General features: G+C 37.5%; 4 protein-coding genes, 1 long non-coding RNA gene and 1 other non-coding gene across 10 annotated transcripts in view; 4 read left to right on the plus strand and 2 right to left on the minus strand.

Moving 5' to 3' along the window:
• Positions 1-4971: 4971 nt before the first annotated feature.
• LOC106358006 lies at positions 4972-6527 on the minus strand. 3 transcript variants are annotated; one of them, XR_001272381.3, is made up of 4 exons: positions 6214-6527; positions 5788-6075; positions 5619-5679; positions 4972-5414 (listed from the first exon to the last, which is right to left on the minus strand). It is a non-coding gene; the product is annotated as an uncharacterized LOC106358006 (long non-coding RNA). The 3 variants fall into 3 exon arrangements; XR_001272380.3 differs by having other exon boundaries at positions 4972-5457; XR_002660129.2 differs by having other exon boundaries at positions 5788-6090.
• TRNAS-AGA lies at positions 6442-6523 on the plus strand. The gene has a single exon. It is a non-coding gene; the product is annotated as a tRNA-Ser (tRNA).
• A 233-nt stretch (positions 6528-6760) lies between the features above and the next one.
• Positions 6761-19101, plus strand: LOC106358005 (E3 ubiquitin-protein ligase UPL1). Its single transcript, XM_048770127.1, has 16 exons — positions 6761-7011; positions 7151-7246; positions 7324-7530; positions 7617-13812; positions 13949-15006; positions 15086-15376; positions 15453-15657; positions 15747-16021; positions 16115-16413; positions 16524-17628; positions 17716-17862; positions 17952-18032; positions 18121-18346; positions 18435-18574; positions 18666-18772; positions 18869-19101. Exons 1-16 carry the CDS (start codon positions 6913-6915, stop codon positions 18969-18971), a joined length of 10635 nt encoding a protein of 3544 aa, XP_048626084.1. The 5' UTR covers positions 6761-6912; the 3' UTR covers positions 18972-19101.
• Positions 6761-40548, plus strand: LOC125593466 (E3 ubiquitin-protein ligase UPL1-like). 2 transcript variants are annotated; one of them, XM_048770126.1, is made up of 17 exons: positions 6761-6883; positions 28137-28264; positions 28404-28499; positions 28577-28783; positions 28870-35257; positions 35394-36451; positions 36531-36821; positions 36898-37102; positions 37192-37466; positions 37560-37858; positions 37969-39073; positions 39161-39307; positions 39397-39477; positions 39565-39790; positions 39879-40018; positions 40105-40211; positions 40301-40548. In XM_048770126.1, exons 2-17 carry the CDS (start codon positions 28166-28168, stop codon positions 40401-40403), a joined length of 10827 nt encoding a protein of 3608 aa, XP_048626083.1. In that variant the 5' UTR covers positions 6761-6883; positions 28137-28165; the 3' UTR covers positions 40404-40548. The 2 variants fall into 2 exon arrangements, with proteins under 2 accessions (XP_048626083.1, XP_048626082.1); XM_048770125.1 differs by lacking the exon at positions 6761-6883 and adding an exon at positions 27908-28072 and having other exon boundaries at positions 28166-28264.
• On the plus strand, positions 20887-25960 carry LOC106355161 (kinesin-like protein KIN-7N). Of its 2 annotated transcripts, XM_048770128.1 has the most exons (20): positions 20887-21144; positions 21234-21395; positions 21502-21591; positions 21676-21794; positions 21883-21996; positions 22089-22170; positions 22252-22319; positions 22401-22460; positions 22554-22696; positions 22773-22875; positions 22986-23066; positions 23190-23258; positions 23327-23386; positions 23484-23636; positions 23852-24136; positions 24200-24286; positions 24414-24497; positions 24628-24786; positions 24871-25119; positions 25431-25960. In XM_048770128.1, the coding sequence occupies exons 2-20, from the start codon at positions 21242-21244 to the stop codon at positions 25836-25838; spliced, it is 2568 nt and encodes an 855-aa protein (XP_048626085.1). In that variant the 5' UTR covers positions 20887-21144; positions 21234-21241; the 3' UTR covers positions 25839-25960. The 2 variants fall into 2 exon arrangements, with proteins under 2 accessions (XP_048626085.1, XP_048626086.1); XM_048770129.1 differs by lacking the exons at positions 20887-21144; positions 24200-24286 and having other exon boundaries at positions 21184-21395.
• Positions 40549-58662: 18114 nt separating the features above from the next.
• The window catches only part of LOC106362870 (E3 ubiquitin-protein ligase UPL1-like), a 12656-nt gene continuing 578 nt past the window's right edge, over positions 58663-70740 (minus strand). Inside the window, exons 3-17 of the mRNA XM_048770130.1 lie at positions 70739-70740; positions 70455-70661; positions 63954-70368; positions 62760-63817; positions 62390-62680; positions 62109-62313; positions 61745-62019; positions 61353-61651; positions 60138-61242; positions 59904-60050; positions 59734-59814; positions 59421-59646; positions 59193-59332; positions 59000-59106; positions 58663-58910 (exon numbers count right to left, since the gene is read on the minus strand). The exon at positions 70739-70740 is cut by the window's right edge and continues 94 nt beyond it. Of these exons, the coding sequence (XP_048626087.1) occupies positions 58808-58910; positions 59000-59106; positions 59193-59332; positions 59421-59646; positions 59734-59814; positions 59904-60050; positions 60138-61242; positions 61353-61651; positions 61745-62019; positions 62109-62313; positions 62390-62680; positions 62760-63817; positions 63954-70368; positions 70455-70661; positions 70739-70740 (10661 nt within the window). The 3' untranslated portion in view covers positions 58663-58807. The remainder of the gene's footprint in view (positions 58911-58999; positions 59107-59192; positions 59333-59420; positions 59647-59733; positions 59815-59903; positions 60051-60137; positions 61243-61352; positions 61652-61744; positions 62020-62108; positions 62314-62389; positions 62681-62759; positions 63818-63953; positions 70369-70454; positions 70662-70738) is intronic.

A 70740-nucleotide genomic window follows, 5' to 3' on the forward strand; every position in this document is an offset into this window, starting at 1 on the left:
AAACCCAAATCCTAGGTGGCACTCTAAATGCTTTCTAAATTCCATTTCAAAGAATTCTAGAGCATCTAATATAAAATATAGTTTAATCTAATGGTGTCACATTATTCCATAATTATATAACACTAGAGAACATTATATTAACCTAAAATATATGAAGTGTGTATTCTTTCCTTAAATAAAAGCTACGAAATTACCTAATATGATTTACATATATAAGACAATTAATGATTATGAATAATAAAGATTTGATAATAATTTTGCATCCTTCTTCATTTTTGTTTAAATTTATATTATTAAAAAAATTAAACAATCACATTAGCCATATAATAAAAAAATTAGATTTTTTCTTATATGTTATATTTTGAATTTTTAAAAATGACTTTAAATTACAAAAATGAAAAAACCTTATATGTTATATATATTTTTTAAAATGACTTTAAAATACACAAATGATGACACCTTATATGTTATATTTTTCTTATATGTTAGAATTTTCTTATATGTTATATTTTGAATTTTTTTAAAACGACTTTAAATTACAAAAATGTAAGTTTTCCTTAAGTATCAAATGCTTAGTAATTATATGGTTATTAGTATTATCAAATTACATTGTAATCGCGATTAATATGAATGGTAAGACCAATTGACAAGATATGATTCTAATAGTATAGAAACGACTCAATGGCACCAAATGCATGAGATGAAGTTGGATATGATAAGTATTCCAAGACTTACGATTTCAAAAACACTAGAGCTGGACCGGGCGGGTGTATTTTTTTTTACGTAATGTAACTAACTATTTTTTACACCATTATATAATCTATAAAAATTATAATAAAATGGTGACAAAAATACATCGCATAATACATATATTGCTGTTACATAATTCCACTAATAGTAAAAGTAAAATGATTTATATAACAGTAAATGTAAATATCACGCGAATATTTGTTTTTGTTTAACCGATATCATTTTTATTTACCCGATATCGAGTTGGCTAATGGTAAAGGAAATGCTAGTAGCCTTTTATTGGTCGGGTTTGATACGCGTTGGAAAGAATTATTTTTAACATTTGGGTTCCCAGTAAAAAAGAGAAACCACTTTCATTTTTTAGAAATATACTTTTGTTTTCTATAAATAATATAATATATTTCTTTATTTTTTCAAGTATTATGTATTTTTTATTATGACATTACGCATAATAATTAAAATATATATTTTACTTTATTTTTACTTTATGTGTGTTTTGTCCATAAACTAAAATATATATGCGAAAATAATATTTGAGATGTTTTGATAGGTTTTTGCTCATAAATGATAACTATATTTAAATTTCCAACCCGTTATATAAGTAGTCTTAATTTTTAATTTCTCAAACCGATATAAAAATATTCGTCATGCATTTTTAGTAAAATATTTATATTATACTTATTAAAATGAGTAATTTGTTAGAATGAGTAATTGCATTTATTGTATTTATATTATTATCAAATTAATTTTATTTTAACTTATTGACTTTAACATTTTATTATATGTAGGATTTTTATTTTGTATGAGCTGATTTTTTTTTTTAGAACATTGTTATCTTGTCTAAATGCTTTTATTTACATACAAAACTTGAAGAATATTCTTTTGAAACTTTTTCTATTAGAATTTTCTAATAAGAAAAATCTTAGGTGTTTTTATTTTTTTAATACTAATACTTAAATGTACATGTTATTACCAAATCTAATATTTCATATCCTTACTAAAGAAAAATAATTTAAGGTAAAATTCAATTGAACGTATGTAATATCATACATAATTTAAAAATAATTTTCTAATAGCATTTTAGTTATATATATCTAAAACAATATCGTCAATTAAAATGGATCTTTTTAACTATGTTCTCAATATTAAGTTTTTATTCCCAAATAAGGCATATCCTTTAAATTTTTTAAATATTGTTAATTGATTTCATTAACAATAAAATTTTGGAAAATGTAATAAACATTATTTAATAAAGGATAATACCCACGAATTTATGGAAAGAGGTTTTCTACTTTACATATTTAAGGTTTATAGTATTAATGTGCATTAAGTGTAATATTTATCATGAATTTGTTGTGAAATAGATTTAAGAAAAAAAATTAATTTAGATTTAAGTTTATTAATTATTTCAATGACATCGTATCCCCTATATATTAATTGAGAAGCATTTGAAAAATTAGAACCTTAATTTTGTATTAATTAAAAAAAAACCCCAAATCCTAGGTGGCACTCTAAATGCCTTCTAAATTCCATTTCAAAGAATTCTAGAGCATCTAATATAAAATATAGTTTAATCTAATGGTGTCACATTATTCCATAATTATATAACACTAGAGAACATTATATTAACCTAAAATATATGAAGTGTGTATTCTTTCCTTAAATAAAAGCTACGAAATTACCTAATATGATTTACATATATAAGGCAATTAATGATTATGAATAATAAAGATTTGAAAATAATTTTGCATCCTTCTTCATTTTTGTTTAAATTTATATTATTAAAAAAAATTAAACAATCACATTAGCCATATAATAAAAAAATTAGATTTTTTCTTATATGTTATATTTTGAATTTTTAAAAATGACTTTAAATTACAAAAATGAAAAAACCTTATATGTTATATATATTTTTTAAAATGACTTTAAAATACACAAATGATGACACCTTATATGTTATATTTTTCTTATATGTTAGAATTTTCTTATATGTTATATTTTGATTTTTTTTAAAACGACTTTAAATTACAAAAATGTAAGTTTTCCTTAAGTATACGACTAAAAACATTAAAATGACATGCATCAATTCGATGGTTGATTTGAAAACTTTCAAAACCATATGGAAGATAAAAGTCAAAATAATTTAACTGTGGAAACAATACTGTTCACTTTTTTCAAGAATGTGTTCGATGGAAAAAATAAGGTTTTTATGTCATAATTTGTTTAATATCCACTAGAGAACATTATATTAACCTAAAATATAAGAAGTGTGTATTCTTTCCTTAAATAAAAGCTACAAAATTACCTAATATGATTTACATATATATGACAATTAATGATTATGAATAATAAAGATTTGATAACAATTTTTGCATCTTTCTTCATTTTTGTTTAAATTTATATTATTAAAAAAATAAACAATCACATCAGCCATATAATAAAAAAAATTAGATTTTTTCTTGTATATTATATTCTAATTTTTTTAAAATGACTTTAAATTACAAAAATGAGGAAACCTTATATGTTATATTTTTTTTAAAACGACTTTAAAATACAAAAATGAGGACACCTTATATGTTATATCTTTCTTATATGTTAGATTTTTTCTTATATGTAAGTTTTTTTAAAACGACTTTAAATTACAAAAATGTAAGTTTTCCTTAAGTATACGACTAAAAACATTAAAATGACATGTATCAGTTCGACGGTTGATTTGAAAGCTTTCCAAACCATATGTAAGATAAAAGTCAAAATAATTCAACTGTGAAAACAATACTTTTCACTTTTTCAAGAATGTGTTCGAGGAAAAACATAAGGTTTTTATGTCATAATTTGTTTAATGTCCACTAGAGAACATTATATTAACCTAAAATATAAAAATTGTGTTTTCTTTCCATAAATAAAAGCTACGAAATTATCTAATATGATTTACATATATAAAGCAATTAATGATTATGAATAATAAAGATTTGATAACAATGTTTGCATCATTTTTCATTTTGTTTAATTTTATAGTATTAAAAAAATAAACAATCACATTAACCATATAATAAAAAAAATAGATTTTTTCTTATATGTTATATTTTGAATTTTTTAAAATGACTTTAAATTACAAAAATGAGGAAACCTTATATGCTATATATATTTTTTTAAACGACTTTAAAATACAAAAATGAGGACACCTTATATGTTATATTTTTCTTGTATGTTAGATTTTTTCTTATATGTTATATTTTGAATTTTTTAAAATGACTTTAAATTACAAAAATGTAAGTTTTCCTAAAGTATACGACTAAAAACATTAAAATGACATGTATCAATTTGATGGTTGATTTGAAAGCTTTCAACCATATGGAATATAAAAGTCAAAATAATTCAACTGTGAAAAAAATACTGTTCACCTTTTTCAAGAATGTGTTCGATGGAAAAAATAAGGTTTTTATGTCATAATTTGTTTAATGTTCAATCCGATCAACCCATGATGTATTAATTATAGTTTTGTTCCATTATTTTTAATAAAAATTGATCCGATCCATCGGAAAGAAATTATATAATAACAACAAAAAATATTATATATATAAATAAAATGATCAAATATATAAAAGAAACTATCGATAATATATACAAATAAACTCACCTTGCGCAAGGCGCATGTCTTATCCTAGTTGTAATTAAGTTGTAAGTCTCATGGTTATTTTTTATTTGTAATTCTATTTTAATAAAGTAGATGTTAAAATATGTCATTAGAAGTTCGACACATTATTTAACTATAATAATGATGTTGATGATGTTAACAATTTAACACATAATAAATATATTATTTTTGTTCAGATATTTGACCATGTAGTGGTGTATCATTCATGTAGGTGATAATCATTTTTCCATAATAAAACAATCTATAGAACGGAAAACTTTGAGAACTAGCATAGTTTCCAGAATACCACTATTTTTTTTTAAACATACATTTTCTATAAACTAGATTAAAACTTTATTTTTCCACTTTACAAAATTTTGTTTATGAACATTCTTAACCTTTTTCATGTTTCATAACTACTTGATAATTATATTGTAAGACTTTTATAAATCTTGTAAAATGAATTATATTTTTATAATATTCTATAGAATTCTATAACCATTTTTCATAACCATTAACATTTACTATTAATTTGAATTTTGAGTAAATGAATTAACTCGAAGAAAGCAAAAGAGAGTAAGAACGTATTGAGGCAAATACCCGTTTAAGGTTTCTTATTATTATGTGAATGAATATCTTACAAATCCTTAGACTCGTATTTATAGCAGCTTCAAAACCCGATTTACTTTTTTTTATAGGAGGAATACATACTATGTACGACCCAACGAATGTTGAGCTTTTACTGGTGCACACAGATTTAAGACACTTCAAGATGCAACAGATTTTGTGTACACGTATAAATATAGTATTTCCAAAGATACTACATTAAGATTTCAAAACCGATTTCACAAAAGTGCCCCCAAATCCTCGTCTTCATCTACATCTACATCAAGATCAATAGGAACTTCAGCAGGAGGATTTGAACTCGGGTCATATAAAGGCGCCAAGTAAGGATGCTGAAGCGCTTCCGTGACACTAATCCTCTTAGATGGGTGGGTCAAGAACGAGCATCTTCTGAAGCAGATCAATGCTAGAACATGCGAATTCGGGTAAAAACGTGAAAATGATATCCCCTGTGAGTAAGGTAACGATTCTACGTATCTGTTAGCTTTAGGGTGCGTGGAAGACCAAAGTCACATATCGTTATTTTTGTTTTGCTAAATTTTGAGTCATATATTTTTTTTTTGAAAGTCACATATCTTTAAGTCGCAGTTTGCGTTCACAAGGGGGTTACCTGGTTTCAAATCCCGATGGAGAAAGTTGGCTGAATGAATATACTTAAGCCCTCAAAGTAACTACACAAAAAAAAACAAAAATGCAATAAGACAAAACCAACACGAGTTGCTCAAAAAAAAAAAGAAGACAAAACCAACAGGACAACAATGCAAAACCGAACATCATACCTGAAACCAGAAGTATTGACAGTGGTCAGAACATCATATCTCAAACACATTGTGGATCTTATTGATCGCCACTCTCTGTGTTAACAGATGAGCAGACTACACCAGATGCTCCTCGGCCTATAGGTGTGATAGAGACGTATTCTGTGTCGATCTCGAAGAGTGTTTGCCACATTGAGAAGTAATGCTTCCCTTGATTCTTGACTCCGTTTGGTGGATCAACCTGAGTCGCCATTCTTCTTCCTTCTCATAACAAGATCAAAATCTGATCCCTAGAAGCTCAAAGTTTATCTGTTTATGAAGTTACTATTTCAAATCACTCGAGTCAACATTTTTTTTACCACAAGGGTTGCAAAAGAAAGTAACTAAGTTTGAATCTTGATGATGTTGAGGTTGAGCTGGAACGGTTTGAATTTGGAGAGAGCTTACCTGGTAAGAGTGTTGGAGAGGAATCAGATTTGTGGGTGAGGAAGCGAAGATCGCCGGTGAGATTCGGTGGAGAGAGAGAGAGAGAAGAGAGATTTGGTCAAGTCAAGAATCAAGGGAAGCATTACAAAGAAAGATAGGTTGTGTCTGTCTGTATCCTCTTTCACTAAGCCCAATTTTATTTGCTCTATTATAGAATATATTTATAATTTAGAAAAAGTTCAACAAGAAGTTGACGTGCCGGAGTGGTTATCGGGCATGACTAGAAATCATGTGGGCTTTGCCCGCGCAGGTTCGAATCCTGCCGTTCACGTTTTTATCAAAGAGTTTTTATTAACGTTCCATTTATTTATGTTAAAAGTTCCCTTGATTTGTGAAAAAAATATTAATAACTACAACGCGAACCGTAAGAATCGAACCTCCGCGTGCTAAGGTAAGTATCGATACCGCTTTAGCTCAGTAGCCACTCCGATAGGAAAAGAATTTGGCTAAATTCACATCAGTTCATATATATATTATGTTACGCCGAAAACTTTAGTTAAAAGCCCGTACGGTCTCTCGCTCTCCATTTCTCTCTCTCTCTCTCTTTTTTTTCTTCTGGGGTTTTCTCTCCTTGTCGTCTCTCTGAACACAGGCATCTCTACATGGTCCTATGATCTGTTACGATTCTGAGATTGATCACTCTCAAACCTTTATTTGTAGATGGCGACTGGCAGATCCGCAAGTATGCCGTCACGGTTGCGGCAGCTTCTTTCCGGCGAAGGGTCCATCGGCCCCTCTATTAGGCTCGACGCTGAGCCTGTGAGTTGTCTCAAATTCGATTTTTAGGGTTTTTTTTAATTGATATTGATTGAATTCAATTAGGGCTTTTTAATTTGATTTTGAAATCCTGTCACAAGCTTTAGCCTTAATTAGGGTTTATTATTGTCATGTGTTGTAGCCTCCGGAGATCAAATCGTTTATTGAGAAAGTAATCCAGAGTCCACTCTCTGATATTGCGATACCTCTCTCTGGCTTTCGCTGGGAGTACAGTAAGGTAACCATAATAATAATACATAGAAGCCTTTCTCATATTATCCTTTTTTGTTGATTGATTGATTATTGTTATTCCAGGGCAACTTCCATCACTGGAGACCTCTTTTTCTACATTTTGACAAGTACTTCAAGACGTTTATATCAACTAGGAATGACCTTCTCTTGTCTGATCACATTTTGGAAGATGCGGATCCCTTTCCCAAGTACTCTGTTCTTCAAATTCTCCGTGTGATGCAGATCATTCTCGAAAATTGTCCCAACAAAAGTTCCTTTGATGGTTTAGAGGTATGCCTCATCTGTTTCCCATATCTATCTTAAAGCTCGTTTAACTTTATTAGTAACTCTTTCCTACATTGTTTGTTTTTTTGCAGCACTTTAAGCTCCTACTTGCCTCCACAGATCCAGAGGTTCTCATTGCTGCCCTGGAAACCCTTTCTGCGCTTGTGAAAATCAGCTCATCTAAGCTCCACAGGAGCGGAAAGTTGATTGGATGTGGTTCCGTAAACAGCTTCCTTCTCTCTATTGCCCAGGGCTGGGGTAGCAAAGAGGAGGGTCTGGGTTTGTATTCCTGCGTTGTCGCTAACGAGAGAAACCAGGAAGAAGGTCTGAGCATCTTTCCTTCCGACTTGGAAAATAATCACAAGGAAGCTGATTTTCGGATTGGTTCTACTGTTTATTTTGAGTTGCGTGGACACAGTGCCCAGAGAATAGATGATGGTAGTAGTAGTGCTACTTCTTCTTCTTCTTCTTCTTCAAGGGTGATACAGATTCCTGATTTGCACTTGCGGAAAGAGGATGATCTTGTGTTAATGAAGGAGTGTATAGAGCATTACAATGTTCCCCCGGAGCTCAGGTTCTCTCTACTGACCCGTGTCAGGTATGCTCATGCTTTTCGTTCTTCCAGAATATGCCGGAGTTATAGCAGGATCTGCCTACTTGCGTTTATTGTACTTGTTCAGTCAAGTGATGCCCAAGAAGAACTTGCATCCTTTTTTGCAAACGAACCTGAGTATACAAATGAATTAATAAGAATTGTCAGATCTGAAGAACCAATCCCCGGAACCATTAGAACTCTTGCCATGCTTGCATTGGGCGCTCAATTGGCTGTATACTCCGCCTCTCATGATCGAGCCAGGATTCTAAGCAGATCTAGCATCAGTTTCGCCGTAGGCAACAGAATGATTCTGCTTAATGTGCTTCAGAAAGCCGTTCTCTCTCTGAAGATTTCTAGTGATCCATCATCTATTGCTTTTGTTGAGGCGCTACTTCAGTTTTATTTGCTTCACATTGTTTCATCATCGTCATCTGGAAGCACTATAAGGGGGTCTGGCATGGTTCCCACATTTCTCCCTCTCTTGGAGTATACTGATCCGAGTCACCTGCATCTTGTGTATTTGGCCGTTAAAGCACTACAGAAGCTCATGGATTATAGCAGTTCTGCAGTTCCTCTACTCCGGGATCTTGGGGGAGTAGAACTTTTGTCTCAGAGGTTAGAGTTAGAGGTTCATCACATTCTTAAGTTGACTGGAGAGAACAACAGTGATATGGTGGTTGGTGAATCTTTAGAACTAAATGGTGATCAGTTGCTCTCTCGAAAGAGACTCATCAAGGTTCTTTTGAAGTCTCTTGGTTCTTCTACGTATACTCCTGGAAATGCGAATAGGTCTCAAAGTTCTCAGGAGAGCACGTTGCCTGCCACTTTGTCTTTGATATACAGGAATGCAGATAAATTTGGTGGCGATATCTATTACTCAGCTGTGACGGTTATGAGTGATTTAATCCACAAAGACCCCACATCTCTTACTTCCCTGTTTGAAATGGGCCTCCCTGAAGCATTTCTGTCTTCAGTTGTATCAGGAGTACTTCCTTCTTCCAAGGCTATTGCATGCATTCCAAATGGCCTGGGTGCAATATCTCTTAATAGCAAAGGTTTGGAGACAGTAAAAGAAACTTCGGCACTGCGCTTCCTTGTTGATGTCTTTACTTCCAAGAAGTATGTTCTAGCTATGAATGAGGCCATCGTTCCGTTTACAAATGCCGTGGAAGAGCTTTTGCGTCATGTCTCTTCTCTAAGAGCCACCGGTGTTGAAACAATCATTGAAATTGTGGATAATATTGCATGCTTTGGAGAGAGTGGTTCTTCATCATCCTCTGTAAGTACTGCAATGGAAATGGATTCAGATGTGAAGAACATAAATGGCGTCAGTCATGAGCAGTTTGTTCAACTCTGCATCTTTCATCTGATAATTCTGCTCCACAGAACAATGGAGAATGCTGAGACTTCTCGTCTCTTTGTGGAGAAGTCTGGCATTGAGGCGTTACTTAAGCTTCTCTTGCGACCTAGCATTGCTCAGTCTTCTGAAGGGGTGTCTATTGCCTTGCACAGCACCATTGTTTTTAAGGGTTTTACGCAGCATCACTCTGCTTCTCTTGCTCGGGCCTTTTGCTCTTCTCTTCGTGATCAGGTGAAGAAAGCTTTAGGAGGACTGCAAGATCTCTCGGGGACATTCTTACTTGATCGAAAACTTTCTCCAAGCTGTGGAATTTTTTCTTCTCTTTTCCTTGTGGAGTTTCTTCTGTTTCTAGCTGCATCAAAGGATAACCGTTGGATGACTGCATTGCTTTCGGAGTTTGCAAATGGAAGCAAGGATGTTCTGGAGAATATAGGCCATTTGCACCGTGAAATTCTATGGCATATAGCAGTTTACGAGAGTGGAACGCTGGAAAGTCCAAATACTTCTCCCGAGTCAGAGCAAACAGAGCTGTCTTCAAATGGAACGGAAGGACGAAGGTTCAGTTCTTTTAGACAGTTTCTGGATCCATTATTTCAGAGGAGAACGTCAGGATGGAGCGCAGAATCGCAATTCTTTGATTTAACAAATCTTTACCGTGATCTTGGACGTGCATCGACTGGATTTCAACCACGACCAATCAGTGATGGTCCCTCTAGCTCATCAGAGGCTTCTGGTAACAGAGAGCTTGAAAGAGAGGGATCCTATTATACATCATGCTGTGACATGGTGAAGTCATTGTCCTTCCACATCACATACATATTCCAAGAGTTAGGGAAGGCAATGCTGCTCCAATTTCGTAGGAGAGAAGATACAGTAAATGTATCTCCGTCTTCTAAGTTAGTTGCCTCAAGTTTTGCTTCAATATCCCTTGATCACTTGAATTTTGAAGGCCATGAGATTGCAGCCGAGGCATCAAGGTCAACTAAATGTCTCTACCTTGGCAAGGTTGTTGACTTCATCGATGCTGTCCTTCTTGACAGGCCTGATTCGTGTAATCCTGTTCTGATAAATTGCTTTTATGGCCGGGGGGTGATTCAGACGGTTTTGACAACATTTGATGCTACTAGCCAGCTTTTATTTTCAATTAATAGGAGCTACTCATCTCCGATGGAGACTGATGATGTTAAAGGAAAGCAGGATGAAAAGGAAGACACAGATCATGCCTGGATATATGGTCCGCTGGCTGGCTACGGGAAGCTCATGGACCATTTGGTTACGTCATCGTTTATCTTATCACCATTCACAAAACGCTTGCTCGTTCAACCAGTAGAAAATGGGAATATTCCATTTCCACAAGATGCTGAGACATTTGTGAAGATCCTGCAGTCCATTGTGTTGAAAGCTGTACTTCCGGTGTGGACTCATCCACTATTTACGGAATGTAGTTATGATTTCGTCACTGCCCTCATTTCCATCATCAAACATGTGTATTCTGGAGTTGAACTGAAAAGCTTAGGTGGCAGTGGTAGCGCTCGTGTAACAGGTCCACCTCCCAGTGAAACAACCATTTCAACAATTGTGGAGATGGGGTTCTCTAGATCCAGAGCCGAAGAAGCTTTGAGACAGGTTGGATCTAACAGCGTTGAGTTTGCCATGGAATGGCTGTTTTCCCACCCAGAAGAAATCCAAGAGGACGATGAGCTTTCTCGTGCTCTTGCAATGTCCCTTGGAAATTCTGAATCAGATACAAAGGAGAATGTTGTAGATGAAACTCGAGAACAGATTGAAGCAGAAATAGTCTCGCTGCCACCAGTTGAAGAGCTTATAGCAACATGTACGAAGCTTTTGCAGATGAAAGAACCCCTTGCTTTTCCCGTTAGAGACTTGCTTGTATTGATTTGCTCAGAAAACAATGGAGAACACCGATCTGGTGGTATATGTTGCATTCTTAGCCGGATTAAGGATTGTTGTCCTGTCTTCGATGACACAAAGAACAATCTGCTCTCTGCTCTGTTGCATGTTCTTGCTTTGATTCTCCATGAAGACGCAGGTTCCCGCGAAGTTGCGCTGAAGGCGGGTACTGTAAGACTTGTGTGCGATGTACTCTCAAAGTGGGATTCTGGTAGTATTGATAAGGAAAAGTTTAATGTTCCAAAGTGGGTGACGACAGGGTTTCTTGCCATTGATAGGCTGCTACAAGTGGACCAGAAATTAAATACTGAGCTTATAGAGGAGTTGCAAAAAGGTGAGACATCTCTGGCCATTGATGAGAGCAAACAAGACAAGCTGCAATCTGTTTTTGGCTCTTCACAGCTTGTTGATGCTGACGATCAGAAGAAGTTGATTGAGATTGCTTGTACATGTATCCGGAATCAGCTTCCTTCTGAAACTATGCATGCTGTTTTACAACTGTGTTCTACATTGACAAGGAAGCATTCTGTTGCTGTCTGCTTTCTTGATTTTGGAGGTGTGCAAGGACTGCTTTCTCTGCCAAGTAATAGTCTTTTTCCAGGGTTTGACTCAGTTGCTGCTAGTATCATCCGTCATGTTCTTGAAGATCCCCAAACGCTTCAGCAAGTCATGGAATCTGAGATAAAACATGCACTTGCAACACTTTCCAACAGGCACTCAAATCAGAGAATCTCTCCACGCAATTTTTTGTTGCATGTGAATTCTGTAATTGCTCGGGATCCAGTCACTTTTATCCAGGCCGCTCGTTCTATATGCCAAGTAGAGATGGTTGGTGAAAGACCTTACATCGTGTTAGTCAAAGAAAAAGAGAAATCAAAAGACAAAGAGAAGGATAAGGATAAGGATAAGGACAGAGCTGACAAAGAGAAATCTCAGACTTCTAATGAAGTTGCAACTACCACTCCCCCTGGGAGCACCAAGGCTAAAGTTTACCGGAAACCTCCTCAGTCGTTCATTGGTGTTGTTGAGCTGCTTCTGGATTCTCTCTGTAATTTCGTTCCTCCAAAAGATGACATGGTTGAAGGTGATTCTACTTCAGCAGACATGGATATTGATCACGCCTCTACTAAGGGAAAAGGCAAAGCGGTTGCTACCACACCTGAAGAAAAGAAAGCTATTTCACAGGACATGTCAGCTTCATTGGCTAAAATTGTTTTCATTCTGAAGCTTTTGAGTGAGATGCTGTTAATGTATTCTTCGTCAATCCATATAATACTTCGAAGAGATGCTGAAATTAAAAGTCTTAGAGGTCCTCAACAGAAGGGTGGTCAAGTTGGTGGAATATTTCATCATATTCTTCACAAGTTTATTCCATACTCACGGGTGAAGAAGGAAAAGAAATCTGAGAGTGATTGGCGGCAAAAGCTGGCAAGTAGGGCTAATCAGTTTTTAGTGGGTGCATCTGTTAGATCAGCTGAAGCAAGGAAGAGGATATTTTCTGACATTAGCAGTATCTTCAATGACTTCATAGGTACCTCCAATGGGCTTAGACCTCCAGCTAATGAAATACACATTTTGATAGATTTGTTGAGTGATATGCTCTCTGCTCGGTCACCTACTGGATCACATATATCTTCAGAAGCTTCGAATACTTTTGTTGATGTTGGATTGGTTAAGTCTCTTACTCGTACTCTTGAAGTGTTGGACTTGGACAACGTAGAATCTCCCAAAACTGTAACAGGAATCATAAAAGTTTTGGAGTTGGTGACTAAGGAGCATGCCCATTCTGCTGATTCGAACTCGAAGAATGAAAATGCGAACAAGTCATCTGATCAAATTCAATCAGGAAGAGGAGATACTACTGCTGATGCTTCTGAAGCAGGGGGAATTTTGCTGCGGTCGAATCATGATTCCATGACAGCTGATCATGCGGAGAATTTTGGCGGTTCCCACACTTTTGTTGGTTCAGAAGATGTAACAGATGACATGGAGCATGATCAAGACTTGGATGAAGAATTTGCCGCAGGTGGGGATGATTATATGCAAGAAGAGCCTGAGGATGCTAGGGGGTTGGAAAACGGGATTGGGTCGATGGGTATAGAGTTTGAGATGCATACCCACGTGCAGGAAAATCTTGATGAAGAGGATGAAGAGGACGAAGATGATGAAGATCGGGTAATTCTCAGGTTTGAAGATGGATTCAATGGGCTAAACGTTCTTGATCATTTGGAGGTTCTTAGAGATCATAGATTTTCCGATGAAACACTTCATGTAATGCCTGTTGAAGTGTTTGGCTCGAGACGTCAAGGACGAACAACTTCTATTTACAGCCTTCTTGGCAGAACTGGGGATGGTGCTACTCCTTCACAGCATCCTCTTTTATCGGGATCTTCATCACTTCCAGCGTCGCAAAGTCAAACAGGTACTCTTTTGTTTTTACTTGTGTTCATTTCCCTTTATGTTATGTTTTATTTGGGTTTGCTACTAGATTACATTTTGTTTGTGTTGATCTTTCTAAAGGAATAATTTGTTAATCGACCGTTTTCTTCTCTTTGTAGAAAGCACACATGATCATACTGTTGGAGGTAGGGATTCCAACGGTAGTTCTTCGTCACGGCTGGATGCTATATTCCGATCTTTGAGGAATGGCCGGCAGGGGCATCGTTTGAATTTATGGGCTGATGACAGCCAGCAAATTGTTGGATCTGGCGCTTCTACCGTACCACAAGGCCTTGAAGATTTGCTTGTATCTCAGTTGAGACGTCCCGGCTCTGATAATCCTTCTGATGATCAGAATCCATCACCTTTGGAACCCCAGTCACAGGCCGAGAGTGGGCAGCCACAGGAGGCAACTGTCAGACCTGAAATTCCAGATGAAAACGCCACTGATAATGGAGGTGCCAATGTGTCTGCTCCCTCTATCGTTTCGCCAGTTGCATCTGCTACCCCGGATACACGAGCCCCTGCTACTGATTCTGTCTCAAGCTCGCGGTCTCAGTCAGTCGAAATGCAATATGATCCAAATGATTCAACTGTTCGGGATGTTGAAGCGGTGAGTCAAGAAAGCGGTGGGAGTGGGGCAACCTTGGGTGAAAGCCTTAGGAGTTTGGATGTTGAGATCGGAAGTGCTGATGGACATGATTATGGTGGAGAAAGGCATGATGTACAGCCAGCTATACGCTCAAGAAGAGCAAATTTGTCACTTGCGCCATCTTCAACTGGGCGAGAAGCTTCTCTTTATAGTGTAACTGAGGTTCCTGAGAACTCCGGTCACGAGGCTGAGCAGGATAATCCACCAGAGGAGCAACCAGTTAACAGGAATGTTGCTTCTAGTTCTATTGATCCTGCATTTTTAGATGCCCTACCTGAGGGACTGCGAGCTGAAGTCCTTTCAGCTCAGCAAGGTCAAGCGCCAGAACCTTCTAGCAATGAACAGCAGAATTCTGGAGATATTGATCCGGAGTTTCTTGCTGCACTTCCTGCTGATATACGAGCTGAAGTTCTGGCACAGCAACAAGCACAACGGGTTCATCAGTCTCATGAACTTGAAGGTCAGCCTGTCGAGATGGACACCGTTTCAATAATTGCAACGTTTCCTTCGGAGTTGCGAGAAGAGGTATTGAGTTGTTGCCTTTTAACGGCATGACCATGAGTTGAGTTGAAGTTTATTCATCTAATATTACTTTTGTTATCAGGTGTTGCTGACGTCAGATGATGCCGTTCTTGCAAATTTAACACCTGCACTGGTTGCGGAAGCAAACATGTTGCGTGAAAGGTTTGCTCATCGATACCATAACCGTGCACTTTTTGGTATGCATCCAAGACATCGTAGAGGGGAGGCATCCAGGCGAGGTGAAGGTGTCATATCTGGAAATGAGGGGATTGCTTCTCGTAGGTCTGCTGCAAAGGTTATAGAGGCCGCTGGAGCTCCCCTAGTTAACACTGAGGCACTCCAAGCAATGATTCGTGTTCTTCGGATAGTTCAGGTAGTTACCTAATGCATTACTTAGATATTTAACTGACATCACTTGGACAATTCATTTATATATCTTTGGTCTGCAGCCTCTTTACAAGGGTCCTCTGCAGAGGCTTTTGCTGAATTTATGTTCTCATGGCGAAACAAGGTTTTCCTTGGTTAATACATTCATGGATATGCTGATGCTCGACACAAGGAAGCCTGTTAACTACTCGAGTGTTTCCGAACCACCTTATCGTCTTTATGCTTGTCAAAGCAATGTAACATATTCACGTCCTCAGCACTTTGATGGTATGCATCTATTAATACATTGGATTCTGACTGGGAATGTGTTTATAATAACCAAGTTCTGTAGATAATAGTTGTAATTCTATTTGCAGGGGTTCCTCCTCTAGTGTCTCGGCGTGTCCTTGAGACTTTGACATATTTGGCACGAAATCATATATACGTAGCAAAGATTCTGCTTCAATCCAGGCTTTCCCTGCCTTCCCTTCAAGGTTCAGTACCCTCAGACAAGGCACGTGGAAAAGCTGTTGTAGTAAGTGATGATCACATGAGCAGAACGCAGCAGGAACCCGAATCTGTAGCCTTTGCGTTGCTTCTAAGCCTCCTGAATCAGCCCCTTTATTTGAGAAGTGTGGCTCATCTTGAACAGGTACTCCTTTTCGTTCGGTGCTATGCTTTGGCTTTGTTTACTGTTATGAAAATTAACTCGGGTTTGTATGTATTTTCTCATCATTTGTTCCAGCTGCTGAACTTACTGGAGGTCATCATTGACAACGCTGAACGAAAGTCTGAGTCAGCTGACGGATCAGATGGGTCTGCCAGCGAGCAGCAATCAACGCATCAAGCATTAGAAGTTGAAAACAATTCAGAAAACCACGATATGGTATCTGGCACTGTACCTGCTGGTACAGTGACCAAGCCAATTGTCTCATCTGGAAGTTCGTCCAACAGAGCAGAGAGTGGATGTGATGTTCATACTGTGTTGCTTAATCTTCCCCAGTCAGAGCTGTGTCTGCTTTGTTCATTACTTGCACGTGAAGGGTATGTCAGATGCTTATATGTGAACACCTCCTACTTTCTATCTGTCAGTTAATGCTTAAATTCTGTAAGTTCTACAACTAGCCTTACTAATTGTTGTGTTGTTGATTCAGTTTGTCAGATAATGCATACACCCTTGTAGCGGAGGTGCTGAAAAAACTTGTGGCCATGGCTCCAAGCCATTGTCATTTGTTTATCACAGAGCTTGCAAACGCAATACAGAGTCTGACAAGATCAGCGATCAGTGAACTTCACATGTTCGGTGAAGCCGTAAAAACGCTTCTAAGTACCACGTCATCAGATGGATCAGGAGTGTTGAGGGTTTTGCAGGCATTAAGCTCCCTCGTTGATTCGTTGTTAATCACAAAAGAGAAGAATTCCGAAGAGCATGTTGCTGTGTTTTCTCAGCTATCGAACATCAATTTAGCTTTGGAACCTCTGTGGCTGGAGTTGAGCAATTGCATATGCAAAATTGAGGGGCATTCTGATTCTGCTTCTGTTACTACGACGTCTCCAACAACCTCGATGAGTTCAGCAACAACAAGGGGAGCTGGAGTAAGCCAGTCACTTCCTGCTGGTGCCCAAAACATGTTGCCTTATGTAGAGTCGTTTTTTGTTACCTGTGAGAAATTGCATCCATCATCACAGTCTTGTGATATCTCGGTTCCCATGGCTTCTTCTGATGCTGAGGAGCAGCCCAAGGGTCCAGGACCAAGCAGCAGCTCCAAGGTGGATGAGAAATACGGTTCTTTTATCAAGTTTTCTGAAAGGCACAGGAAACTTCTTAATGCTTTCATCCGACAAAATCCTGCCCTGCTTGAGAAGTCCTTTTCGCTAATGCTCAAGGTTCCACGTTTTATTGAATTTGATAACAAACGTGCATACTTCAGATCAAAGATAAAACACCAGCATGACCATCACCATAGCCCTTTGAGAATCTCAGTGAGAAGAGCCTACATTCTTGAAGATTCATACAACCAATTGCGAATGAGGTCAACACAAGAACTGAAAGGTAGATTGACTGTTCACTTCCAAGGAGAAGAAGGTATTGATGCTGGTGGGCTTACCAGGGAATGGTATCAGCTGTTGTCAAGGGTTATTTTTGACAAAGGAGCTCTTCTGTTCACAACCGTTGGCAATGACTCGACTTTCCAACCGAATCCAAACTCTGTTTACCAGACAGAGCACCTCTCCTACTTCAAATTCGTTGGCCGGGTGGTAAGCTCCTTTTTCTTTTTTTTCTTTTTACCTAAGTAAGTAGCTGCGTTAATTCCTTCCTAAATTCTATCTATCCCGCCTGCACAGGTTGGAAAAGCTCTGTTTGATGGTCAACTACTTGACGTCCATTTCACTCGCTCTTTTTACAAGCATATCTTGGGAGTTAAGGTCACGTACCATGATATTGAAGCTATAGATCCCGATTACTATAAAGCCCTGAAATGGATGCTGGAGGTATATATATACTGTAGATACACCTTTGTTTGTTTGTTTCTTTGGTCCAAAGCATTTGTTACTCATCTGTTGTTTTTTCTAAAATGCAGAATGATATTAGCGATGTCCTAGATCTCACTTTTAGCGTTGATGCTGATGAGGAAAAGCTAATACTGTATGAAAAAACGGAGGTAACAACTATAACTTGTTCAGCCTTTTTTAACTGTGTCTTTGAAATGAAATTTGTTTGAACGAACATTAAAAAAAAAACAATTGCAGGTGACCGACCATGAACTGATCCCTGGAGGGCGGAACATTAAAGTTACTGAGGAGAATAAGCATGAATATGTAGACCTAATCGCCGAGCATCGATTAACCACAGCCATTCGTCCTCAGATAAATGCATTCCTGGAAGGGTTTAGTGAACTTATCCTTAAAGATCTAATATCGATTTTTAACGACAAGGAACTGGAGTTATTAATAAGTGGTCTTCCTGATATCGACTGTAAGTAGTAGTTATATATATCATAATCCTCCTGTGCCAAGAATTTTATTGCCTCTGACCTTTTTTTTGTTGGGTTATTATGTATCAGTGGATAACCTGAGGGCGAATACTGAATATTCTGGGTATAGTCCTGGATCCCCTGTTATCCAGTGGTTCTGGGAGGTTGTTCAGGGATTGAGCAAAGAAGACAAAGCCCGTCTATTACAGTTTGTGACTGGAACCTCTAAGGTAAAGAAAACATGTTTGGTTTGTTTCATTAAGATAAGATTTTTTTTTTTTTCAAAGTGGGAAACTGACGTTTTGAACTCAACAACACAAGGTACCTCTGGAAGGATTTAGTTCCCTTCAAGGAATTTCAGGGGCACAGAAGTTTCAGATCCACAAGGCATATGGAAGCGCTGATCACTTGCCGTCTGCTCATACCTGGTAAAAAAATCTCAATCCCCTCCAATGAAACTATTCTCTGATGAATGATGGATGACCACAAATATTAATATATATGCAAAACTGTTTTGTTTGCAGTTTCAATCAGTTAGATCTGCCAGAGTACCCGTCTAAGGAGCATCTGCAGGAGAGGCTGCTGCTTGCAATCCATGAAGCAAGCGAAGGATTCGGATTTGGTTAAAACAAAAACCAGCGTCCTTTTTTTCTTGCTATTTCATTGTATACATATGCCTTTTGGGCTAAACGAATGATTTTCTGTAATTCTCACTCTCTACTCTAACGTCCGTTTAAAAGAGTATGTTCAATAGTTATTTTTATCCCTTAGTTTGCAGAGAAATAACCACTTCTCTATTAGAAAGCACTTCCACCCTTTATTGGATGCTCTTCATTAAGCAAGCTGTTTTGTTTAGTTGACAATCCAAACATTAGTTGTTTTTTTTTTTTGTCAACTAGTTGTTGTTTTTTAACACTGAAAATTTCAGGTTCAAAAAGACAACATAGTGTTTCCTTGATGAAATACAATAATCCACCGATAAATGATATAAATAACTCAAATAAGCATCCCAAATAAAAGTTGCAAGAAAAAAACTGAGTGGTCGAAATCAACACACCGATTAAATGTGACCAAGAAGCTATGCAGCAGAGATTCAAACACCCACTTTTTTACTTAGGAAAAGTGGTGCCAAGATGGACCCCAAGAAGCAATAGACCCCAAGAAGAAATGGACGAGGCCAACACATACCTCCCACAGCTACTACATATGACTGAAACTGATGATCTGGTGATACTTTTTGCAATATCATGACCACCTTGAACGGAAACAGAGCATCTTCGAACCAACAAATAGAAAATGATACAATCTCGAACCAAAAACGAAAAATGAAACGGTATACAACCTAAATGTGTTCAGATATTAATGATATCATTTAACCAACTTTTGCTTAGGTAATCTAATTGGATGATAATTTTTTTTCTTTACTCGAACTAGGTCTAAAAAGTAATTATATAATCAAGTAATACAAGTTGCCGAAGAACCACACAAAAAAATTTATATTAATTAATTGTGGAGAACTATAAAATGTTTGAATTCTTTAATTTTTTAAACAATTATGTATTTATAAACTATAGAAAATAAAATGTTTGAATTCTTTATGCATTTTCAACATTGTGCAAGGGCTCCTAGCTTTTAACTGAACAAAAAAAACGGACAAACAACTTTCCTTTGTTCCTTGGGTGGAAAATTTGGAAAATGAGTAACAAGCAATGCAGCTTGCTTGGATCAGAAGGTGTGGACAGAGGCGGTAACTCAAAATAACCAGCAAATCCTAGCTGCTCATGCCTACAAACCAATTCCATCCATGAGGTATTACTCCCTGGAACTTTGTAACAGTCTTGTGGATACTTCCTGGAAAAGACCAACTGATATGTGTGGCATTGGATGGTCCTTATTCAGTAAAGAAGACATTTCTCATATCTAAGGAAACTATGCATTCATTCCTATAAACTCACCATTGATAGCAAACCACAACTCTTTTATCAGCAGTTCAACAGTTGATCAGTTATCCTACATGAAGAGTGCTTTTCTTAGGAAATTGCAGCAATCAGCAGCAGAAGGCAAGAAGCTCGATATAATTGAGGCAACACCTGTACTTCAGGACATCTACGAGCTATCAAAGGATAATAATTTCACTTTCTTTTATATAAGCAGAAATTGTACTCGATATGTAGATCAACTTGCTAAGAAGGCCATGATTGGTCGTCAGAATTATGTAATATCCTGAGTGTTTTAAACAATCTTCTTGTACTTACCTATTAATGGAAGAAAAAGTTGAAAAAGGATTTGTTATTGTCCATGTTTATATATTATTATTTAAACAAATCCTACATAATGTTATTCAGACTTATTCTTTGAAAAAGGGGGAAAATAATTAAAACTAAAATGGCACGTAATTTCTAGTTAAGCCCCATAACCACTCCGGCACGGCAAAATGCTGTCTGTGACTTGTGACGGTCTCTCACTATACAATTAATTTAAGCCCAAACTCTAATATATGGGTTACATTAAGCACAATCGATCTCTCTCTCTCTCTCTCCCTTTTTCTGGGGTTTTCTTCTCTCCTTCTACTGCGTTCGTTTTCGTCTTTTTTTTACAAAAGAAGTTCAGAATCAGTTTTGGTTCTGTTTTTTATTTGGTTTTGATTTGATAGCATGGTTAGACCCAAAAATGATCAGATGAATTTTATTCGCTGTGTCTAGATTGATCGAATATATATAGAGCATGTAATATTTTTTTTTTAATGAAAATTGATCGAATATAAAAATACTCAAAAAGAAGATATTGTTACCAAAAAAGGGTGAGGATATTATAGTAATTTGAATTGCATTCAAATGATTAAAGGATCTTGGTTTGGGGATTCAAATTCAAACGACATTTTCGTATTAGGTAACAAGATGGAGAAGATCTGTGTAGCAGTCAGGGTGAGGCCGCCGACGCCGGAATCATCATCATCGGAGAACGGATCTTCTCTCTGGAAAGTCGAAGACAATCGCATCTCTCTTCACAAGTCACTCGACACCCCAATCTCAACCGCTTCTTACGCTTTCGGTACCAAATCTTTCTCAATCCATTTATTCTGGGTTTCCATTTCTACGTATCTGGGTACCTTCAAAATCTCATCTTTATAATCTCTGTGGTGTTTGTTCTTTTGCAGACCATGTGTTCGACGAAAGGTCTACGAACGCATGCGTCTACGAACTTCTTACCAAGGATATCATTCATGCCGCCGTCGAGGGTTTTAACGGTATTCAGATCTGATCCTAACCTTAATAACAAAAAACGCGAGGTTAATTTTTAGTTCACTTTCTTGATGTATGGTTTTGTTCAGGTACTGCGTTTGCTTATGGGCAAACTAGTAGTGGAAAGACGTTTACAATGACGGGTTCTGAGACTGATCCAGGGATTATTCGAAGATCTGTCAGAGATGTGTTTGATAGAATACAAATGGTAGGTCTAAGATCAATTGAATGATTCGGTGAGGTTTTATAACTAAAGAGTTCAGTTTTTAACTTGTGTGTGTGTTGATGATCTTTAGATATCGGACCGTGAGTTTCTCATCCGGGTTTCGTACATGGAGATTTATAATGAAGAAATTAATGATCTTTTAGCTGTTGAGAACCAGAGACTGCAAATTCATGAACATTTGGAGGTTGGTTTGATGGAACGTCTACACAAGTGATGTTACATCATTTAGTTTTGCTCAAGTGTTACTAAACCGGTTTGCTTGTCTTTGATGTGCAGCGTGGAGTGTTTGTTGCTGGTCTTAAGGAAGAGATTGTTAGTGACGCTGAACAGATTCTAAAGCTTTTAGACTCTGGAGAAGGTTTTTAAGCCAAAGCTAAGCTAAGAAGTATTTTGATTATGCATAATAATGTGTATTGACATGGTCTTCTTTAATTAACAGTTAATAGGCACTTTGGCGAGACAAACATGAACGTTCATAGTAGCAGGTCCCATACCATCTTCAGAATGGTAAGGGTTTTCAAATCTATGTACGGAAACTTCTACTGTTTTGTAAGTGATTATTCTGATCTGATCTCTCTGGTGGGATAGGTGATTGAGAGCAGGGGAAAAGAAAACTCTTCTACGGATGCTATCCGTGTCTCAGTCTTGGTGAGTGATAATTTTACCATCTTCCAAAAGTTTCTTGTGGAGGCTACATTTAAATGATAATTCTCTTACTGGTGTTCTTTTAATGGAATCTAGAATTTGGTTGACCTGGCTGGATCTGAGCGTATTGCTAAAACCGGTGCTGGTGGAGTGCGCTTGACAGAAGGGAAGTACATTAATAAGAGCTTAATGATTCTTGGTAATGTTATCAATAAGCTAAGTGAAAGTTCAAAGCTAAGGTACTTTCTTACCCTTTCATTTAGCTACACGTACCAACGATACAGCTCAGCTCATTTCTTACATTCTTGATTATAGAGCACATATTCCTTACCGAGACAGTAAGCTAACTAGAATTCTTCAGCCTGCACTTGGTGGTAATGCCAAGACTTGCATTATATGCACTATCGCACCAGAAGAGGTAAAAGAAGTTTTCTTTTTGTCAGGTTTTGCATTTTCCTGGCTTTTGTTAATCATGCACACGAAAGATTAGTCAATTAATGAGTAATAGTTGAATGCTCATGTGTGTAGCATCATATTGAGGAATCAAAAGGAACTCTCCAATTTGCAAGCAGAGCCAAACGCATCACCAACTGTGCTCAAATCAATGAGGTCAGCATGTCAATGAGCGCAAGATTCTTGGGAGAGATTTAACTCACTTTCTTCTTTGTGTCCTGTTGATTTGTTTTTCTTCTTCTTCTTTATTGAATATCTGACAGTGTTTCAATGCTTCAGATCTTGACTGATGCTGCTTTGTTGAAACGCCAAAAATTAGAGATAGAAGAACTAAGGATGAAGCTTCAGGTATAGTCAACATTTATTTCAAATACATCTAGGCATGGGGACGACACTAACATTACTAAATTTTGTAGGGATCCCATGCTGAGGTGTTGGAACAAGAGATATTAAAGTTAAGCAATCAGATGCTTAAGGTAGTTTTTTTTTTGCATTTTTCTCTTGTGTATGTATTCTATAGAACATTGAGCAGACACAGTATACTAAACATCTACCCTTTTGTTTGATTTCCAGTATGAGTTAGAATGTGAAAGGCTAAAAACACAACTGGAAGAAGAGAGAGGAAAACAGAAGGAGCAGGAGCAATGCATCAAGGAGCAACAGTTAAAAATTGAGAACTTAAACAATCTTGTCACTAATTCAGACTTTAAGAAGAACCAGTCAGAGGTACATATGCATTCATTGGCTCAGATAGATTTTCTGAATAATGCCTCAACCATAACACCCAGACATTTTTTTCTGAGAAACAGGCTTTAATTTGCAAACTCCTAACTTCTTATTGATTGTGTTAGAGAAGTTAATTATTGCTTTTATGCTAATATGTTGGACTCATGTAGTTTGGTTATGTAAAGCTTTTGTTAATGTAACATCTCTATTGGCAGGACTTTATTAGTTTAAGAAGGACTCAAGTTGGGCGATGCAATGTCAATGATAGCAGCGGTTTTCCTGGGACTCCTTGCTTCGAATCAGCTGAACCTTCCTTTGTGGTTGCTCGGTCGAAGTACTCAGGACTATCTGATTTTAGTCCAATGGTTGATTCACTGGGGGACGTGGCCGATGAAGACACTTGGACAAAACTAAACAAGGGTTTTGTCCCAGACCTTGATCAACTCCAGTTTACACCTGCAATTAAAAGGCAACCCACTCCATTAATTGCTGCAACCACGGTTAGTAGATACAAATACTTGACCCATGTTATCTTCCAATAGTAACAGAGTTGCAATGAATAGAGACACGTGGATGCATATGGTCTCTTTATTCGCTCCCCTTTTCATATCAGCATGCACACAAACACTCTGGTGCATCAATACTGGCTGGTATCTAGCTCATGTATACTGAGAATTACTAAATTTTGAAACTTCATATAGATGAATACCGAATACGCATACATTATCCAAAACACGTTCCTAAGCTGGCCATAATTTTTCGTTAACTTTGTTTTAGGAATGCTCGCGTGAAAATCAGAAAGTGGTGGAAGATCTCAAAAGTCAGATTGAGTTGCTGACCAGTGAAAAGGACAGCCTGCAGGTTAGACATATTGGCTTTATTGGTTGTTCAAGTGAATATGCTTTAGCCTTTAGCCATAAAATGAATATTCTGTTAAAAATTAAATGAATGATACCAGCTGATTGTTTATGCATCAACTATGCATTCTCAGGTAAAATTCAGCGAACAAGTAGTACTGAACAACAAACTTTTGGGAGAGATATCTGAGCTCAAAGAAGGAACGCTTCACATGAAAGAAATTCCAAAACTGTTATCTGAGTCGGTTGCTAATTGCAAGGATGTATACAAGGACGTGATAGTCACAATGAAGGTGAACAGCTTACCTTTTCTTATGTGAATGATCATCACTAAAAGGAAAATTGAGTTTAAAGTCTTTTGTCTTGCATTTTGTCAGACCTTAATGGCTGAGAAAGAATCTCCGACAGCAAAGCTATTCTTTGGTGTAACTGGAATCACAACAAGCCTTCTTTCAACTCTAGAATCACAATTCTCAATGATATTGGATGGTCAGAAAGCGGGTAGCATCATAGATCATCCTTTATATGATCAATGGGAAACACTTCGTGTTAGTCTGAAGAACACAGCCTCAAGCCTGCTGTTAGACGCACAAGCAAAAGATGAAATTCTTAACTCCCACGACAAGGTAGATTCCTTGTCACAATCATCAAGATACGGATCAATTTTGCTTATTGTTTCTTTCGTTTTGCTTTTATACTTTTGTCTCTCTTGTTAGGACTTAGTCCAGTGAAACCTCTGCATACATTTCTTAAGGGTTTGGATCATAACTTATATATTTTCCTGTTTCTTGTACATTTACATCTCATTGGAGCTTCACTTGAATCTCTGTATACCAATGTTTCAATGGGAAAAGCAGGAACTGATTCTTGTTTAGTTGATTAGATCTTGTGGTCAGATTACTATATCTAAGACAGGTTTTGAATGTGAATTTTTAAGGGACAAGAAGCGGGTGCAATGGAGGAGAAGCTGAAGTCTGAGCTCAGCATAGTCAAGGAAAGATATAACGAGCTGGAGAAAGAGTTGTCTTTGGATAAACTGCTTCTAAAAGCTTCAAGAGAGAGCCATGAGAGGCTGGAAAAGGAAGTACAATTCCTGAAGGAAGAAAGAGATTCATTAGATGTAGCAGTCTCTCAATCAACTCAGAGGTTGAGAGTGATTGCATCTGATAAAGAGAATGCTTTGAAAGATCTTAATGTGGAAGTGAAGAGAAGGAAAGAGATGGAGGAAGAGATTAAGCAAATCAGCTTTGCCTTCTCTAGCAGGCAGAAGTCTCTTATGTCTTTTCACAATGAAATCAAATCCAAAATGCAGAAACTAACAACGCAGAATCCGAAATTGAAGTAGCAGAAACAGCTGTTTGTGTTAAAGTTTATGCCATTGTTACAACTAGCTCATGTGTTATTTATGTAACAACTCATTACTGGTACTCCAATATTATCTAAAACTAAAGTTCGGCTTTGATAGTACTATAATGAGACATTTAAAACGATAGTCGATTGTTCAACACGGAAAACATGAATCAATTTTTTCTTTTACATGTTTTTTTCTTTAATTCGGTAGCATTTTTTTTTTTTTAAACTAGGAGTACTGTAATTGGAGTCGCGGCAATAATAATCCACGAGTACGGTTTCAACATATCTTTGTCTGTGACATTTATATGCCAAGGGTTTGCGGAGACCATTGGTACGTTTGCCTTTGTCCTAAACTGGTTCCTAAGAGGTGTGACTACGAATATCGGCATGGTGAAAAATTTCAGAACTAGGAGTACTGTAATTGGAGTCGCGGCAATGATAATCCAATGGTATATCGGAAAACTAGTCTATATCTACGGAGAGAAATCTAGTGACCTAACGATGACGAATATGGAATACTAAATATATATTGAATAATTAAAAGTCAGTAACTATTACATATATAATTAAATTGGTGCGAACGTATACATCAATTTTATTAATCCAAACAATTTTTTTAAAAAATTTGATAGGATATGTAATTAAATTTAAATGATATTAACATATATAGTATATTTTTAATATTAATGTCTATATTTTTTTTTTAAATGATGCTTTCTACTCATATATTTTTTTGATCATTTGTATCTTTAATAGCAAAAACTTTAAATTACTGATAACAAAATTTTCATTTGTGGGATTAATAATTTTAGTAATTGATAATTTTAAAAAAATTTATCAATGTTAGTTCAAAACTTTTATCAAAAAAAATTATTCAAAGTAAATTTTGAAACTAAAATATTTATTTATTCAATATGGTTTATAGTTTAATTTAGAATGATATATATACATATATATTTTAAATCTTAATGATTAATTAAATTAGACTTTTACTTATATGATTTTGTAATTATTTGTATTTTGTCATAACAAAAATTTTAAACCATGGATCGCAAAATTTGAATGTGAGACTTTTAACAGTTTTAGTAATTTATAGTCATTTTTTAAAATTCAAAATATAAAATATACAGAAAAATCTAAATTTTTATAATATGGTTATTGTGTTTTTTAAAAGTTATTTTAATAGTTTTAAATTAAACAAATTTGATAGAAGATACATTTTTTTTATCAGATCTTTATTATTCAAAATCATTAATTGTCATATATACTTTATCCACATTAGGCAATTCCGTAATCTTTATTTAAGGAAATAATAAATGACATTAATAATGAATTTATGGTTAGTTTAATAAAAAGTTTATTATATAATTAGATGGACCAACCTATTTCTCTAGTAATTCTAAGAATCATCCTAGTGATGACATGTGACTACAAAAAGAAGTTGTAATGTTTCACAAATAATATATATGAGATTTTGTAATTATATTAACCACGAGTATGGCTCCCTTCACTTGCATCAACATGCTCCTTATAGACCTTAAGGTAGTTCAAGTCTCTTCAAAAAAAAAAATAGCATATTTTCTTTAATATATTTTCTCTTTTTTGGTCAACAATATATTTTCTTTTAAAATCACTAATTTAAACGATTGAAAAAAAACACTTATTCAATATAACAAAACTTTAGATTAGATAGGTAACATGAAATCCAATTAGTACAACTAAAAGCTCTACATCAAATATTGATGATGATGCAGAATCAACTGTCCAAAAAAATATATTTAATGGGATGCACTCAAATTTCTAGGATATTATTCACATTTTCATGAAATATTTTTAAAAATAGTACAGAAATTTACATAGATTTTGCTTTGGATAGGTGAAAACTCTAAACTGAAATAGATCCAAAATGAACTTGACACTTATTTATGTTAAAATTCCCCTTGATTTGTGGTGTTTCTGGGATAAAAATGATAATAATTAAAAACCAATGTGGGAGCAGAGCTCGAACCCTGGCCTACGATAACCAGTAAAGTCACATAACCACATTGACAGAACAAACTCATTGCGGGATCTCTCAAAATGTATACAAGTACATTACATTAAGCCCAAACTGTTTAATATATTAAGTTAAGCCTAGACGGTGTCTCTCTCTCTGTATCCCTCTCTCTTTTCTTTTCTGGGGTTTTCTTCTCTCCTTCTACTGCGTTCTTCGTCGTCTCTTTCTAGGTATCTCTACATACATACTGTCTCAGATTCGTATTTTGGTTCTCTGATCTGTTACGATTCTGAGATTGATCACTCTCAAACCTTTATTTGTAGATGGCGACTGGCAGATCCGCAAGTATGCCGTCACGGTTGCGGCAGCTTCTTTCCGGCGAAGGGTCCATCGGCCCCTCTATTAGGCTCGACGCTGAGCCTGTGAGTTGTCTCAAATTCGATTTTTAGGGTTTTTTTTAATTGATATTGATTGAATTCAATTAGGGCTTTTTAATTTGATTTTGAAATCCTGTCACAAGCTTTAGCCTTAATTAGGGTTTATTATTGTCATGTGTTGTAGCCTCCGGAGATCAAATCGTTTATTGAGAAAGTAATCCAGAGTCCACTCTCTGATATTGCGATACCTCTCTCTGGCTTTCGCTGGGAGTACAGTAAGGTAACCATAATAATAATACATAGAAGCCTTTCTCATATTATCCTTTTTTGTTGATTGATTGATTATTGTTATTCCAGGGCAACTTCCATCACTGGAGACCTCTTTTTCTACATTTTGACAAGTACTTCAAGACGTTTATATCAACTAGGAATGACCTTCTCTTGTCTGATCACATTTTGGAAGATGCGGATCCCTTTCCCAAGTACTCTGTTCTTCAAATTCTCCGTGTGATGCAGATCATTCTCGAAAATTGTCCCAACAAAAGTTCCTTTGATGGTTTAGAGGTATGCCTCATCTGTTTCCCATATCTATCTTAAAGCTCGTTTAACTTTATTAGTAACTCTTTCCTACATTGTTTGTTTTTTTGCAGCACTTTAAGCTCCTACTTGCCTCCACAGATCCAGAGGTTCTCATTGCTGCCCTGGAAACCCTTTCTGCGCTTGTGAAAATCAGCTCATCTAAGCTCCACAGGAGCGGAAAGTTGATTGGATGTGGTTCCGTAAACAGCTTCCTTCTCTCTATTGCCCAGGGCTGGGGTAGCAAAGAGGAGGGTCTGGGTTTGTATTCCTGCGTTGTCGCTAACGAGAGAAACCAGGAAGAAGGTCTGAGCATCTTTCCTTCCGACTTGGAAAATAATCACAAGGAAGCTGATTTTCGGATTGGTTCTACTGTTTATTTTGAGTTGCGTGGACACAGTGCCCAGAGAATAGATGATGGTAGTAGTAGTGCTACTTCTTCTTCTTCTTCTTCTTCAAGGGTGATACAGATTCCTGATTTGCACTTGCGGAAAGAGGATGATCTTGTGTTAATGAAGGAGTGTATAGAGCATTACAATGTTCCCCCGGAGCTCAGGTTCTCTCTACTGACCCGTGTCAGGTATGCTCATGCTTTTCGTTCTTCCAGAATATGCCGGAGTTATAGCAGGATCTGCCTACTTGCGTTTATTGTACTTGTTCAGTCAAGTGATGCCCAAGAAGAACTTGCATCCTTTTTTGCAAACGAACCTGAGTATACAAATGAATTAATAAGAATTGTCAGATCTGAAGAACCAATCCCCGGAACCATTAGAACTCTTGCCATGCTTGCATTGGGCGCTCAATTGGCTGTATACTCCGCCTCTCATGATCGAGCCAGGATTCTAAGCAGATCTAGCATCAGTTTCGCCGTAGGCAACAGAATGATTCTGCTTAATGTGCTTCAGAAAGCCGTTCTCTCTCTGAAGATTTCTAGTGATCCATCATCTATTGCTTTTGTTGAGGCGCTACTTCAGTTTTATTTGCTTCACATTGTTTCATCATCGTCATCTGGAAGCACTATAAGGGGGTCTGGCATGGTTCCCACATTTCTCCCTCTCTTGGAGTATACTGATCCGAGTCACCTGCATCTTGTGTATTTGGCCGTTAAAGCACTACAGAAGCTCATGGATTATAGCAGTTCTGCAGTTCCTCTACTCCGGGATCTTGGGGGAGTAGAACTTTTGTCTCAGAGGTTAGAGTTAGAGGTTCATCACATTCTTAAGTTGACTGGAGAGAACAACAGTGATATGGTGGTTGGTGAATCTTTAGAACTAAATGGTGATCAGTTGCTCTCTCGAAAGAGACTCATCAAGGTTCTTTTGAAGTCTCTTGGTTCTTCTACGTATACTCCTGGAAATGCGAATAGGTCTCAAAGTTCTCAGGAGAGCACGTTGCCTGCCACTTTGTCTTTGATATACAGGAATGCAGATAAATTTGGTGGCGATATCTATTACTCAGCTGTGACGGTTATGAGTGATTTAATCCACAAAGACCCCACATCTCTTACTTCCCTGTTTGAAATGGGCCTCCCTGAAGCATTTCTGTCTTCAGTTGTATCAGGAGTACTTCCTTCTTCCAAGGCTATTGCATGCATTCCAAATGGCCTGGGTGCAATATCTCTTAATAGCAAAGGTTTGGAGACAGTAAAAGAAACTTCGGCACTGCGCTTCCTTGTTGATGTCTTTACTTCCAAGAAGTATGTTCTAGCTATGAATGAGGCCATCGTTCCGTTTACAAATGCCGTGGAAGAGCTTTTGCGTCATGTCTCATCTCTAAGAGCCACCGGTGTTGAAATAATCATTGAAATTGTGGATAGAATTGCATGCTTTGGAGAGAGTGGTTCTTCATCATCCTCTGTAAGTACTGCAATGGAAATGGATTCAGATGTGAAGAACATAAATGGCGTCAGTCATGAGCAGTTTGTTCAACTCTGCATCTTTCATCTGATAATTCTGCTCCACAGAACAATGGAGAATGCTGAGACTTCTCGTCTCTTTGTGGAGAAGTCTGGCATTGAGGCGTTACTTAAGCTTCTCTTGCGACCTAGCATTGCTCAGTCTTCTGAAGGGGTGTCTATTGCCTTGCACAGCACCATTGTTTTTAAGGGTTTTACGCAGCATCACTCTGCTTCTCTTGCTCGGGCCTTTTGCTCTTCTCTTCGTGATCAGGTGAAGAAAGCTTTAGAAGGACTGCAAGATCTCTCGGGGACATTCTTACTTGATCGAAAACTTTCTCCAAGCTGTGGAATTTTTTCTTCTCTTTTCCTTGTGGAGTTTCTTCTGTTTCTAGCTGCATCAAAGGATAACCGTTGGATGACTGCATTGCTTTCGGAGTTTGCAAATGGAAGCAAGGATGTTCTGGAGAATATAGGCCATTTGCACCGTGAAATTCTATGGCATATAGCAGTTTACGAGAGTGGAACGCTGGAAAGTCCAAATACTTCTCCCGAGTCAGAGCAAACAGAGCCGTCTTCAAATGGAACGGAAGGACAAAGGTTCAGTTCTTTTAGACAGTTTCTGGATCCATTATTTCAGAGGAGAACGTCAGGATGGAGCGCAGAATCGCAATTCTTTGATTTAATAAATCTTTACCGTGATCTTGGACGTGCATCGACTGGATTTCAACCACGACCAATCAGTGATGGTCCCTCTAGCTCATCAGACGCTTCTGGTAACAGAGAGCTTGAAAGAGATGGATCCTATTATACATCATGCTGTGACATGGTGAAGTCATTGTCCTTCCACATCACATACATATTCCAAGAGTTAGGGAAGGCAATGCTGCTCCAATCTCGTCGGAGAGAAGATACAGTAAATGTATCTCCGTCATCTAAGTTAGTTGCCTCAAGTTTTGCTTCAATATCCCTGGATCACTTGAATTTTGAAGGCCGTGAGATTGCAGCCGAGGCATCAAGGTCAACTAAATGTCTCTACCTTGGCAAGGTTGTTGACTTCATCGATGCTGTCCTTCTTGACAGGCCTGATTCGTGTAATCCTGTTCTGATAAATTGCTTTTATGGCCGGGGGGTGATTCAGACGGTTTTGACAACATTTGATGCTACTAGCCAGCTTTTATTTTCAATTAATAGGAGCTACTCATCTCCAATGGAGACTGATGATGTTAGAGGAAAGCAGGATGAAAAGGAAGACACAGATCACGCGTGGATATATGGTCCGCTGGCTGGCTACGGGAAGCTCATGGACCATTTGGTTACGTCATCGTTTATCTTATCACCATCCACAAAACGCTTGCTCGTTCAACCAGTAGAAAATGGGAATATTCCATTTCCACAAGATGCTGAGACATTTGTGAAGATCCTGCAGTCCATTGTGTTGAAAGCTGTACTTCCGGTGTGGACTCATCCACTATTTACGGAATGTAGTTATGATTTCGTCACTGCCCTCATTTCCATCATCAAACATGTGTATTCTGGAATTGAACTGAAAAGCTTAGGTGGCAGTGGTAGCGCTCGTGTAACAGGTCCACCTCCCAGTGAAACAACCATTTCAACAATTGTGGAGATGGGGTTCTCCAGATCCAGAGCCGAAGAAGCTTTGAGACAGGTTGGATCGAACAGTGTTGAGTTAGCCATGGAATGGCTGTTTTCCCACCCAGAAGAAATCCAAGAGGACGATGAACTTGCTCGTGCTCTTGCAATGTCCCTTGGAAATTCTGAATCAGATACAAAGGAGAATGTTGTAGATGAAACTCGAGAACAGATTGAAGCAGAAATAGTCTCGCTGCCACCAGTTGAAGAGCTTATAACAACATGTACGAAGCTTCTGCAGATGAAAGAGCCCCTTGCTTTTCCCGTTAGAGACTTGCTTGTATTGATATGCTCAGAAAACAATGGAGAACACCGATCTGGTGTTATATCTTGCCTTCTTAGCCGGATTAAGGATTGTTGTCCTGTCTTCGATGACACAAAGAACAATCTGCTCTCTGCTCTGTTGCATGTTCTTGCTTTGATTCTACATGAAGACGCAGGTTCCCGCGAAGTTGCGCTGAAGGCGGGTATTGTAAGACTTGTGTGCGATGTACTCTCAAAGTGGGATTCTGGTAGTATTGATAAGGAAAAGTTTAATGTTCCAAAGTGGGTGACGACAGGGTTTCTTGCCATTGATAGGCTGCTACAAGTGGACCATAAATTAAATACTGAGCTTATAGAGGAGTTGCAAAAAGGTGAGACATCTCTGGCCATTGATGAGAGCAAACAAGACAAGCTGCAATCTGTTTTTGGCTCTCCACAGCTTGTTGATGCTGACGATCAGAAGAAGTTGATTGAGATTGCTTGTACATGTATCCGGAATCAGCTTCCTTCTGAAACTATGCATGCTGTTTTACAACTGTGTTCTACATTGACAAGGAAGCATTCTGTTGCTGTCTGCTTTCTTGATTTTGGAGGTGTGCAAGGACTGCTTTCTCTGCCGAGTAATAGTCTTTTTCCAGGGTTTGACTCAGTTGCTGCTAGTATCATCCGTCATATTCTTGAAGACCCCCAAACGCTTCAGCAAGCCATGGAATCTGAGATAAAACATGCACTTGCAACACTTTCCAACAGGCACTCAAATCAGAGAATCTCTCCACGCAATTTTTTGTTGCATGTGAATTCTGTAATTGCTCGGGATCCAGTCACTTTTATCCAGGCCGCTCGTTCTATATGCCAAGTAGAGATGGTTGGTGAAAGACCTTACATCGTGTTAGTCAAAGAAAAAGAGAAATCAAAAGACAAAGAGAAGGATAAGGATAAGGACAGAGCTGACAAAGAGAAATCTAAGACTTCTAATGAAGTTGCAACTACCACTCCCCCTGGGAGCACCAAGGCTAAAGTTTACCGGAAACCTCCTCAGTCGTTCATTGGTGTTGTTGAGCTGCTTCTGGATTCTCTCTGTAATTTCATTCCTCCTCCAAAAGAAGACATGGTTGAAGGTGATTCTACTTCAGCAGACATGGATATTGATCACGCCTCTACTAAGGGAAAAGGCAAAGCGATTGCTACCGCACCTGAAGAAAAGAAAGCTATTTCACAGGACATGTCAGCTTCATTGGCTAAAATTGTTTTCATTCTGAAGCTTTTGAGTGAGATACTGTTCATGTATTCTTCGTCAATCCATATAGTACTTCGAAGAGATGCTGAAATTAACAGTCTTAGAGGTCCTCAACAGAAGGGTGGTCAAGTTGGTGGAATATTTCATCATATTCTTCACAAGTTTATTCCATACTCACGGGTGAAGAAGGAAAAGAAATCTGAGAGTGATTGGCGGCAAAAGCTGGCAAGTAGGGCTAATCAGTTTTTAGTGGGTGCATCTGTTAGATCAGCTGAAGCAAGGAAGAGGATATTTTCTGACATTAGCAATATCTTCAATGACTTCATAGGTACCTCCAATGGGCTTAGACCTCCAGCTAATGAAATACACATTTTGATAGATTTGTTGAGTGATATGCTCTCTGCTCGGTCACCTACTGGATCACATATATCTTCAGAAGCTTCGAATACTTTTGTTGATGTTGGATTGGTTAAGTCTCTTACTCGTACTCTTGAAGTGTTGGACTTGGACAACGTAGAATCTCCCAAAACTGTAACAGGAATCATAAAAGTTTTGGAGTTGGTGACTAAGGAGCATGCCCATTCTGCTGATTCGAACTCCAAGAATGAAAATGCGAACAAGTCATCTGATCAAATTCAATCAGGAAGAGGAGATACTACTGCTGATGCGTCTGAAGCAGGGGAAATTATGCTGCGGTCAAATCATGATTCCATGACAGCTGATCATGCGGAGAATTTTGGCGGTTCCCACACTTTTGTTGGTTCAGAAGATGTGACAGATGACATGGAGCATGATCAAGACTTGGATGAAGGATTTGCCGCAGGTGGGGATGATTATATGCAAGAAGCAGCTGAGGATGCTAGGGGGTTGGAAAACGGGATTGGGTCGATGGGTATAGAGTTTGAGATGCATACCCACGTGCCAGAAAATCTTGATGAAGAGGAAGACGAAGAGATGTCTGGTGATGAGGGTGACGAAATAGATGAGGATGAAAACGATAATGAAGAAGAAGACGAGGAGGACAATGACTTGGAAGAAGAAGAAGAAGATGTACATCACCTGCCTCATCATGACACAGATCAAGATGATCATGAGCTTGAGGATGATGAATTTGAAGAGGAAATACTGGTTGAAGAGGATGAAGAGGACGAAGATGATGAAGATCGGGTAATTCTCAGGTTTGAGGATGGATTCAATGGGCTAAACGTTCTTGATCATTTGGAGGTTCTTAGAGATCATAGATTTTCCGATGAAACACTTCATGTAATGCCTGTTGAAGTGTTTGGCTCGAGACGTCAAGGACGAACAACTTCTATTTACAGCCTTCTTGGCAGAACTGGGGATGGTGCTACTCCTTCACAGCATCCTCTTTTATCGGGATCTCCATCACTTCCAGCGTCGCAAAGTCAAACAGGTACTCTTTTGTTTTTACTTGTGTTCATTTCCCTTTATGTTATGTTTTATTTGGGTTTGCTACCAGATTACATTTTGTTTGTGTTGATCTTCCTAAAGGAATAATTTGTTAATCGACCGTTTTCTTCTCTTTGTAGAAAGCACACATGATCATACTGTTGGAGGTAGGGATTCCAACGGTAGTTCTTCGTCACGGCTGGATGCTATATTCCGATCTTTGAGGAATGGCCGGCAGGGGCATCGTTTGAATTTATGGGCTGATGACAGCCAGCAAATTGTTGGATCTGGCGCTTCTACCGTACCACAAGGCCTTGAAGATTTGCTGGTATCTCAGTTGAGACGTCCCGGCTCTGATAATCCTTCTGATGATCAGAATCCATCACCTTTGGAACCCCAGTCACAGGCCGAGAGTGGGCAGCCACAGGAGGCAACTGTCAGACCTGAAATTCCAGATGAAAACGCCACTGATAATGGAGGTGCCAATGTGTCTGCTCCCTCTATCGTTTCGCCAGTTGCATCTGCTACCCCGGATACACGAGCCCCTGCTACTGATTCTGTCTCAAGCTCGCGGTCTCAGTCAGTCGAAATGCAATATGATCCAAATGATTCAACTGTTCGGGATGTTGAAGCGGTGAGTCAAGAAAGCGGTGGGAGTGGGGCAACCTTGGGTGAAAGCCTTAGGAGTTTGGATGTTGAGATCGGAAGTGCTGATGGACATGATTATGGTGGAGAAAGGCATGATGTACAGCCAGCTATACGCTCAAGAAGAGCAAATTTGTCACTTGCGCCATCTTCAACTGGGCGAGAAGCTTCTCTTTATAGTGTAACTGAGGTTCCTGAGAACTCCGGTCACGAGGCTGAGCAGGATAATCCACCAGAGGAGCAACCAGTTAACAGGAATGTTGCTTCTAGTTCTATTGATCCTGCATTTTTAGATGCCCTACCTGAGGGACTGCGAGCTGAAGTCCTTTCAGCTCAGCAAGGTCAAGCGCCAGAACCTTCTAGCAATGAACAGCAGAATTCTGGAGATATTGATCCGGAGTTTCTTGCTGCACTTCCTGCTGATATACGAGCTGAAGTTCTGGCACAGCAACAAGCACAACGGGTTCATCAGTCTCATGAACTTGAAGGTCAGCCTGTCGAGATGGACACCGTTTCAATAATTGCAACGTTTCCTTCGGAGTTGCGAGAAGAGGTATTGAGTTGTTGCCTTTTAACGGCATGACCATGAGTTGAGTTGAAGTTTATTCATCTAATATTACTTTTGTTATCAGGTGTTGCTGACGTCAGATGATGCCGTTCTTGCAAATTTAACACCTGCACTGGTTGCGGAAGCAAACATGTTGCGTGAAAGGTTTGCTCATCGATACCATAACCGTGCACTTTTTGGTATGCATCCAAGACATCGTAGAGGGGAGGCATCCAGGCGAGGTGAAGGTGTCATATCTGGAAATGAGGGGATTGCTTCTCGTAGGTCTGCTGCAAAGGTTATAGAGGCCGCTGGAGCTCCCCTAGTTAACACTGAGGCACTCCAAGCAATGATTCGTGTTCTTCGGATAGTTCAGGTAGTTACCTAATGCATTACTTAGATATTTAACTGACATCACTTGGACAATTCATTTATATATCTTTGGTCTGCAGCCTCTTTACAAGGGTCCTCTGCAGAGGCTTTTGCTGAATTTATGTTCTCATGGCGAAACAAGGTTTTCCTTGGTTAATACATTCATGGATATGCTGATGCTCGACACAAGGAAGCCTGTTAACTACTCGAGTGTTTCCGAACCACCTTATCGTCTTTATGCTTGTCAAAGCAATGTAACATATTCACGTCCTCAGCACTTTGATGGTATGCATCTATTAATACATTGGATTCTGACTGGGAATGTGTTTATAATAACCAAGTTCTGTAGATAATAGTTGTAATTCTATTTGCAGGGGTTCCTCCTCTAGTGTCTCGGCGTGTCCTTGAGACTTTGACATATTTGGCACGAAATCATATATACGTAGCAAAGATTCTGCTTCAATCCAGGCTTTCCCTGCCTTCCCTTCAAGGTTCAGTACCCTCAGACAAGGCACGTGGAAAAGCTGTTGTAGTAAGTGATGATCACATGAGCAGAACGCAGCAGGAACCCGAATCTGTAGCCTTTGCGTTGCTTCTAAGCCTCCTGAATCAGCCCCTTTATTTGAGAAGTGTGGCTCATCTTGAACAGGTACTCCTTTTCGTTCGGTGCTATGCTTTGGCTTTGTTTACTGTTATGAAAATTAACTCGGGTTTGTATGTATTTTCTCATCATTTGTTCCAGCTGCTGAACTTACTGGAGGTCATCATTGACAACGCTGAACGAAAGTCTGAGTCAGCTGACGGATCAGATGGGTCTGCCAGCGAGCAGCAATCAACGCATCAAGCATTAGAAGTTGAAAACAATTCAGAAAACCACGATATGGTATCTGGCACTGTACCTGCTGGTACAGTGACCAAGCCAATTGTCTCATCTGGAAGTTCGTCCAACAGAGCAGAGAGTGGATGTGATGTTCATACTGTGTTGCTTAATCTTCCCCAGTCAGAGCTGTGTCTGCTTTGTTCATTACTTGCACGTGAAGGGTATGTCAGATGCTTATATGTGAACACCTCCTACTTTCTATCTGTCAGTTAATGCTTAAATTCTGTAAGTTCTACAACTAGCCTTACTAATTGTTGTGTTGTTGATTCAGTTTGTCAGATAATGCATACACCCTTGTAGCGGAGGTGCTGAAAAAACTTGTGGCCATGGCTCCAAGCCATTGTCATTTGTTTATCACAGAGCTTGCAAACGCAATACAGAGCCTGACAAGATCAGCGATCAGTGAACTTCACATGTTCGGTGAAGCCGTAAAAACGCTTCTAAGTACCACGTCATCAGATGGATCAGGAGTATTGAGGGTTTTGCAGGCATTAAGCTCCCTCGTTGATTCGTTGTTAATCACAAAAGAGAAGAATTCGGAAGAGCATGTTGCTGTGTTTTCTCAGCTATCGAACATCAATTTAGCTTTGGAACCTCTGTGGCTGGAGTTGAGCAATTGCATATGCAAAATTGAGGGGCATTCTGATTCTGCTTCTGTTACTACGACTTCTCCAACAACCTCGACGAGTTCAGCAACAACAAGGGGAGCTGGAGTAAGCCAGTCACTTCCTGCTGGTGCCCAAAACATGTTGCCTTATGTAGAGTCGTTTTTTGTTACCTGTGAGAAATTGCATCCATCATCACAGTCTTGTGATATCTCGGTTCCCATGGCTTCTTCTGATGCTGAGGAGCAGCCCAAGGGTCCAGGACCAAGCAGCAGCTCCAAGGTGGATGAGAAATACGGTTCTTTTATCAAGTTTTCTGAAAGGCACAGGAAACTTCTTAATGCTTTCATCCGACAAAATCCTGCCCTGCTTGAGAAGTCCTTTTCGCTAATGCTCAAGGTTCCACGTTTTATTGAATTTGATAACAAACGTGCATACTTCAGATCAAAGATAAAACACCAGCATGACCATCACCATAGCCCTTTGAGAATCTCAGTGAGAAGAGCCTACATTCTTGAAGATTCATACAACCAATTGCGAATGAGGTCAACACAAGAACTGAAAGGTAGATTGACTGTTCACTTCCAAGGAGAAGAAGGTATTGATGCTGGTGGGCTTACCAGGGAATGGTATCAGCTGTTGTCAAGGGTTATTTTTGACAAAGGAGCTCTTCTGTTCACAACCGTTGGCAATGACTCGACTTTCCAACCGAATCCAAACTCTGTTTACCAGACAGAGCACCTCTCCTACTTCAAATTCGTTGGCCGGGTGGTAAGCTCCTTTTTCTTTTTTTTCTTTTTACCTAAGTAAGTAGCTGCGTTAATTCCTTCCTAAATTCTATCTATCCCGCCTGCACAGGTTGGAAAAGCTCTGTTTGATGGTCAACTACTTGACGTCCATTTCACTCGCTCTTTTTACAAGCATATCTTGGGAGTTAAGGTCACGTACCATGATATTGAAGCTATAGATCCCGATTACTATAAAGCCCTGAAATGGATGCTGGAGGTATATATATACTGTAGATACACCTTTGTTTGTTTGTTTCTTTGGTCCAAAGCATTTGTTACTCATCTGTTGTTTTTTCTATAATGCAGAATGATATTAGCGATGTCCTAGATCTCACTTTTAGCGTTGATGCTGATGAGGAAAAGCTAATACTGTATGAAAAAACGGAGGTAACAACTATAACTTGTTCAGCCTTTTTTAACTGTGTCTTTGAAATGAAATTTGTTTGAACGAACATTAAAAAAAAACAATTGCAGGTGACCGACCATGAACTGATCCCTGGAGGGCGGAACATTAAAGTTACTGAGGAGAATAAGCATGAATATGTAGACCTAATCGCCGAGCATCGATTAACCACAGCCATTCGTCCTCAGATAAATGCATTCCTGGAAGGGTTTAGTGAACTTATCCTTAAAGATCTAATATCGATTTTTAACGACAAGGAACTGGAGTTATTAATAAGTGGTCTTCCTGATATCGACTGTAAGTAGTAGTTATATATATCATAATCCTCCTGTGCTAAGAATTTTATAGCCTCTGACCTTTTTTTTGTTGGGTTATTATGTATCAGTGGATAACCTGAGGGTGAATACTGAATATTCTGGGTATAGTCCTGGATCCCCTGTTATCCAGTGGTTCTGGGAGGTTGTTCAGGGATTGAGCAAAGAAGACAAAGCCCGTCTATTGCAGTTTGTGACTGGAACCTCTAAGGTAAATAAAACATGTTTGGTTTGTTTCATTAGATTTTTTTTTTTTTACAAAGTGGGAAACTGACGTTTTGAACTCAACAACACAAGGTACCTCTGGAAGGATTTAGTTCCCTTCAAGGAATTTCAGGGGCACAGAAGTTTCAGATCCACAAGGCATATGGAAGCGCTAATCACTTGCCGTCTGCTCATACCTGGTAAAAAAAAATCTCAATCCTCCAGTGAAACTATTCTCTGATGGATGACCACAAATATTAATATATATGCAAAACTGTTTTGTTTGCAGTTTCAATCAGTTAGATCTGCCAGAGTACCCGTCTAAGGAACATCTGCAGGAGAGGCTGCTGCTTGCAATCCATGAAGCAAGTGAAGGATTCGGATTTGGTTAAAACAAAAACCAGCTTCCTTTTTTTTTTTTGCTATTTCATTCTATACATATACCTTTTGGGCAAAACGAATGATTTTCTGTAATTCGCACTCTCTACTCGAACGTCCTTTTAAAAGAGTATGTTCAATAGATATTTTTATCCCTTAGTTTGCAGAGAAATTTATATGGAAAGGCACTTCCTATGAAAATCATAACACAAATAACCACTTTCTCTATTAGAAAGCACTTCCACCCCTTTCAAAGTAGTACTACACCACACATTTCCAATAAACTTCAAAAAATTTAATTCATCTGGCCTTTCTTGATCCGACAATACATTTTTACCTAATTTAGTGTCTACAATAATCTTTTTCCTATCAGTCAACCAACAAAACTCATCTTTCATATCCAGAGAAATTAACATGTGCAAACATGAGACACTTACCAACCGCACTCAAAACCCATATGTTGGGTCTTTCAACATCGGTCTTGAATCTGATTTCATTGTGTTTTTCGACAAGTGAAGCTTCTTTACGAGTTTCTTCTCTTTTTTTTTTCAATACCAAGAGGTTCGGGTCGAAGCCCGTAATTCTCCTAGGCCCGAAAACACATCATGTTGTCCCATTGGCCACTCTAACCTAGGACCTCTGACACATTGTCCAAGAATCCTTTCCAGTTAAGCTAATGACCTATGGTTACAAGTCTCTTCTCTCATTTCCCATATCTATCTTTCATTAAGTTTTAATTAGCTTCTTTTATTGTTTTGCCGTCAAGCTTTTTTCCGGCTAATTTCATCGCAACAATAACAATGATGGAGGATAGTGACTTTTTCAAAATGTTTAGGGGGAAACCTTTAGAGAATCGTACATTAAAGCAAAGTCAAGGAATCACTTTCAGAAATGCACCACTTAATCAGGCTGTTTGGAAAAATGGAAGCCAAACTAATGATACAGGTCAATTGAGTACAAAAGTAGGAGATAAATAGAGGGGTAACAGACATAATAATACATATACAATTCCGTATAAACTGTCTGAAGCGGAGTCTGCTGCTAAGAGAAGAGACGATATATGTTATACTTGTGATGAAAAGTGGTCCAAGGCGCACAATTGTTGCAACAGAAAGGTGTATGTGATAGTGGTTCTAAAGGAAGATGAAATGGATGAAGAGTTTCATGATTCCGTTGAAGATGTGAATGATATGGTTGTAGAGGTGATGGAATTGTCACTATTCTCATTTTTTGGACGTTCCTCACCAACAACAACGAAGATGTGTAGTTGAATTAGCAAGACGAAGGTACTGGTGATGATAAATAGTGGAGCTACACATAATTTCATCTCCCCCAATGATTGTCTCTAAAGCTCAATTGAAGATGATAGAGCATAAATCGAAGATGCAGATCAAAGTGGGTACGGGAATTGTGGTTACTGAACCAGGGGTTTGCACACAGGTTTCTTTGATGGTACAGTCAGTTGATTTGAAGAATGATTTTATAATTTTAGAACCTAGCAGTGTCGATATCATCCTTTGTGTTCAATGGCTTCGAATCTTAGGGAAGTGTGAAGTTGATTGGGAGAATCAAACACTTTCTTATCTGTTAGAGAACAAGAAATGGACATTGAGAGGTGATCCGTCTATTTTTTAACAAGGAGGTGGGTTTGGATATGGTTTCACTCGTGCTTGGTTTGCAATCAGTGGAAGAATCTCAGAGACATAACGAAGCAATTTCGATAGAAATTCACATTTGCAACGGATTGTTCCCAATTGGTGAAGATGGTTTCGGAACCAGAGGAATTGCCAGCTTTTGAAGCTTACTTGGAAGATCTCAAGATTTTGAAGGATAGTTTTCACAGCTCACAGATCATTCATATCTCGCGAACGCAAAATAAAAAGGTGGATAGCCTAGCACGGGGTGCCAAGAGACAGCTGTCTTTCGTTGTCCATATGAATGCGGAGCAACCTTTTTGGTTTTCAGAGGCTACATGAGTCTCTTTGTTGTTGTCAAAAAAAAAAAAAACAAATTATAGGAGTTATTAAGGGGTCCCAGTTATTAATTACTTGCAAATAGTTTATAAAAATCAGATATAGGATTTTATAAAACAAAGAATTAGGATTTATAAAGTCCTATATATAATCAAAATAACTTATAAAGATGTATAAAATAATTTATAAAGTCTTATAAATAATATATAAAGGCTTATAAATTTATATAAGATAGAAAGTAAATGTTAAAAAGAGCATATTGGTTTAAGCTTCTTACTATTACTAAACCTTGTCCCCAAAACCCCACCCTTCAACTCTAAACCTTAAGTCTAAATTAATTAACCCTAGGGATATAAATGTATATTTACCCTTTAATAAAACTTATTTTTGTAATTTTCGTAAATGGAGGCTCTCTTGGTGAACGAAACTTAAAAAAAGCATAAAAACTGGTTCACAGATTATAACCCCTTATAAAACTCAGATAATATAATGGCTTATAAAGTGTTACAAAATTAGTGATAAGAAAATAATGTATTAGAAACAAAATTAATGTATTATACATTCATATTGTAATTCATAAGGATTTATAAAAAACATAATGCATTAGAATTATGAAAAATCACTTATAACCCATTGTAAAACTCAGTTATACGATATTGTAAGGGTTTATAAAATGCTATATAATAAGTAATAAGAGTTTATGAAAAAAACAATTAGTAAATGCTTATAAATTTATAAGTATTTAATTAAGACTTATAAAAATGTGTCACATAACAAATATTGCATATGGGCCCATAAAAATACATGGGCTTTTTCTTTACTAAAATAATGATATGTAAAGACCAATAGTAGAAAACGCCTTATGCGTAATGAGAATGTGATATGGTCTAGTGGTAAGATGAGGTTCCTTAATCCTTCAGTTTATCTAAAACGGGGTTCGAGTCGAGATTCATACAATTATCCCGCAGAACAAATCATTATCATCATCACGTTGTTTGTAAAACAAATTGGAGACAAGATTTCTGAATGGGAATGTGAATCTTCTCCCATGCTTTCTCTACCACATCTACTAGAAAACTATGATAATTTTGACTTTTCAGATCCATATACAACAAGTCCCACCGAGTGCAATCCTCTCTAAAACAAAAACATGAAACATGTACATTAAAAAATAGAATTTATAACCCATTATAAGACTTTGATTAAACTCGTATATATTTATATTAAAGAAAGTTATATGTACCTTATTGCTGACAAGACCACTTGAATTTTTTTAATAAGTACGTTACAACAATTTATAAAACTTTATAATTATGAACGTTAAGGTAGGAGTTTTGAAAAATACCTCAAATGCATTACTACTTCCAACAATAGGCGAATCATGAGTATTGGAAATTTCATCATCTCGTGTCTGAATCATATTTGACATAATCAATGGTAATATTTGTGTTCCTCTCTGAAACATAAAAACATGAAGCCAGTAATGAATCTTGTACAGTTATTTTATAAGGTTGTTATAAACATTAAAGTTGTCATAACTACATGAAAGAAATTTCTACTTTCAGCAATACGCAAATCATGAGTAATTAAACGTCATCCCGTGTCTAAACAATATTTGACCTAATCATTGGTGATATTTGTGTTTTCCTCTGAAAACATAAAAACTTAAGGCTAAATATATAATCTTTTACAGCTTTTTATAAGGCCTTATAAATATAAAAGTTGTAATAAATACCTTAAGGGGATTACTATTTACTGCAATAGGCAAATCATGAGTAATTAAAACTTTATCCCGTGTCTGAATCATAATTGACACAATCATTGGTGATAACTGAGTTCTTCTCTAAAACATTAAAAAACATAAAACTAATAGTGAATCTCCAAAATACATAATTATGTTTATAATGTCTTATAAATGTAAAAATTGTAATAAATACTGCTAGGGCATACTTCCAGCAATAAGCAAATCATGAGTACTACATACTACCTTGTAAAGTAAATGATAACTCTTATAAACGGAAATGTTAGCAAAGAGTTTCATGTAGTTACCTTAATGGTTACACATAGATGAAGGCCTCCATTCTTTGAAGTTTGTTCAGATATGATGTTACTTAACGATCATTCCTAATAAATACTAGAGGAAGCTCTTTTGAACCAAAGTTTAATTATGAAGGTGAGACATAGCTAAGATTTATACTGTTTCTGTTGTCATCAATTCCAAAATCTTCTAAAATAACCCCAATCAAATCATTGTAGATCATATCTTCATAAATCATACTAAGAGAAGATCTTCGTTCATCATCGGCTATGAAATCCCAATGAATTCCATTTATTAGTTTCCATTCTCCACATATAGAACACATTTCGATCATCATAATCTGATTATAAGAATATGGGGATCAGAGAAAGAAAAAATATATTCAACACAAATGTACTCAAAGCAGGAATGATCAACAAGATATATCAAAAAACGATAATACATAACACTATGTTCTTCATTGATAAATATTTATAAGGTTTTATAAATTTGAGATGTAAAAACTTCATGAGAAAATATTCGTCTTCCTTCCCAGAAACTGACGATTTTGAGAAATCAAACTAAAATTACAGAAAGAGATAAAAATCACCATATATTATCCTCTCACTTTTGTTACTCGTTAGTGGTGAGAGATTGTCTTGTTCGTTTGAGCTTGTATTCTTCGTCAAATCTCGCCGGAGAACTCGTCAACGTCATCCAATCTTGCCGGAGAACTCGTCAGCGTCGTCGAATCTCGCCGGAGAACTCGTCAGCGTCATCAATCTCACCGGAGAACTCGTCAGAATCGTCGAAGCTCGTTGGATTTTATCACCGAAGAGAATTTGATGGATTTTTCGATTTGGGAGCTCTGTAAATCGTGGGAGAAAGAAGCTAGGTTTATTTTTGATTAGTTAGGGGTACAATTGTATTTTACCTATTAAAATTTTAAAGGTAAAATTGGTTAAGATATAAATGAAAAGTGGTATAAGAAAAGTGGTAGTTTTGACAAATTCCCTTTAACAAATGCAAAAGCTCGTCTTCTAAAAACTTATATGAGAGTATTGACCAGAGAACATTTGGAGAGTATTAGCATTTAGTAAATTGTTTTCTAACAAATATTAATGGGATAATGTAGAGTATATTGTTAATGCCAATAACATCCAAACATTTTCTATACTCATCATAAAATATCGTTAAAACTTATTTCTCTTGTGTGTTGGCATTTACCTTTCCAAATTTGCACTCACCCACCACACATCCCCAATAAACTTCAAAAAATATAATTCATCTAGTCATTCTTGATCCGACAATACATTTTTACGTAGTTTAGTGTCTACAATAATCTTTTTCCTATCAGTCAACCAACAAAACTCATATTCCTCATCTTTCATATCCAGAGAAATTACATGTACGAACATGAGACAATTACCAACCGCACTCAAAGCCCATCTGTTGGGCTTTCAACATCGGTCTTAAATCTGATTTCATTGTTTTTTCGAACATCAGTTTAAAACTCCAAGTAAGCTTCTCTATGAGTTTCTTCTCTTTTTTACGGGTCGAAGCCCGTAATTCCCCCGGTCCAAAAACACATCATATCATATTTGTTTTATCCCATCGGCCACTCTAACTTCGGACCTCTGACACAATGTCCAAGGATCCTTTCCAGTTAAGCTAATGACCTATGGTTACAAATCTCTTCTCTGCTTTGCCATATATATCTTTCATTATCTTTTAATTAGTAGTTTTTTTCATCGAGCGTTGGTCTTGGACATGCAATGGGCATTGGTCTCTTTATCATAAACCAGAAAAATATTCAGCATAATATATAAAAATAAAAAATTACTTAATTTAGTTATACTAGTATATTATTATTAAGTTTAAATTGATTTATTTAAAAGAGCTGAATTTGATGATACATATTTTAATTCAAACTTATAGTTAAATAATATTTTAAACATTTTATACATAAAATTATTTATTTTTTTGAAAAATAGGAATATCTAATAAATAAAAATCAGTTATTCATATTTAATGATAAATTACAGTAAACTGTTAATATAAGGTTACAACGACCTAAGTAAGTGATGCATATAATAACGGCACCTAAAATAATTTATTGAACTTATAAAATCCCACTCTTCAATTGTTTTCTTATTATTTATTAGGGGGATTGCCCCCGCGCAAGCACGGAATTGTGGACAGAGTTCTTGTTTCATCTCAATATTTTTAGGGTTATTGTAGCTGTGAATTTTGCGTTTTGGGTTGATCATTGTTTTTCAAGTTTTTTATTGTTATAGGGTTAGAGTTGTGATGATGAACTGTGTATGCACTGTTCTCCACTCATGAATGACTAAAATGTGTTAGTAATGTGATTGATATAGTTCGTGGTATTGCTTGCTGTGTCACTGAGACTTATTGTTTGTTTGTCTTTTTAATTTAATACTTGTACTGTTGAGATTACATAAATTATATTAAGGTTGTTGAAAGTACCTTTTGTTTCTGGATATTTAATTTCTCCAGTTTAGTTGTGTGTATTAAGTAATAATTTTTTTATTCTTATTATGTTGGTTATATGTTTTTATTTTTATTTTTAAACTTGTTGCTTTTACCGGACATTTAAAACAAATACATGAAGACTTGTAGAAATAACTATAAAATGAGTGACAATTAGTACTTAGGCCTCAATGGGTTTTGAACGAATATATGTATTTCTCATAAGAAGATAATAACATTGGCATGTTGACATTGAGCATGTAAGCTATTTTTATAAGACAAGAGGAGTGAGCAGGTGAAGATGTTGTTTCCGCCTTTGTGTCTGTTGGGATTGTCTCTTGTATCTCCTGATGTTGCTGTGTTTGTTTCTCTTTTATTTGATGGGTAATATGTAAACAAAAATCATTGTTAGTTGTATTTATCAGAGTTGTAACTTACTCTGTTTTTTTGTTTAGGTAATTTCAGTGATCTTGGTTGTCGTCTTCGTCTTCTTCGTAACCATCTGTGAAAGTAAGTTTGTAAATTGTTAAATAACTGACCGTGTAGTTTGTATTTGTTTAGCTAGCTCAATGTATGTGTCGTTGAGTTTTAGTTGAGTTGATTGGTTGGGTATATTTGTTTTGAAGTTTATTTACAAGATTAGAAAAAAAGCGATGTGATCATTAATGATTCGTCTTTTTTTGGGATTCTAGTTTTTGGTATTTTGATTGTTTGAGTTATTGTGGTTTCTTTCAAGCTGTAAAATAAAGATTTGTGTAAAATTAGATTGATAAGTAAGGGAGATAAATAGACGACCACAAATCTTGGGTAGAAAATATTTTTGATTATTGATGTTAGCACAATATAGACAGTAATATAAAGGGAATTATGTGTTGATTGTTTCTTACGGATCAATGAGGAAACGAATAACGACTCGAGTTGTTTTTTTAATGAGGTCAGATCCCTGGACAGAACGGATTTTCCCAACCACATCTGGAAGTTCTAGGTTTGTGTTCCCAATCACTTGGAGATTGTCGAACAGTCTAATCTTGACTGGAGATTGATCTCAGGAGCACCCGTGATGACTTCATCAATAATGGTTAGTGAGATGAAACAAATGAGTAATGGATGATCAGTTATATTGTACATGATTGAGCACCTAGCAACCTCAAAACGATCGACTTTCACAATGGAATCTGCTTTCAAAGATGGTTTGTAATGATTAGCACGTCCGACGGGAGTAAACCCATGAATCACGGAATCTGCAAATAAAATTATTCAACAAAGAATCAGAAAATCAACTAAAACAATTATGTTAAATAAGTGTGATAGATCGAAGATTAACTTACCTTTTCATCAAGAACGAGAACCGTGATTCCCACAAACTCCATGTCTTTCTTGAAGTTCATGGAATCCCAAAAGCGAAGGAAGCCAGAGACTATGCTCTGACTACTACGACCAAGACGGAGAAACTCGAAGGTTGAGTGACGGACACCGGGATGCCGGTTTGAGGAACTGGAGAGACAGAGAGAAACGTTTTCTAGAAGATGGTTAAAGCTAACAAGAATCAATGAGTTTTGTGGAGATGCAGATTGGGTTCATCAAAGATGAGAATCATATATATAGGGTTTTCAGAGGGGCTACAAATCAGGAACATTTATGATCAAGCGATTTAAGATGGAGACATGAAGAGTTCACCGGTGAAAAAATAGATTACGAACAGACACACGACAGAACTTTGTAACTCAAACTTGTTTGAGACAATGATGAAAAGAACTCAAACTTATGTTAAACGAAAACAGTTTACAATATGAGAAAACTATAATTGTTGCAAACTTGAGCTTTTTTTTATATATAACGTGATGAATCCCATTTAAAAATGAAACCCATAATACATTTGTAGGCGCGACCCTCAGAGGAAGCCGAAGAAGCAAGGGCTTTCGACCTTTATAAATATATATTAGGTTCGGCCATTAATGTACAAAGTATCATTCAGCTTAGTGGTATAAATGTTGGTGTTTATATCTCAATAATCCGGTTTGAGCCATGGGCTTGACACTTTTTCACAATTTTTAAAAGTAGGGCCCACAAAACGCTGACGTGGCGCGTTGAGTAGTGAGCAAAAACTCAACTATTATAATATAGATTGCCAGTGTATTAATTTAGCATTTAATTTTCTATATATTTTTATAATCAATGCTACATTTTATACTTAAATCAATCGTAAATTTTAAAATAATAAAAAATTCTTGAATACTATTTTAATACTTTTAAGACTAGATATTTAGTTTTAAAATGAACTCTACTAAACCATATTTTAAGTGTATTTTTTTGTCAGCAACCATATTTTAAGTATACTTCATCAGAAGTTTACTAGAATAAGATTTTAATTTTTTAATTTTGTATATTTCTTATATTTTTATTTTGCTGGTATTCTCTTCCATGTTTTTCATCCCCCCATCCCAAAAAAGCAAGATGTTGATCTATAAATTTTATTTATTTATTTTTTATTTATACTCAAATAAAGTTACAGGTTTGAACTATATGTTTTGTTTTACTGTTATTTTTGCTTAAAATCTTTCTTTTGATTTTTCGAGGTTTGGAGGTATCTTTCATGTTCATGTGATGTACATATTTTTAAGATCCGAAGATTATTCGATACAGTAGACTTCAGTATACTTAAGTCACATGAAATATGATTTTTTTTTCTTTATTCTTTCTCATAGTGTATCTTATTTTGAAGGTGTTCTTTTCCATGGCTTTCATTTCCCTTGATAAAATGTAAGATTTAGATCTCTAGATTTTATATGTATATTTTGTGTTTATAATCAAATAAAGTTATAGATTCAAATATCATATTATTGCTTTGCTATTATTTTAGGTTAAAAAAATTTTTGAAGCTTTTTTTTCATATTTGAAGCTACTTCACGTTTCTAAATGTACAAACTTTCAAATCTTAAATTTATCCAATATTGTAAACTTCTGATGGAATATGCTTAAAAATTAAGGCTTAGTAGACTTCTAATAAAGTCTACAAAACTATGAATTTTAAGCAGACTTAAATCTTTTTTACTAAAATGCAATTTTAAATTAATTTTAATGTGTTTCTCATAATACTATCTTATTTTGTAGGTATAATATTCTTTGATTTTCATCTATTCTCTTAAGAATGTAGACTTAGATTTATAGATTTTAAATGTGTAATAATGTTTTTATATTCAAATAAAATTACAGATTCAAAGTTTATGTTTTTTTTTTGCTACTATTTTTTTTTTTTTTTTTTTTTTACAAATTTGAAGCAAATTTCACGTTTTCTATATATGTATATTTTTAAGATTTTAAAATTATCCAGGACAGTAATCTACTTAAAGTTAAGGCTAGTAGACTTCAAAACCATGATTTTTAAGGATGAAGTCTACTAAAATATAATTTGAATATTTTTATGTCTTTTTCATAATTTGTTTTGTATGTATTCTCTTCCATGGTTTTCATTTCCCCCTTCCAAAAATTTAAGATTTTAATCTATAGATTTAAATTTGTATTTTGTGTTTATAATCAAATAAGTTATAGATTCAAACTTTAGGTTTTAGCTTTGCTATTATTTTAACTTTAAAACTCTATTTTTGATTTGTTCAGATTTGAAGCTGTCAATTTTTACGTTTTCTAAATTTACATAGTTTCTGATCGGAAAGTTATCCGACACAATAGACCTCTAATGAAGTTTTCTAAAATATGATTATCAATTATTATTTTTAATTTTTCATAAATTTATCTTATTTTGCAGGTATTATCTTCTATGGTTTTCATCTCTTTCTCTTAAATATCAAATATTTAGATTTATAGATTTTAGATATACATTTTGTGTTTATACTCAAAAAAAATTCTTTGATATTATTTTAGTTTAAAATTCTATTTTTTATTTTAAAATTTAAAGTTATTTTCACGTTTTTTAAATGTACATATTTCCAAATATGAAAATTATCCGATATAATAGATTTCTTATGAACTTTACTTAGAAGTTAAGGCCAGTGGCCTTGACAAAGATTTTACTGAACCATAAATTTTAAGTAGATTAAATGAAATATACTATAAAATGTGATTTCATACTTTTTAACTCATTATTTTTTATATTTTAATTGTTATTAACATTATTTTATCAAAATTATAAGATTATATTTGAGCAATCAAGACTATGAATAATCAAACAAACTGTAAAAAAAAATCTTATTAAATTTGCTTTGTAATAAATTATTATCATAGATTATTTACCTTGTAAAATTTAGAGAGCACCTTTTCGCTATTACAGATTTAGATGAATAAAAGCACAAACATAATAAAGCACATCTTCTAATTTCTATTGAAAATCAAATGTTTCTCTCTCCTATAACCAGTGTTTTTAAAACAATACCGATCCGGTGGTTGGACCAGGTTTGGCCTTGTAGCTGGGTTGGGTATAATAACTGGTTCGACCATAAACCAGTGAAATAGTCGGTTTGGATCTCAAAGTTATGAAACTTTAAAAAATCAATAACTATCAAAAATATATAAACTAACCATATGAAAAAAGTTTATATGTATACTGTTTTATATTTGATTTTTTATAATTTAATTTTTATGTATCATATATGTATAATGTTTAATATTTTATTTTTTATAATTTTATTTTTATGTACCATATTGAACTGTGATCCAAATAATTATCCGGTTCAGATTTCGGTCCGGTTTTACAAATACTGCATGTAACCAAGTGGCTCGTGTCTCTGTCTTATCTATAAGCATATCTTCATCTTACCTCTTTTATCTTCCAGACTTTTGTTAATTTTATTATTTTCTATCTTCTACACCTTTGATTAAGCACGTGCATTCAGGGTCCCAATCGGGGTCCATTTTTGTCCAACCGGGTCTCGTTTTTTCAAGTTTATCAAAATCAGTCACATTCGGGTTATATGGAAGTTCGATTCAGGACCAGTTCAGGTTCTATCGGGTTCAGGACAAGGTTGATAAATCTTCAGAGAACCGGTAAGACCCCATGTACTTTAGGCCCAATCGGTTCTTCGCTTTAAAAGTATCTGATTTGTATCTACTTTGTAACCAAAACATAAGTAAAATCGGTTCTTCTATTTTAAAATACCTGATTTGTACATATTTTTGTAACCAAAACATCAGTAAAATCAATTCAAAAATAAGAAAGGAACATCAAACGTAATTATTTAAAATCAAACGAAAGGTAAACATAGTTATTGATAGAAATAAAATCAAATAAACAAAAGCATAAAACGAAAACCAAGTTCTCATGAAATGAGAAACATTATTCAATGAAAACAAAACCAAAATCTAAAAATTTCACGCTTCAACCATCAACCTTCATGTAATAGGTAATTATTTTACATGTTCAATAATATCTTAGTGTATTTTGGATACATATTAGGAATTGAGATCATGTTTGGTATAAGTTCTTTTTTGGGAATTTGGATGTTTTGGGTTCTATCGGGTAACCATTTAGAGTCGGGATCGGTTTAGATAATACACATAACCTGAAATACCATAAAACAAGATTCATTTGGTATTTAATTATTTCGGATTTGGATGGGTTTGAATTCCTTTTTATGAGATCGGGTTTGGTTCGGGTTTTCTGGTTCAGTTTATTTGCCCAGACCTACATTTGATACTTCTTCTTTCTTTTTTGCAATATTTTTTCTAATTTTCTGCAATTCTCGTAATTTTTATGAATATGTTCAACATAAAAAAAAGCAATTTAATTTAATCACACCTTCCCCGACATATTTCTTCCACCAGATTTTCTCTATTTTCTCCTCCTCTTTAATCCTTTTCGACTACCGAACTAAACCGTTCTAGAGTTTATATGTATGTTGAAAGTTGATATTATTACGGCTACTAGACTTGGCCTTAGAGTTCTTACTCTCAAAACGGTATTTTCTCCAGCTCAACCCCGCTTATTTTCTGCTTCTTCTCTTCTGTATCAAATGAGTTTACATAAACTGAGCAAAGCAAAACTAACTAGAATGATTGGTAGAAGCTTTGTCGTTGTTCCCATACTATTTTTGGCGAAGCGCTTCATAAAGGATTCTCATTTTGGCAAGATTTTCGAGGCCGAGATATGTGGACATGTATGTGTGGACATGTATATGTGGACATGTGACTTTGTAGAATCGTAGGTGTGTTTCAAGTGTGTATATAGGTGGATGCGTCCATGTTAATACAAACATGTGGATATATAGTTGTTGATCGTTTGTAGATTGTGGAGTTATTGCAAATTGGGTCATGTTTAGTTGTCTAATTTTCACCTTTGACATTGCTTGTTTTTTTTTTTTTTTTTTGAACCGATGTTAATTTTAACCAAGTGGTGAGCTTTTTGGTGTTTGATAAGTATTTCAGAAGAACTTTGTCAGCACAGATTTGTGAAACTCCAAAAGAGTGATAACAACTGTAAGAGGAATAAAGCGTGAAATATGCTCTTTGTTGAGAAAAAAGGACGTTTAGGGACAGTGGTTAATCATCGATGAACCTGATAAGCACAAAGAAGTATTTTATAACCTTATCAAGTACGAATACAATCTCTAACCGCCAAATACAGTGTAGAGCCAAATTCTTGAAGAATTATTCTTCCAGGACCAAAGAAACAATTAACAAATTGCACAAAAGACCCAATACAACTCAATACAATATTTATACTAAGTTTGTTTGACTGTTTGACTCATAACTGTTTGCAACGACTTCCTCCACGCCATCGTCACTTCTCGACTTCATCTTTTCTTCTTTTTGCTACTAACTCCTCTCCAGTAGTTAACTTCTTCCTCACTACACACGACGGAGTCTATCAATACCCCCTTCCCGAAATTGAGCTTTCCCTCAAGCTCAAAGGTGGGAAAACTCTGCTCAAACTCCTTAATATTCATCCAAGTGTGCTCAAAATGTGGTAATCCCTTCTAACGAACCAACCCTTCCAAAGTACCATGATCATCATAGCGTGAATCCATCAACTCTTCAGGGTACAATACTAACTCTTTTGCATCTGTCAATGACGCCAGAAGTGGCATTACCAAATGACCCATGCCAAGAACCGGTTTGAGCTGAGACACATGAAAAATGGGATGTATCTTGCAAGACTGAGGCAACTCCAAACGATATGTAACTTCTCCCACTCGTTCCAGAAACTACAAGTGCCCATAAAACTTCCAGCAAGCTTCTGACAAAACCATTTGGTCACATTGTTCTGTCGGTAAGGCCTTAACTTGAGAAAGACAAAAGACCCCACAGAGAACTGTAAATCCTTACGGTGTTCGTCTGCGTTATTCTTCATCAAATCTTTAGCCCTCAGAAGATGTATTTTTATATCTTCCAGCATAGCATCTCTGTCTCGCAACATGGTTTCTAACTCAAAGTTCTTTGTTAATCCTTCCTCAAACTACAACAAAGAAGGCGGCTTTCTTCCATAAACCAGGTCAAATGGAGTAGCTTTTAAGGATGTATGAAAGGAAGAGTTATACCAGAATTCAGCCCAAGCAAAATACTGACTCCATTGCCTCGGATGGGACGAAGTAAAACACCTTAAGTATGACTCCCAGCAGCGATTAATCACCTCTGTTTTCCCATCTGATTGTGGGTGACATGCTGTAAAGAACTTCAGTTTGGTACCAGGAAATTTAAAACATTTCCTCCAAAAGCTACTTAGGAACACTCTGTCACGATCATATATAATAGACAAAGGAAACCCATGTATTCTGACAATCTCCTTCACAAACTTCTCTGCAACTGAATGAGCCGCATAAGGATGCTTCAATGTAAAGAAATGAGCATACTTACTCAAAATATCCACCACTACACAAATTGCATCCACTCCATTAGATTTAGGAAACCCTCCAATAAAATCCATAGATAGTTTCTCCTATATCTAATTCGGTATCGGAATAGGCTCAATAAGCCGGCTGTAGACAAGGTTGAGGTTTTGTCTGTTTGGCACACATTACACTCCGCCACAAACTTCTGCACATCCTTCTTCAAATTTGGCCAGTGAAATAATCTTTGAGTCCGTTTAGTCGTCTTTACACACCTGAATGACCTCCCATCATACCACTGTGATATTCCTCCAAGATCATAGCAATGTGTTTTGATCCTTTCCGTAAGACTAGTCTATCTATATAGAAAAGACAATCACCTTTCACAGTATAACCGGTTTTTCACACGAACCAAACAGGAAGTCACGCAAGGTTTGTTGAATATGCTCATCTCCATCAATTTTATCAAAACACATCTTGCATCTGAAGAGTAGAGACTTGTATCAAGGCCATCATCAACTCGATTACTGTGAAAGACTGTTCCATCATAACGCGCGAAAGACCATCAGCTACCTTATTATCAATACCAGCTTTATATATGATTTCAAAATCATATCCTAAAAGCTTGGTAAGCCACTTCTGATAGTCCATAGAAACATCCCTTTGATCAAGCAAAAACTTCAAACTCTTTTGGTCAGTAAAAATTGTGAATCTTCTCCCCATTAGATAGTGTTTCCATTTCTTCACCGCCATTACAATAGCCATAAGTTCTATTTCATAAACCGGCTTCAATTTCTCTCTATCAGTCAACCCCTTACCGAAGTATGCTATCGGTCACTGACTGCATGAAAACCGCTCCAAAACCATACCCTGAGGCATTCGATTCTACTATAAACTGTTCTTGAAAGTTGGCAAAGCAAGAACCGGAGCATTGATCATCCTTTGTTTGAGTATCAAACGATTTATGTTCTTTACTGCCCCAGTCAAACCCTTCTCTCTTTAACAGATCAGTCAATGGTCTCGCTATAACCCCATAAGACTTCAAAAAACGTCTATAGTACCCGGTAAGCCCCAAGAAACTTCTCACCTCTTTCACTGTTTGTGGAGCTGGCCACTTAGAGATTTCTTCTGTTTTAGCTGAATCCGTCGCAACTCCTTCAGCCAAAATCACATGGCCCAAGTACTCCACTTTATTCTGACCAAATGAACATTTCGTCTTATTATAAAAAAACTGATGCTAAATCAACAACTCCAAGACTTCTTTCAGATGACTCACATGCTTTTTAACATTGCGACTATAGATCCGGATATCATCGAAGAATACTAACACAAAATGCCTCAACAATGGTCTGGAAACCTATTCATTAAAGCTTGGAACATTGCCAGCGTGTTAGACAATCCAAATAGCATTACAACAAACTCATAATACCCAACATGCATGAGTTTGAAATGTTGTTGTTTCAGTATCAGCTTCCTCCATTATTATCTGGTGATACCCTGAGCGCAGATCCAACTTAGAAAAAACACAAGCACCCTCCAACTCATCTAATAGCTGATCTATTACCTGAATATGGAATTTATCCGGTATTGTAGGTTTTTTTTACTCCACGGTAATAAACATAGAACCTCCAAGATTTGCCCTTCTTCTTAACCAGGGGTACTGAACTTGCATAAAGACTTCTACTTTGCCTTATCACACTAGATTAAAGCATTTTATCAACTAACTTCTCCATCTCTTCCATGTGAGAGTGGGGATATCTATACGGTCTCATACAAATAGGTTTGGTCCCAGGGATTAATTAAATTAATTGAATGCTCATACCCTCGTTTAGGAGGCAACTGTTTGGGCTCAGCAAACCCTTCTTGAAAATGTTCCAGAACTTGTTGAATTTCTATCGAATTGCTTCGTTATGTCTCTGAGATTCTTCCACTGATTGCAAACAAAGAACGAGTGAAACCATATCCAAACCCATCTCCTTGTTAAAAATAGACGGATCACCTTTCAATGTCAATTTCTTGTTCTCTAACAGATAAGAAAGTGTTTGATCCTCCCAATCAACTTCACACTTCCCTAAGATTCGAAGCCATTGAACACCGAGGATGATATCGACACTGCTAGGTTCTAAAATGATAAAATCATTCTTCAAATCAACTGACTGTACCATCAAAGAAACATGTGTGCAAACCACTGGTTCAGTAACCAAAATTCTCGTACCCACTTTGATATGCATCTTCGATTTATGCTCTATCATATTCAATTGAGCTTTAGAGACAATCATTGGGGGAAATGAAATTATGTGTAGCTCCACTATTTATCATCACCAGTACCTTCGTCTTGCTAATTCAACTACACATCTTCGTTGTTGTTAGTGAGGAACGTCCAAAAAATGAGAATAGTGACAATTCCATCACCTCTACAACCATATCATTCACATCTTCAACGGGATCATGAAACTCTTCATCCATTTCATCTTCCTTTAGAACCACTATCACATACACCTTTCTGTTGCAACAATTGTGCGCCTTGGACCACTTCTCATCACAAGTATAACATATATCGTCTCTTCTCTTAGCAGCAGACTCCGCTTCAGACAGTTTATACGGAATTGTATATGTATTATTATGTCTGTTACCCCTCTATTTATCTCCTACTTTTGTACTCAATTGACCTGTATCATTAGTTTGGCTTCCATTTTTCCAAACAGCCTGATTAAGTGGTGCATTTCTGAAAGTGATTCCTTGACCTTGCTTTAATGTGCGATTCTCTAAAGGTTTCACCGTAAACATTTTGAAAAAGTCACTATCCTCCATCATTATTATTGTTGCGATGAAATTAGCCGGAAAAAAGCTTGACGGCAAAACAATAAAAGAAGCTAATTAAAACTTAATGAAAGATAGATATGGGAAATGAGAGAAGAGACTTGTAACCATAGGTCATTAGCTTAACTGGAAAGGATTCTTGGACAATGTGTCAGAGGTCCTAGGTTAGAGTGGCCAATGGGACAACATGATGTGTTTTCGGGCCTAGGAGAATTACGGGCTTCGACCCGAACCTCTTGGTATTGAAAAAAAAGAGAGAAGAAACTCGTAAAGAAGCTTCACTTGTCGAAAAACACAATGAAATCAGATTCAAGACCGATGTTGAAAGACCCAACATATGGGTTTTGAGTGCGGTTGGTAAGTGTCTCATGTTTGCACATGTTAATTTCTCTGGATATGGAAGATGAGTTTTGTTGGTTGACTGATAGGAAAAAGATTATTGTAGACACTAAATTAGGTAAAAATGTATTGTCGGATCAAGAAAGGCCAGATGAATTAAATTTTTTGAAGTTTATTGGAAATGTGTGGTGTAGTACTACTTTGGAAAGGTAAATGCCAACTCACAAGAGAAATAAGTTTTAACCATATTTTATGCTGAGTATAACACATGTTTGGATGTTATTAGTATTAGCAATATGTTCTACATTATCTAATCAATAGTTGTTAAAAAACATTTACTAAATGCTAATTCTTTTCAAATGCCCTCTGATCAATTCTTTCATATGAAGCTTTTTGAAGAGTATTTGAATTTATAATTTATAAAATTAAAGAAAATATATAATTTATTTATTTATTTTATTTAATAATATCGTAAAATTATTTTTATATCCAGAAAATAAAAATTTAATCTCTTAAATAAATTTACAATAAAAATAATTTTTAAAAATAATATTTCACAATTAATATATTTTGAAAATAATATTTTCGATATAAAATATATATATTATATATATTAGAAATATATTCGTTAAAAAATATATATATTATATACTAACTTTTATAAATAGCATATTCATATTATACCTATCATTCTATTAAACAGTTTGGATACTTTCAATCAAGGCGTAAGCGAGGTGAGCATAGAGAGAATTCCTTGTATCCAATAAGGGGTGGAAGTGCTTTCTAATAGAGAAAGTGGTTATTTGTGTTATGATTTTCATAGGAAGTGCCTTTCCATATAAATTTCTCTGCAAACTAAGGGATAAAAATATCTATTGAACATACTCTTTTAAAAGGACGTTCGAGTAGAGAGTGCGAATTACAGAAAATCATTCGTTTTGCCCAAAAGGTATATGTATAGAATGAAATAGCAAAAAAAAAAAAGGAAGCTGGTTTTTGTTTTAACCAAATCCGAATCCTTCACTTGCTTCATGGATTGCAAGCAGCAGCCTCTCCTGCAGATGTTCCTTAGACGGGTACTCTGGCAGATCTAACTGATTGAAACTGCAAACAAAACAGTTTTGCATATATATTAATATTTGTGGTCATCCATCAGAGAATAGTTTCACTGGAGGATTGAGATTTTTTTTTACCAGGTATGAGCAGACGGCAAGTGATTAGCGCTTCCATATGCCTTGTGGATCTGAAACTTCTGTGCCCCTGAAATTCCTTGAAGGGAACTAAATCCTTCCAGAGGTACCTTGTGTTGTTGAGTTCAAAACGTCAGTTTCCCACTTTGTAAAAAAAAAAAAATCTAATGAAACAAACCAAACATGTTTTATTTACCTTAGAGGTTCCAGTCACAAACTGCAATAGACGGGCTTTGTCTTCTTTGCTCAATCCCTGAACAACCTCCCAGAACCACTGGATAACAGGGGATCCAGGACTATACCCAGAATATTCAGTATTCACCCTCAGGTTATCCACTGATACATAATAACCCAACAAAAAAAAGGTCAGAGGCTATAAAATTCTTAGCACAGGAGGATTATGATATATATAACTACTACTTACAGTCGATATCAGGAAGACCACTTATTAATAACTCCAGTTCCTTGTCGTTAAAAATCGATATTAGATCTTTAAGGATAAGTTCACTAAACCCTTCCAGGAATGCATTTATCTGAGGACGAATGGCTGTGGTTAATCGATGCTCGGCGATTAGGTCTACATATTCATGCTTATTCTCCTCAGTAACTTTAATGTTCCGCCCTCCAGGGATCAGTTCATGGTCGGTCACCTGCAATTGTTTTTTTTTAATGTTCGTTCAAACAAATTTCATTTCAAAGACACAGTTAAAAAAGGCTGAACAAGTTATAGTTGTTACCTCCGTTTTTTCATACAGTATTAGCTTTTCCTCATCAGCATCAACGCTAAAAGTGAGATCTAGGACATCGCTAATATCATTCTGCATTTTAGAAAAAACAACAGATGAGTAACAAATGCTTTGGACCAAAGAAACAAACAAACAAAGGTGTATCTACAGTATATATATACCTCCAGCATCCATTTCAGGGCTTTATAGTAATCGGGATCTATAGCTTCAATATCATGGTACGTGACCTTAACTCCCAAGATATGCTTGTAAAAAGAGCGAGTGAAATGGACGTCAAGTAGTTGACCATCAAACAGAGCTTTTCCAACCTGTGCAGGCGGGATAGATAGAATTTAGGAAGGAATTAACGCAGCTACTTACTTAGGTAAAAAGAAAAAAAAGAAAAAGGAGCTTACCACCCGGCCAACGAATTTGAAGTAGGAGAGGTGCTCTGTCTGGTAAACAGAGTTTGGATTCGGTTGGAAAGTCGAGTCATTGCCAACGGTTGTGAACAGAAGAGCTCCTTTGTCAAAAATAACCCTTGACAACAGCTGATACCATTCCCTGGTAAGCCCACCAGCATCAATACCTTCTTCTCCTTGGAAGTGAACAGTCAATCTACCTTTCAGTTCTTGTGTTGACCTCATTCGCAATTGGTTGTATGAATCTTCAAGAATGTAGGCTCTTCTCACTGAGATTCTCAAAGGGCTATGGTGATGGTCATGCTGGTGTTTTATCTTTGATCTGAAGTATGCACGTTTGTTATCAAATTCAATAAAACGTGGAACCTTGAGCATTAGCGAAAAGGACTTCTCAAGCAGGGCAGGATTTTGTCGGATGAAAGCATTAAGAAGTTTCCTGTGCCTTTCAGAAAACTTGATAAAAGAACCGTATTTCTCATCCACCTTGGAGCTGCTGCTTGGTCCTGGACCCTTGGGCTGCTCCTCAGCATCAGAAGAAGCCATGGGAACCGAGATATCACAAGACTGTGATGATGGATGCAATTTCTCACAGGTAACAAAAAACGACTCTACATAAGGCAACATGTTTTGGGCACCAGCAGGAAGTGACTGGCTTACTCCAGCTCCCCTTGTTGTTGCTGAACTCATCGAGGTTGTTGGAGACGTCGTAGTAACAGAAGCAGAATCAGAATGCCCCTCAATTTTGCATATGCAATTGCTCAACTCCAGCCACAGAGGTTCCAAAGCTAAATTGATGTTCGATAGCTGAGAAAACACAGCAACATGCTCTTCGGAATTCTTCTCTTTTGTGATTAACAACGAATCAACGAGGGAGCTTAATGCCTGCAAAACCCTCAACACTCCTGATCCATCTGATGACGTGGTACTTAGAAGCGTTTTTACGGCTTCACCGAACATGTGAAGTTCACTGATCGCTGATCTTGTCAGGCTCTGTATTGCGTTTGCAAGCTCTGTGATAAACAAATGACAATGGCTTGGAGCAATGGCCACAAGTTTTTTCAGCACCTCCGCTACAAGGGTGTATGCATTATCTGACAAACTGAATCAACAGCACAACAGTTAGTAAGGCTACTAGTAGAACTTACAGAATTTAAGCATTAACTGACAGACAGAAAGTAGGAGGTGTTCACATATAAGCATCTGACATACCCTTCACGTGCAAGTAATGAACAAAGCAGACACAGCTCTGACTGGGGAAGATTAAGCAACACAGTATGAACATCACATTCACTCTCTGCTCTGTTGGACGAACTTCCAGATGAGACAATTGGCTTGGTCACTGTACCAGCAGGTACAGTGCCAGATACCATATCGTGGTTTTCTGAATTGTTTTCAACTTCTAATGCTTGATGCGTTGATTGCTGCTCGCTGGCAGACCCATCTGATCCATCAGCTGACTCAGACTTTCGTTCAGCGTTGTCAATGATGACCTCCAGTAAGTTCAGCAGCTGGAACAAATGATGAGAAAATACATACAAACCAGAGTTAATTTTCATAAGAGTAAACAAAGCCAAACCATAGCACCGAATGAAAAGGAGTACCTGTTCAAGATGAGCCACACTTCTCAAATAAAGGGGCTGATTCAGGAGGCTTAGAAGCAACGCAAAGGCTACAGATTCGGGTTCCTGCTGCGTTCTGCTCATGTGATCATCACTTACTACAACAGCTTTTCCACGTGCCTTGTCTGAGGGTACTGAACCTTGAAGGGAAGGCAGGGAAAGCCTGGATTGAAGCAGAATCTTTGCTACGTATATATGATTTCGTGCCAAATATGTCAAAGTCTCAAGGACACGCCGAGACACTAGAGGAGGAACCCCTGCAAATAGAATTACAACTATTACCTACAGAACTTGGTTATTATAAACACATCCCCAGTCAGAATCCAATGTATTAATAGATGCATACCATCAAAGTGCTGAGGACGTGAATATGTTACATTGCTTTGACAAGCATAAAGACGATAAGGTGGTTCGGAAACACTCGAGTAGTTAACAGGCTTCCTTGTGTCGAGCATCAGCATATCCATGAATGTATTAACCAAGGAAAACCTTGTTTCGCCATGAGAACATAAATTCAGCAAAAGCCTCTGCAGAGGACCCTTGTAAAGAGGCTGCAGACCAAAGATATATAAATGAATTGTCCAAGTGATGTCAGTTAAATATCTAAGTAATGCATTAGGTAACTACCTGAACTATCCGAAGAACACGAATCATTGCTTGGAGTGCCTCAGTGTTAACTAGGGGAGCTCCAGCGGCCTCTATAACCTTTGCAGCAGACCTACGAGAAGCAATCCCCTCATTTCCAGATATGACACCTTCACCTCGCCTGGATGCCTCCCCTCTACGATGTCTTGGATGCATACCAAAAAGTGCACGGTTATGGTATCGATGAGCAAACCTTTCACGCAACATGTTTGCTTCCGCAACCAGTGCAGGTGTTAAATTTGCAAGAACGGCATCATCTGACGTCAGCAACACCTGATAACAAAAGTAATATTAGATGAATAAACTTCAACTCAACTCATGGTCATGCCGTTAAAAGGCAACAACTCAATACCTCTTCTCGCAACTCCGAAGGAAACGTTGCAATTATTGAAACGGTGTCCATCTCGACAGGCTGACCTTCAAGTTCATGAGACTGATGAACCCGTTGTGCTTGTTGCTGTGCCAGAACTTCAGCTCGGATATCAGCAGGAAGTGCAGCAAGAAACTCCGGATCAATATCTCCAGAATTCTGCTGTTCATTGCTAGAAGGTTCTGGCGCTTGACCTTGCTGAGCTGAAAGGACTTCAGCTCGCAGTCCCTCAGGTAGGGCATCTAAAAATGCAGGATCAATAGAACTAGAAGCAACATCCCTGTTAACTGGTTGCTCCTCTGGTGGATTATCCTGCTCGGCCTCGTGACCGGAGTTCTCAGGAACCTCAGTTACACTATAAAGAGAAGCTTCTCGCCCAGTTGAAGATGGCACAAGTGACAAATTTGCTCTTCTTGAGCGTATAGCTGGCTGTACATCATGCCTTTCTCCACCATCATCATGTCCATCAGCACTTCCAATCTCAACATCCAAACTCCTAAGGCTTTCACCCAAGGTTGCCCCACTCCCACCGCTTTCTTGACTCACCGCTTCAACATCCCGAACAGTTGAATCATTTGGATCATATTGCATTTCGACTGACTGAGACCGCGAGCTTGAGACAGAATCAGTAGCAGGGGCTCGTGTATCCGGGGTAGCAGATGCAACTGGCGAAACGATAGAGGGAGCAGACACATTGGCACCTCCATTATCAGTGGCGTTTTCATCTGGAATTTCAGGTCTGACAGTTGCCTCCTGTGGCTGCCCACTCTCGGCCTGTGACTGGGGTTCCAAAGGTGATGGATTCTGATCATCAGAAGGATTATCAGAGCCGGGACGTCTCAACTGAGATACCAGCAAATCTTCAAGGCCTTGTGGTACGGTAGAAGCGCCAGATCCAACAATTTGCTGGCTGTCATCAGCCCATAAATTCAAACGATGCCCCTGCCGGCCATTCCTCAAAGATCGGAATATAGCATCCAGCCGTGACGAAGAACTACCGTTGGAATCCCTACCTCCAACAGTATGATCATGTGTGCTTTCTACAAAGAGAAGAAAACGGTCGATTAACAAATTATTCCTTTAGGAAGATCAACACAAACAAAATGTAATCTGGTAGCAAACCCAAATAAAACATAACATAAAGGGAAATGAACACAAGTAAAAACAAAAGAGTACCTGTTTGACTTTGCGACGCTGGAAGTGATGGAGATCCCGATAAAAGAGGATGCTGTGAAGGAGTAGCACCATCCCCAGTTCTGCCAAGAAGGCTGTAAATAGAAGTTGTTCGTCCTTGACGTCTCGAGCCAAACACTTCAACAGGCATTACATGAAGTGTTTCATCGGAAAATCTATGATCTCTAAGAACCTCCAAATGATCAAGAACGTTTAGCCCATTGAATCCATCCTCAAACCTGAGAATTACCCGATCTTCATCATCTTCGTCCTCTTCATCCTCTTCAACCAGTATTTCCTCTTCAAATTCATCATCCTCAAGCTCATGATCATCTTGATCTGTGTCATGATGAGGCAGGTGATGTACATCTTCTTCTTCTTCCAAGTCATTGTCCTCCTCGTCTTCTTCTTCATTATCGTTTTCATCCTCATCTATTTCGTCACCCTCATCACCAGACATCTCTTCGTCTTCCTCTTCATCAAGATTTTCCTGCACGTGGGTATGCATCTCAAACTCTATACCCATCGACCCAATCCCGTTTTCCAACCCCCTAGCATCCTCAGCTGCTTCTTGCATATAATCATCCCCACCTGCGGCAAATCCTTCATCCAAGTCTTGATCATGCTCCATGTCATCTGTCACATCTTCTGAACCAACAAAAGTGTGGGAACCGCCAAAATTCTCCGCATGATCAGCTGTCATGGAATCATGATTCGACCGCAGCATAATTTCCCCTGCTTCAGACGCATCAGCAGTAGTATCTCCTCTTCCTGATTGAATTTGATCAGATGACTTGTTCGCATTTTCATTCTTCGAGTTCGAATCAGCAGAATGGGCATGCTCCTTAGTCACCAACTCCAAAACTTTTATGATTCCTGTTACAGTTTTGGGAGATTCTACGTTGTCCAAGTCCAACACTTCAAGAGTACGAGTAAGAGACTTAACCAATCCAACATCAACAAAAGTATTCGAAGCTTCTGAAGATATATGTGATCCAGTAGGTGACCGAGCAGAGAGCATATCACTCAACAAATCTATCAAAATGTGTATTTCATTAGCTGGAGGTCTAAGCCCATTGGAGGTACCTATGAAGTCATTGAAGATACTGCTAATGTCAGAAAATATCCTCTTCCTTGCTTCAGCTGATCTAACAGATGCACCCACTAAAAACTGATTAGCCCTACTTGCCAGCTTTTGCCGCCAATCACTCTCAGATTTCTTTTCCTTCTTCACCCGTGAGTATGGAATAAACTTGTGAAGAATATGATGAAATATTCCACCAACTTGACCATGAAATATTCCACCAACTTGACCACCCTTCTGTTGAGGACCTCTAAGACTGTTAAGTTCAGCATCTCTTCGAAGTATTATATGGATTGACGAAGAATACATGAACAGTATCTCACTCAAAAGCTTCAGAATGAAAACAATTTTAGCCAATGAAGCTGACATGTCCTGTGAAATAGCTTTCTTTTCTTCAGGTGTGGTAGCAACCGCTTTGCCTTTTCCCTTAGTAGAGGCGTGATCAATATCCATGTCTGCTGAAGTAGAATCACCTTCAACCATGTCATCTTTTGGAGGAGGAACGAAATTACAGAGAGAATCCAGAAGCAGCTCAACAACACCAATGAACGACTGAGGAGGTTTCCGGTAAACTTTAGCCTTGGTGCTCCCAGGGGGAGTGGTAGTTGCAACTTCATTAGAAGTCTGAGATTTCTCTTTGTCAGCTCTGTCCTTATCCTTATCCTTATCCTTCTCTTTGTCTTTTGATTTCTCTTTTTCTTTGACTAACACGATGTAAGGTCTTTCACCAACCATCTCTACTTGACATATAGAACGAGCGGCCTGGATAAAAGTGACTGGATCCCGAGCAATTACAGAATTCACATGCAACAAAAAATTGCGTGGAGAGATTCTCTGATTTGAGTGCCTGTTGGAAAGTGTTGCAAGTGCATGTTTTATCTCAGATTCCATGGCTTGCTGAAGCGTTTGGGGGTCTTCAAGAATATGACGGATGATACTAGCAGCAACTGAGTCAAACCCTGGAAAAAGACTATTACTCGGCAGAGAAAGCAGTCCTTGCACACCTCCAAAATCAAGAAAGCAGACAGCAACAGAATGCTTCCTTGTCAATGTAGAACACAGTTGTAAAACAGCATGCATAGTTTCAGAAGGAAGCTGATTCCGGATACATGTACAAGCAATCTCAATCAACTTCTTCTGATCGTCAGCATCAACAAGCTGTGGAGAGCCAAAAACAGATTGCAGCTTGTCTTGTTTGCTCTCATCAATGGCCAGAGATGTCTCACCTTTTTGCAACTCCTCTATAAGCTCAGTATTTAATTTATGGTCCACTTGTAGCAGCCTATCAATGGCAAGAAACCCTGTCGTCACCCACTTTGGAACATTAAACTTTTCCTTATCAATACTACCAGAATCCCACTTTGAGAGTACATCGCACACAAGTCTTACAATACCCGCCTTCAGCGCAACTTCACGGGAACCTGCGTCTTCATGTAGAATCAAAGCAAGAACATGCAACAGAGCAGAGAGCAGATTGTTCTTTGTGTCATCGAAGACAGGACAACAATCCTTAATCCGGCTAAGAAGGCAAGATATAACACCAGATCGGTGTTCTCCATTGTTTTCTGAGCATATCAATACAAGCAAGTCTCTAACGGGAAAAGCAAGGGGCTCTTTCATCTGCAGAAGCTTCGTACATGTTGTTATAAGCTCTTCAACTGGTGGCAGCGAGACTATTTCTGCTTCAATCTGTTCTCGAGTTTCATCTACAACATTCTCCTTTGTATCTGATTCAGAATTTCCAAGGGACATTGCAAGAGCACGAGAAAGCTCATCGTCCTCTTGGATTTCTTCTGGGTGGGAAAACAGCCATTCCATGGCTAACTCAACACTGTTCGATCCAACCTGTCTCAATGCTTCCTCGGCTCTGGATCTAGAGAACCCCATCTCCACAATTGTTGAAATGGTTGTTTCACTGGGAGGTGGACCTGTTACACGAGCGCTACCACTGCCACCTAAGCTTTTCAGTTCAACTCCAGAATACACATGTTTGATGATGGAAATGAGGGCAGTGACGAAATCATAACTACATTCCGTAAATAGTGGATGAGTCCACACCGGAAGTACAGCTTTCAACACAATGGACTGCAGGATCTTCACAAATGTCTCAGCATCTTGTGGAAATGGAATATTCCCATTTTCTACTGGTTGAACGAGCAAGTGTTTTGTGGATGGTGATAAGATGAACGATGACGTAACCAAATGGTCCATGAGCTTCCCGTAGCCAGCCAGCGGACCATATATCCACGCGTGATCTGTGTCTTCCTTTTCATCCTGCTTTCCTCTAACATCATCAGTCTCCATCGGAGATGAGTAGCTCCTATTAATTGAAAATAAAAGCTGGCTAGTAGCATCAAATGTTGTCAAAACAGTCTGAATCACCCCCCGGCCATAAAAGCAATTTACCAGAACAGGATTACACGAATCAGGCCTGTCAAGAAGGACAGCATCGATGAAGTCAACAACCTTGCCAAGGTAGAGACATTTAGTTGACCTTGATGCCTCGGCTGCAATCTCATGGCCTTCAAAATTCAAGTGATCCAGGGATATTGAAGCAAAACTTGAGGCAACTAACTTAGATGACGGAGATACATTTACTGTATCTTCTCTCCGACGAGATTGGAGCAGCATTGCCTTCCCTAACTCTTGGAATATGTATGTGATGTGGAAGGACAATGACTTCACCATGTCACAGCATGATGTATAATAGGATCCATCTCTTTCAAGCTCTCTGTTACCAGAAGCGTCTGATGAGCTAGAGGGACCATCACTGATTGGTCGTGGTTGAAATCCAGTCGATGCACGTCCAAGATCACGGTAAAGATTTATTAAATCAAAGAATTGCGATTCTGCGCTCCATCCTGACGTTCTCCTCTGAAATAATGGATCCAGAAACTGTCTAAAAGAACTGAACCTTTGTCCTTCCGTTCCATTTGAAGACGGCTCTGTTTGCTCTGACTCGGGAGAAGTATTTGGACTTTCCAGCGTTCCACTCTCGTAAACTGCTATATGCCATAGAATTTCACGGTGCAAATGGCCTATATTCTCCAGAACATCCTTGCTTCCATTTGCAAACTCCGAAAGCAATGCAGTCATCCAACGGTTATCCTTTGATGCAGCTAGAAACAGAAGAAACTCCACAAGGAAAAGAGAAGAAAAAATTCCACAGCTTGGAGAAAGTTTTCGATCAAGTAAGAATGTCCCCGAGAGATCTTGCAGTCCTTCTAAAGCTTTCTTCACCTGATCACGAAGAGAAGAGCAAAAGGCCCGAGCAAGAGAAGCAGAGTGATGCTGCGTAAAACCCTTAAAAACAATGGTGCTGTGCAAGGCAATAGACACCCCTTCAGAAGACTGAGCAATGCTAGGTCGCAAGAGAAGCTTAAGTAACGCCTCAATGCCAGACTTCTCCACAAAGAGACGAGAAGTCTCAGCATTCTCCATTGTTCTGTGGAGCAGAATTATCAGATGAAAGATGCAGAGTTGAACAAACTGCTCATGACTGACGCCATTTATGTTCTTCACATCTGAATCCATTTCCATTGCAGTACTTACAGAGGATGATGAAGAACCACTCTCTCCAAAGCATGCAATTCTATCCACAATTTCAATGATTATTTCAACACCGGTGGCTCTTAGAGATGAGACATGACGCAAAAGCTCTTCCACGGCATTTGTAAACGGAACGATGGCCTCATTCATAGCTAGAACATACTTCTTGGAAGTAAAGACATCAACAAGGAAGCGCAGTGCCGAAGTTTCTTTTACTGTCTCCAAACCTTTGCTATTAAGAGATATTGCACCCAGGCCATTTGGAATGCATGCAATAGCCTTGGAAGAAGGAAGTACTCCTGATACAACTGAAGACAGAAATGCTTCAGGGAGGCCCATTTCAAACAGGGAAGTAAGAGATGTGGGGTCTTTGTGGATTAAATCACTCATAACCGTCACAGCTGAGTAATAGATATCGCCACCAAATTTATCTGCATTCCTGTATATCAAAGACAAAGTGGCAGGCAACGTGCTCTCCTGAGAACTTTGAGACCTATTCGCATTTCCAGGAGTATACGTAGAAGAACCAAGAGACTTCAAAAGAACCTTGATGAGTCTCTTTCGAGAGAGCAACTGATCACCATTTAGTTCTAAAGATTCACCAACCACCATATCACTGTTGTTCTCTCCAGTCAACTTAAGAATGTGATGAACCTCTAACTCTAACCTCTGAGACAAAAGTTCTACTCCCCCAAGATCCCGGAGTAGAGGAACTGCAGAACTGCTATAATCCATGAGCTTCTGTAGTGCTTTAACGGCCAAATACACAAGATGCAGGTGACTCGGATCAGTATACTCCAAGAGAGGGAGAAATGTGGGAACCATGCCAGACCCCCTTATAGTGCTTCCAGATGACGATGATGAAACAATGTGAAGCAAATAAAACTGAAGTAGCGCCTCAACAAAAGCAATAGATGATGGATCACTAGAAATCTTCAGAGAGAGAACGGCTTTCTGAAGCACATTAAGCAGAATCATTCTGTTGCCTACGGCGAAACTGATGCTAGATCTGCTTAGAATCCTGGCTCGATCATGAGAGGCGGAGTATACAGCCAATTGAGCGCCCAATGCAAGCATGGCAAGAGTTCTAATGGTTCCGGGGATTGGTTCTTCAGATCTGACAATTCTTATTAATTCATTTGTATACTCAGGTTCGTTTGCAAAAAAGGATGCAAGTTCTTCTTGGGCATCACTTGACTGAACAAGTACAATAAACGCAAGTAGGCAGATCCTGCTATAACTCCGGCATATTCTGGAAGAACGAAAAGCATGAGCATACCTGACACGGGTCAGTAGAGAGAACCTGAGCTCCGGGGGAACATTGTAATGCTCTATACACTCCTTCATTAACACAAGATCATCCTCTTTCCGCAAGTGCAAATCAGGAATCTGTATCACCCTTGAAGAAGAAGAAGAAGAAGAAGTAGCACTACTACTACCATCATCTATTCTCTGGGCACTGTGTCCACGCAACTCAAAATAAACAGTAGAACCAATCCGAAAATCAGCTTCCTTGTGATTATTTTCCAAGTCGGAAGGAAAGATGCTCAGACCTTCTTCCTGGTTTCTCTCGTTAGCGACAACGCAGGAATACAAACCCAGACCCTCCTCTTTGCTACCCCAGCCCTGGGCAATAGAGAGAAGGAAGCTGTTTACGGAACCACATCCAATCAACTTTCCGCTCCTGTGGAGCTTAGATGAGCTGATTTTCACAAGCGCAGAAAGGGTTTCCAGGGCAGCAATGAGAACCTCTGGATCTGTGGAGGCAAGTAGGAGCTTAAAGTGCTGCAAAAAAACAAACAATGTAGGAAAGAGTTACTAATAAAGTTAAACGAGCTTTAAGATAGATATGGGAAACAGATGAGGCATACCTCTAAACCATCAAAGGAACTTTTGTTGGGACAATTTTCGAGAATGATCTGCATCACACGGAGAATTTGAAGAACAGAGTACTTGGGAAAGGGATCCGCATCTTCCAAAATGTGATCAGACAAGAGAAGGTCATTCCTAGTTGATATAAACGTCTTGAAGTACTTGTCAAAATGTAGAAAAAGAGGTCTCCAGTGATGGAAGTTGCCCTGGAATAACAATAATCAATCAATCAACAAAAAAGGATAATATGAGAAAGGCTTCTATGTATTATTATTATGGTTACCT

The sequence above is a fragment of the Brassica napus genome, chromosome C9 (assembly GCF_020379485.1).
Source record: "Brassica napus cultivar Da-Ae chromosome C9, Da-Ae, whole genome shotgun sequence".
Lineage (NCBI taxonomy): Eukaryota > Viridiplantae > Streptophyta > Magnoliopsida > Brassicales > Brassicaceae > Brassica > Brassica napus.

Bases quoted from the DNA above. Each gene is read 5' to 3' on its own strand.
- LOC125593466 (XM_048770126.1), top strand. From the start codon at position 28,166: ATGGCGACTGGCAGATCCGCAAGTATGCCGTCACGGTTGCGGCAGCTT. The intron at 37,467-37,559 runs GTACTCCTTTTC...CATTTGTTCCAG, and splicing joins GTGTGGCTCATCTTGAACAG to CTGCTGAACTTACTGGAGGT. The intron at 37,859-37,968 runs GTATGTCAGATG...TTGTTGATTCAG, and splicing joins TCATTACTTGCACGTGAAGG to TTTGTCAGATAATGCATACA.
- LOC106355161 (XM_048770128.1), top strand. From the start codon at position 21,242: ATGGAGAAGATCTGTGTAGCAGTCAGGGTGAGGCCGCCGACGCCGGAA. The intron at 22,320-22,400 runs GTAAGGGTTTTC...CTGGTGGGATAG, and splicing joins CCCATACCATCTTCAGAATG to GTGATTGAGAGCAGGGGAAA. The intron at 23,067-23,189 runs GTCAGCATGTCA...TCAATGCTTCAG, and splicing joins ACTGTGCTCAAATCAATGAG to ATCTTGACTGATGCTGCTTT.
- LOC106358005 (XM_048770127.1), top strand. From the start codon at position 6,913: ATGGCGACTGGCAGATCCGCAAGTATGCCGTCACGGTTGCGGCAGCTT. The intron at 13,813-13,948 runs GTACTCTTTTGT...TTCTCTTTGTAG, and splicing joins AGCGTCGCAAAGTCAAACAG to AAAGCACACATGATCATACT. The intron at 17,629-17,715 runs GTAAGCTCCTTT...CCGCCTGCACAG, and splicing joins TCAAATTCGTTGGCCGGGTG to GTTGGAAAAGCTCTGTTTGA.